Source organism: Panthera tigris, chromosome X (genome assembly GCF_018350195.1).
Source record: "Panthera tigris isolate Pti1 chromosome X, P.tigris_Pti1_mat1.1, whole genome shotgun sequence".
In the NCBI taxonomy this organism is placed as follows: domain Eukaryota; kingdom Metazoa; phylum Chordata; class Mammalia; order Carnivora; family Felidae; genus Panthera; species Panthera tigris.
Genome location: NC_056677.1, coordinates 91,969,494 through 92,041,582, shown reverse-complemented (window position 1 = coordinate 92,041,582; position 72,089 = coordinate 91,969,494). Strand labels below are relative to the sequence as shown.

General features: G+C 42.1%; 1 protein-coding gene across 1 annotated transcript; it reads left to right on the top strand.

The window, feature by feature from the left end:
* The first annotated feature begins 32,364 nt into the window (after positions 1-32,364).
* Positions 32,365-71,483, top strand: LHFPL1 (LHFPL tetraspan subfamily member 1). The gene is made up of 3 exons (XM_042975201.1): positions 32,365-32,830; positions 42,906-43,004; positions 71,302-71,483. Exons 1-3 carry the CDS (start codon positions 32,365-32,367, stop codon positions 71,481-71,483), a joined length of 747 nt encoding a protein of 248 aa, XP_042831135.1.
* Positions 71,484-72,089: the final 606 nt, after the last annotated feature.

Genomic DNA, 72,089 nt, shown 5'->3' with positions numbered 1-72,089 from the left:
ATCTCAGCAACACTGCCTTTGGCTGCCCTTCCTGTGGGAATTGGTCCTCTTGACATGTGTACGTCTGTATCAGACTTTGCCACGCTCTTGGGAATACGTGTCCCGGTGGTCAGTGGCCACTCACATTCTACAGTGCTCTCCAAACAAGATGGGGCTTCTTTAATACAGGTACTCAAGTCCTGCTGCTTTCTGAAGGATAACTCCCTCCTGTGTAAACTTTCATCTCCGATCTGGTCACAGGAAGGGTCTCATCTGCTCATGCTTAATGAGGAGTTACTACACGTTTGGGGAATGCAAACAAAAGCAGGCATGCCTCTGCAGGCTCAGAAAGACTCTAGGTTCTGTCTCAGTTCAAAGGCAGCTGCGGGCTTGACCTTGAACATGAGCATGTGCATGGCACCTGGAGACAGTCCTGGTGTGGGTCTTCTTGGTCAAATGTCACCCAAAGGGCCTCTTCTGGAGACTCTGGGATTTTCCTCCCTCAGTCTTCCTCCAAAAACTGAGGAGGCTATCCAGAGGAAGGTCCGTCAGCTGGACCCAAAGGCTGAAGTGCACCATTATTAAAAGTAAACATCGCCTAAGAGTCTCCACCCTGGGTGAACACATAATGCCAGATGACGCTAGAGAAAAGGAAAGTCTGCCAAGGAAAGTAAATCTAGTAAATTAATTTTAAAAATACTTTAATATGCCACCTGCAGCCCCTAGTCATTTCTAGTGGCTGTGGGAAGCTAGTGGTGGGTGGGGGCAGCAAAGAAAGGGGTAAAGCAAAAAGCTCACTTTTTGTAAAGAGAAAACTGAAATGCTAATAACCTTCTGCAAAGATAGGTTTCCAGTTAAGAGGGTCTATTGGCTTGACTCATGGTTTGGGGAAGCAGTGTTCTCAGATTAAAACATCAAAGGATGCAAATTTGAAGCCATCTGAGAAATGAATGCTTCTTATTTTCATTAGTTACCTAAAAAATTATATTCATTTCTTTTTACAACATAAGAATTCCTTCCTTTTATCATTAAAGGGCTTCCATAGGGCACCACCACATTCATAGGACCTCCTAAGGGAGGGTCACCGCTGTTGGACCCAGAGGGCCCACATACCCTTCTGTTTGAGAGTATCTCTAAATACATAAGCTAGAAAAAAAGCAATCTTTAATTTTAAAATAAAAAAATAAAAAGGGGTACATGGTCAGGATTTATGACAAACTTGGGAAAAGCTTTAAATAAAAGCCTGGTATCGAGAAGAGAAAGAAGGTCTTGAAACAGAGGAAGGTCAGTTTTTCTAGACTGAAGATGACAGCATGTGCTGCTGTTTTAAGATTACACAAAATGGAGATACCGGTGAGGACATTTCTAAAAAAGGCGACAAGGAATAAAATAAATTTACAATGAAACAAGCAATGAACCTCCCCCCACCAAAGAGACATTCCACACAGAGGACGAAACACTCCAAAGGACTTTCACACGCAGCCCTTTCAGGTTTATACACCTGCATGTGAAAGACTTACACATTTCTTGAGGACACAGGTGTGTGTGTGTGTGTGTGTGTGTGTGTGTGCGTGCGCACATGCGTGCTTCTTTTGGCATAAAGCTTCAGGTAGGATCCAAGCAGGCAGCAAGAGAAACAGGAAGGAAGAGAGAGAAAAAGCCATTGGCTAAAGGCTCACTCTAGGAACCCTCTGAGTACAACAAATCATTGTAAACTTATTACAGAACTTTAAGACATTGGACAGGGAGTCTCCAAACTGATGCGATGACCACTAGTGTTTTACCTTGGCTTCCTACGAGACTTAGGGGTTTTTATCTAAATAGGACACAACAAACCCAAATTTCCAAAAGAGAAGACAACCATGAAGTATCCCTTTAATGGATAATGCTTGAGAACCACCACACTTTCATTTAGCGCCAGGATATTTGACGGAAGATTTTTTTGGTTTAAGTAGCTCAAGGAAGGAGGCCTTGTGGGTTCACCAGGAACACTGATTCCTGTGGCAACTGGTGGGAGTGTAAGAAAGGTCAGTCAAGAAACTGGTGTCTAGTGAATCACCACGATGAATGCAAAGGGCCTTTTGGGAAGACAAGCTCCCTGCTTAGGGAATCCATTGTCTAGACCCAAGGTCAAGGGAACAGTGGATTCTGATGAAAAAAGGGACAGAATACGTACCCAGGTTTTTTCTCTAGCTAACTACCAGGTATCGTCTTCCATCAAAAGAGACAAACTATTTCCTCTCGCCAAGAAAGAAAAATAAGACAAAGACGAAAGTCAAGAGAAACAGGGGACTGTCACACCCGGCCCTATCAATGATCCATTCTTTCACCGACCTTTTTCATTTCTGGAGGCTAAATCGGTTTTAGTTTTTGTTCAAAAAGGGCTCTGGGTAAGGCGCTGGCAACAGGCAACCCCAAAGGGGAGAAGGCTGCCCAGAATAAGGTCAGCTTACACAGCGAACCATACTGAGCAACCACAGCACCTAAAGGGCAACCACCTAAACCGCCGAGGAAAAATAAGCAAACGACAGAAACAAATATAAAACAAATACAAAGGACAACAAGAAGAACGTATCTAAAAACATGCTTTAGAAAATTTTAAAGGTTCTACAAAATAGTAGACCTCTCTGAGAAGGGTAACACCTGAAGCTCACCGGGCTTGGGTGTGGTGTGGCGTCAGGGCAGGCATTTATGGCTCAAGTGATCTAGGACGCCTTGGAACAGGGTGTTAGGCAACATCACCGTATTTCCCGCACCAAGCAGATGGGGAGCACAAGGCGTCTCCTAGCATTGATACATGGCTGTTCCTCCCCTTCTCGTTGCCTCCCGGGCTCCAGTCCCCTGATGCTTGTTGTCTCCCACATTTTTCAGTTATCATTCCTCCTCATGGTTCCACGTTAGACTCTACCAGATCAGTTAGGCCTGATTTGGGTGAGTAAAATCAAGAAGATTTTTCTTTCTTTTTTTTTTTTAATGTTTTTATTTATTTTTGAGACAGAGAGAGACAGAGCATGAGCAGGGAAGGGGCAGAGAGAGAGGGAGACACAGAATCGGAAGCAGGCTCCAGGCTCTGAGCCATCAGCACAGAGCCCGATGCGGGGCTTGAACTCACAGACTGTGAGATCATGACCTGAGCCGAAGTCGGACACTCAACCGACTGAGCCACCCAGGTGCCCCAATCAAGAAGATTTCTATGTTTTTGCCGCCCACGTCTCTCACTCGGAGGGGCAAAGGGAACCAATGGTGGGGGGTGGGAGTGGAGGTGGGTTGCTTCCTCCAATAAGTTCATGAGATGTCTTTTATGGCTGTCTAGTTCTCTTTTTTTCTCAGGGTGAAAAAGCCATGAGCCCCGTGGCCTTTTCTTACCCTCTGTACCAAATCAGTTCTCTTGACTGCCCACACTCTTGCCACATTCTGCCAGCCACCTAGTCACTTCCCTGCCAAAGAGGCGGGGATTTCTTTACTAATCACTGTTTCCCTAGCCGCCTCCAGGCTTCCCTCTCAGACTCCTCTCAACCTGTGTTCAAGGAGAACGATCTGATTTTGTATCTTCTGATAGAGGCTAGGGGCTTCCTTTGAGATCCTGGACTGTGGAGAAAGACGGCCAGTACAAAATGCCACTGAAGTATGCAAATACCTCTTCTCTGATACATTAAACTGACCTTGACCTTCCAAAGTACTCTCCCTGAAGTCCAGGCCTCAGGTGCACCTCTTCGCAGCATCTCGACTGATAAGCGGTGGCCATCGCTCCTTGGGGCTCCTTTAACACTGCCAAGGACTTGCATGTCCAGACACGTGTGTGCCCAGAGGGAAGAAGTGTCCGGAAACAGCCAGAAGGCTGGATACAGGGACTGGCAATGCACTGTCATTTAAATTCTATTTTATTATTTTATTTTATTTTATTTTATTTTATTTTATTTTATTTTTAATGTTTATTTATTTTTGAGAGACAGAGACAGAGCATGAGCAGCAGAAGTGCAGAGAGAGAGGGAGACACAAAATCCGAAGCAGGCTCCAGGCTCTGAGCTGGTAGCACAGAGACCGATGCGGGGCTCCGACCCACGAACTGCGAGATCATGACCGGAGGCCAAGTCCGACGCTTAACTGACTGAGCCACCCAGGCGCCCCAATGCACTGTTATTTAAAAGTAACACAACATGGGGTGCCTGGGTGGCTCGGTCGGTTAAGCGTCCGATTTCGGCTCAGGTCATGATCTCACGGTCCGTGAGTTCGAGCCCTGCGTCGGGCTCTCTGCTGACAGCTCAGAGCCTGGAGCCTGTTTCAGATTCTGTGTCTCCCTCTCTCTCTGCCCCTCCCCTGTTCATGCTCTGTCTCTCTCTGTCTCCAAAATAAATAAACGTTAAAAAAAAATTAAGAAAAAAATAAAAAAAAATAAAAGTAACACAGCAGGTAGACATTGACAAGGGAGAAACTTCTAGGACAAAGAAGGTTTCGCCTTGACCAACCACATGACAGGTCCTGCTGTTGAAACAGAAGTTACAAGTAGTATACAATTTAAAAAATGTAGTAACTATTAGTGTCTCTTGTGGAATAACAGGTGAAGGCCACCATTCCTTTGTGTGGTGTCAGGGCATTTAGAATAAGACTTTAAGGCTTAAGTGGATAATGGAGTGAGAATACTGATTTTTGTGGTGGTGCAAGGTAGAGGTCTGCCAAAGGTCTGGCTTCCAGTCAATAAAAAAAGCCAAAATGCAGAGAACATCCTGGAAAGGCAAACTCCTAGTTTTGAGGGTCCACTGGCTAGAACTGAAGTTAGGGGTTTTTTTTTTAATTAAATTTATTTTATTTTATTTATTTTGAGAGAGAAATAGAGCATGAGTGGGGGAGGAGCAGAGAGCGAGAAGGAGAGAGAGAATCCTAAGGCAGGCTGAAATCCAGAGTTGGACACTTAACCGACTAAGCCACCCAGTCGCACCTGAAGTTAGGGTTTCAGAGGGAGAAGAACGCTCACATTAAAACACTTAGGGCTCCAGAATACACAGTCATCCATGAGGAAATCTCTAGGCTTTCTTGAGGAAATCTTTCTAATGCATACTGCACATTTGCTCTAGTTAACTACACGGTACTATTCTCTGTTTTAAAGATTTCAAGAGATCCATTCATCTGTCAAAAAGGGGAAAAATGAGAAAAGGGGTTTCTTCCACATCGAGCCCTCTCAGTTGTTCATACTTTTTTTTTTATAACGTTTATCCATCTTTGAGAGACAGAGAGAGACAGAGCATGAGCGGGGAAGGGGTAGAGAGTGGGAGACACAGACTCCAAAGCAGGCTCCAGGCTCTGAGCTGTCAGCACAGAGCCCGACGCGGGGCTGGAACTCACGAACTGCAAGATCATGACCTGAGTCGACGCTCAACCAACTGAGCCACCCAGGCGCCCCATCAGTTGTTTATACTTTAAATTACAAAGCCCAAGTGTGCCACGTCTGCCCCAAAGAGAGTCCCTTGGCCTGGTCCAGGTGATAGAGTGTGCTATTAGTTAAAGATCAAAGAACAGATAGACATTGGTGAGAAAGTCTAAGTTTTTAGAACCCACCCAGGTTCACCTCTGCTGATGAAACAAAGGTGATATTTTTTTAATAAAAGAAGAAAATAAATCTTTTCAGAATAATAAAAAAAGGCAACAGAAAACATTGATTCCAGGGAACACACATGAAGGCCTCCAGTCCTTGGTGTGATGCCAGCACCTGTAAAAGAAAACTTTATGGCTTGAGTGTCTTACATGGTGCGGCCTGAGGAGTACTGATTCTTGTGTGTGTGTATGGAGGCAGGTGTAGGGAGTAAATGGAAGAAGTCAAGAAACTGGGAAAGTCAAGACATAGAAGGCCCCATAGGAAGGCCAACTCCCTATTAGAGGGTCCATTTGCTAACCCAAGGACAAGGTGAGCAGCGAGCTCAGAATGGACAGTCACTGGTGAGGACGTCTCAACCTTTCTGATCTGTCCCGAATGATTGCTTTAGCAAAGCTGAAATGGCCATCTTCTATTAAAATATAATAATAGCTTCCTCTCACTAAAAAAGGAAAATAAAGTAATTGAGAAGAAACCCCACTGCGCATCAGTAAAAACTCACTAAAGTGGAAGCTGCCCCGTTGAAACTTCCCGAGATGTTTTCATTTTTTGATGATGTCTTTGGTTTGTGTGACCCTTGTGGTAAGTGTATCAATACTTTATTTTAAGGGATAGAATGTTTTTATTAAGGGCTTCCTTTTATTCCCTAGGGGAAACATCAGAAAGCATTTTCTTATCCTCGCCCAAAGGAAGAAAACAAAATAAATGGCAGTAAGAAAAGCTAGGGGGGGACCAAGGGCTTATACACAACTGGCTCGATAAACTCTACACATTGTATAAACTCTACATTTGGTACACTTTCATGTACATTTTTAAAGCCAATTTTTATAGAAACTGGAGTAAGAAAAACCACCTGGGGACTGGACATTTGGGAATCCCACAAAGGAGAAAATCAGGTTATATGCATCAAGGATTAGCTGCCCTTTTGGGAAACATGAAGACGAGTTGATGCAACCTCACTTAAAGGTACAGGCAAGAATTTGATTGTCATCTCTTATTCTGGGCTAAAATGCAAGCTCAGAAGCGGTGGCTGTTGCTTTGAGTAAGAACCCACGTTTTAATGATTTCTAGCCAAGCTCAGACCAGATGACCTTCAGGACAATCAGCCCATTAATCAGCAGAATGCCTCATGATTATTTGATGTGATTCAGCTCTTTATTTTCACACAAAACTCTATTATTAGCCTTATTTCTATCAAAGAGCCACAGGCAGAAAGCCAGCTATGGACAACCTGAATATTTGCATTTACAGGAAGATGTTGTTCTGTAAAGGATGGAAGTCAGCGAGAACTGAAGCTGGCTAAAGTGTGAGTGTGTGTCACTCGTATTGTCACAGCTGCAGCAGCTAGTGAGTGGTCTTCCCTCTAGGCAGTGTTCTCAGAGATTACTTTGAGTCCCACTCGATAGAAGGGTCCAAGAGCAGCCTTGGAACCCAAGAACTCAGATAGGACAAGGTTCACTCTGAAAGCAGAGTGTTATGTTAGTTCAGAGGACCTGAATTGCAAAGAAGCTGAGATCTAGCAAGAATCCTCATTTTATTCTTTTCCTTTTCTGACTTCACAGAAAAGGCTTCAAAGACCTCCGTCAGCCTTGACCACAGCCAACTCTAGATTTTAAGGTCACAGAATATACTTGGCAAAAGACGAGATGAAGGAGGCTTAAAGAGTTGAGAGTCCTATAAACTCAATTCCATTTCAGGGGTGCCTGGGTGGCTCAGTCGGTTAAGTGTCCAACTTCGGCTCAGGTCACGATCTCACATCTCATGAGTTGAAGCCCCGCACTGGGCTCTGTGCTGACAGCTCAGAGCCTGGAGTCTGCTTCAGATTCTGTGTCTCTCTCTTGTTCTGCTCCGACCCTGCTCATGATCTGTCTCTCTCTCCCTTTCTCTTTCTCTCTCTCTCTCTCAAGAATAAATAGTAAAAAAAATTAAACTCAATTCGGTTTCAGTGGGAAACAATATCACAGACCCTTAGAAAAAGATTTGAATTGCTGAATCACCACCTCATTGGTCAGAGATGGTTACATAGGAGCAATGGGAGCTTTTAAAGAAGTGGCCTCACGAATGTGCAGGCAAGACTGTATGCTATTCTATGGACTTTCTCTGAGGGGGCCAACCATATCCCTAGATAACTATAGAACCTGCTCTTTAGTCCACTGAATTTACTGGAAAAGTAATAAAATATCTTAGTAACTTCTAAAAGGAACTTAACTTCTAAAAGGAACCCAAATTACTCTCTCTCACTCCACAGGAAGGATGCATGGAAAGTCTTGAAGGGAGACAGTAAAATGTTGGGACCTAAAAGTAAGGACTGTGGTGCAAACAGTAAGTAAAAGAGATAGCTATACTACTATTAGAAAAAAAATAAACTTTAAGTCAAAAACTGTTACAAGAGACATAGAAGGGCATTGTATAGTGATAAAAGGGCCAGTTCACCAAGAAGATACAGTAATTATAAATATTTATGGACCAAACCTCAGAGCTCCTACATAAATGAGGCAAATTTTGACAATGTTGAGGGTAGAAATAGGCAACAAACACAATAATAGTGGGGGATTTCAATACCCCAATTTCAAAAATGTATAGAAAAATCAGACAAAAGATGAAAAAGGAAATAGGTGACTTGAACGACAACATAGAGCATCCGTGTCTAATAGACACATACAGAATATTTCACCCAACAATACCAGAATACATATTCTTAGTACACATGAAACATTCTCCAGGATAGACCATATTTTAGGTCACAAAATGGGTCATAACAACCAAGAAGCTTGAAATCCTACAAAGTATCTTTTCTGATCACAATAGAATGAAGCTAGAAATTAACAGCAAAAGGAAAACGAGAAAAGCCACAAACATGTGGAAATTAAACAATAACTTTTAAACAACCAATAAGTCAAAGAAAAAGTCACAGGCAAATTAGGAAATACCCAGACATAAATGAAATGAAATCATAACACGCCGAAGCTTATGTGACGCAATGAAAGCAGTGTTACAAGGGAAGTTTAGAGATCTAACAGTGTATGTAAAAAAAGAAAAAAGACCTCAAATAAGCAAAATAATTTTACACATCAAGAAATTAGAAAAAGAAGAACAAACTAAACCCAATGCTAGTAGAAAGAAGAAAATAATACAGATTAGAACAAAGGTAAATGAAGTAGAAAATGGAAAAATAACAGAAAAAACCAACAAAATGAAGAGATTGTTGTTTGAAAATATCAACAAAATTAGCAAACCCTTGGCTAGATTAGCTAAGAAACAAAGAGAGAAGATTCAAAAACTAACATCAGAAATGAAAGAAGGGACATTATAAACGATGCCAAAGAAATAATAAAGCTGATAAGAGAATAATGTGAACTTACATACCAAAAACTTGGCTAACCTGGAAGAAATGGATAAATTCCTAAAGACACAACCTATCAAGACTGAGTCATGAAGAAATAGAAAATTTTAGCATACCAATAACAAGTAAGGATGTGGAATCAGTAATGGAAAACTTTCTAACAAAGAAAAGCCCAGGACCAGATGACTTTACTGCAGAACTCTACCAAATATATTTTTTTAAATAATTAACATCACTCTTCCCAAAACTCGTCCAAAAAATTGAAGAGGAGGGAACATCTCTAAGCTCATTCTATTGGGATAAGCATATCCTGATACAAAAGCCAGAAAAAGACACTACAGGAAAAGAAAACAGATGAATATCCTTGATGAATACTGACGCAAGAATTCTCGACAAAGTAGCAGCAAACACATTAAAAGGATTATCCACCATAGTCTAGTGAAATATATTCCTGGAATATAAGGGTGGTTTAACATAGGTAAATCAATAAATGTAATACAACACATTAGCATTATGAGGGACAAAACCCACATGATCATTTCAAGTGATGCAGAAAAAGCATTTGACAAAAATCAACACCCTTTTGTAATAAAAACACTCAAGAACATGGGAATAGAAGTAAACTACCTTCACATAATAAAGGCCATATAAGAAAAACATACAGCTAACATTATATTCCGCGGTGAAAACTAAAAGTTTTTCCTCCAAGATCAGGAGCAAGGCAAGGATGTCACACTCACCACTCATAGCTGACATAGTACTGAAAATCCTAGCCATAGAAATTACGCAATAAAAAAGTGAAAGACATCTAAATCAGAAAGGAAGTAAAATTATCCCTGTTTGCAGATGAAATGATCTTATATGTAGAAAACCCTGAAGATTCCATAAAAACTGTTAAAGCCAATAAAAAAATCCAACAAACTTGCAGCATACAAAATCAAGAAGCAAACATATGTGGCACTTCTATATGCTAACAATCTGAAAAGGAAATTAAAAAACAAAATTCCATTTGCGTTAGCATAAGAATGAACAAAATACTCAAGAATAAACCTAACTGTAGAGGTGAAAGACTTGTGGACTGGAAGCTATAAAACATTGCTAAAAGAAATTTAAAGTGGCAAAAATAAATGGAAAGATATCTGTGTTCATGGAATGGAAGACTTAACATTGTTAAGATGTCCAGACTACTCAAAGAAACCTACAGATTCGATGCAATCTCTATTAAAATCCCAACAGCATTTTTTTTTGTTTTTTGCAGAACAGGAGTTCATTCTATATTATGGATATTCACCTTTTCTTAGATATATGACCTACAAATGTTTTCTCCCATTCTGTAGGTTGCCTTTTCACTCTGTTGATGTGTCCTTTGATATATAAAAGTTGTTAAGTTTGATGTTGTCCCAGTTTTCTATCTTTGCATGCAAATTATCCTAAACTCATATGGGATTTCAGCCATCAAAACAACGTATTACTTCCCTAAAGAAAGGCATATAGACAATGGAATAGAATAGAGAACCTAGAAATAAACCATCATGTGTATGGTGAAATGATTTTTGAGAAGGATGCCAAGACCATTCAATGGGGAAAGGACAGACTCCTCAACAAATTGTGTTAGGAAAACTGGATATCCACGTGCAGAAGAATGAAATTGGACCCTTATCTTACACTATATACAAAAATTAATTCAAAATGGATTAAAGACCTAACATAAGGCCCTAAGCTGTAAAACTCCTAGAATAAACCGTGAGGGAAAAATCTTCATGACATTGGACTTGGCAGTGATAGTTTGGATATGGCACTAAGAGTACTGGCAACAAAAACAAAAATAGAAGAAAGGGGCCTACCTCAAACTTAATAATTTTCCTACATCAAATTACACAATCAACAAGGCAATCTGTGGAATGGGAGAAAGTATTTGCAAACAACCATATATCCACAAGGGGTTCATAGCCATAATATGTAATGAACTCTGACAACTCAGCGGCAAAAAATCAAATAATCCAATTTTAAAAATAGGCGAAGGACTTGAATACATATCCCTCTAATGATGATATGCAAATGGCCAACAAGCATATAAAAAGAAACTTGACATCTCTAATTTTCAGAGAAATGAAAATTAAAGCACGATGAGATATTACCTCACACTTACTAGGATGGCTACCATAAAAATAAAAACAAACACGAAATAACAAGTGCTGGTGAAGATGTGGAGAAATCTAAACCCTTGCTGGGATCATAAAATGGTACAATTCACTGAAAAGACATTATGGAGTTTCCTAAAAACATTAAAAATATAACTACACAGGGTCCCTGTGTGGCTCAGTTGGTTAAGCCTCCGACTCTTGATTTTGGATGAGGTCATGATCTCATGGTTTATGAGTTGGAGCCCCATATCAGGCTCTGTGCTGACATTGTGAAGCCTGCTTGGGATTCTCTCCCTCTCTCTCTGCCCCTTCCCCCACTCACTTTCTCTATATTTCTCTCTCAAAATAAATAAATTTAGGGGCGCCTGGGTGGCTCAGTCGGTTAAGCATCCAACTTCGGCTCAGGTCATGATCTCACAGTCTGTGGGTTCGAGCCCTGCATCAGGCTCTGTGCTAACAGCTCAGAGCCTGGAGCCTGCTTCGGATTCTGTGTCTCCCTCTCTCTCTGCCCCTCCCCTGCTCATGCTCTGTCTCTCTCTGTCGCAAAAATAAATAAAAAAATTAAAAAAAATTAAAAAAAAATAAATAAACTTAAACAAAATAGAACTACACATGATTTAACAATCTCATTTTTGGGTATATATACAAAAGAATTGAAAGCAGTCTTGAAGGGAGATTTTCACACCCAAGTTCATACCACAATTCATAGCCAGGAGGTATAAGCAACCCAAATGTCTATAGAAAGATAAGTGGATAAACAAATGTGGTGTATACATTGCTATAGACTGAATGTTTCTGTCCCCTCAAAATTCATATGTTGAATACTAACTCCCAATGTGATGGTATTTGGAGGTAGAACTTTGGGAGGTGATTAAGTCATGAGGGTGGAACCATTATAAATGGGATTAGTGCCTTTATAAAAGAGATCTTAAAGAACTTCCTTGCTCTTTTTTCTGTGTGAGGACACAGCAAGAAGATGGCCATCTGTGAACAAGGAAGAAGGAAGAGACTGAATCTGTTGGCACACTGATCTTGGACATTCTAGCCTCCAGTACTGTGAGAAATAAATTTCTATTGTTTCAGCCACCCAGTCTATGCTATTTTGTTATAGCAGCCTTAACGAACTTAGACATACATGCAAGTGGAATATTATTCAGCCATAAAAAATAAGGAAATCCTGTCACATGCTAAAACATGGATGAACCTCGAAGACATTATGTCATGTGAAATAAGCCAGTCACAAAGGAAGGCAAATACTGTATGATTCCACTTACACAAGGTATTTAAACTAGTCAAATTCATAGGAAAAGGAAGTAGATTGATGGTTAATAGGGGCTAAGTACAAGGGTTCAAAATTTTCCACTTTCTCTCCAACACTTGATGTTTTCCACGGTTACTATTATCATTGTTAATATTATAGCCATTCTACTGACTGTAAAGTGGTATTGCATTATGGTTCCGATTAGCATTTTTTTAACTACTAATGAGTTTGAGCATCTTTTCATGTGCTTATTGGCCATTTACGTATGTTCTTTGGGGAAATACTACTCAAGTCCTTTGCCCATTTTAAAATTGGGTTGCTTGTCTTTTTGTCGTTGAGTTGTAAGCGTTCTTTGCATATTCTGGATCCTAGGTCCGTATTACATATATGACTTGTGAACATTGCCGCCTATTCCGTAGGTTGTTTTTCACTCTCCTGATAGTATTGATGCACAAGTGGTTTGAACTCTAAAACGTCCAATTTATCGACTTTCATTTTGTTGCTTGTGCTTTTGGTGTTCTATCTAAAATATTTGGCCTAATCCAAGGTCATGAAGATTTATGCTTGGATATTTTCCCATGAGTTTTATCATTTTTGCTCTTATATTTAGGCATTTGACCCATGTGGGGGTTTCATTTTTGTATACGGTGTGAGATGAAGTAGCTTCTCTCTTTTGCACGCGGACACCCAGTTGCCCTCAGTCAGCTTTTAGTTTCTTAACCACTTCATGCATTTTTATGACTTGAGGGCTCTTAATTTTGTTTCTTCTGTCTGGAAGTTTCTTATCTTGGCGCTTTGTATGCCTGGCTTCTGATCTTTTATATCTCTTGTCAGATATCATCTCAGAGCCTTTCCCAACTCCTGCATCTAATCTAGAGTTGCCTTTATTCCTATCCTAACTTCTTATCTTATGACCAAATTTTATTTTGCTTTCGAACTTACCACTCTATTTTATTCATTGTTCACTTGTTTTATTGGCTTTATTCCTTACTGGGATGTGAGTTGTAGGAGAGCAGGGACCTTGTCTATCCTGTTTTATCACTGTATCTCGAGTGCCTGACACATAATAGGCAGTCAATGGACATTGTAGAATAAACACAGTGGTCCCATCAGTAGTGCGACACTGACAAAATGTCCTCCAGATCATTTTTCAACTTAATGTACGATATGTCTCTGCAGGGTATGAGAACGGTTTTTAATTTTCTCACATTTTCCCCTTGATAGGAAAATTAAGTTCTGGGAAGGGTAAAAGTAACTCCCCCAAGGTCAAACAGAGAATCTTTGATTTGTGGAGTGATTCCCACAGCGTTAATTCAGCTTGTGGCATCCCACAAGGGTAAAGACGAAAGACACAGGAGATGGTTCAAGGCCAAATCCAAGGTGCTCGAACTTGCTTTCCGCCTCCCAGCCATTCCGCAGAATTTCTTTGAATTCCATGAAGAAAGTCAGGTGGTACTAGTGTTGATGGTACTTTGCCAAGTACTGCAAATGTCAGTTACTGAGTGGACCCTTAAAAGGCATTAAAATCGAAAGCAACTTGTTAGACAAGCTGGAAGCACAATTGCATGTTTGAGTGAGACTGGTTTCTCACAGCTCATCCTTGGTTACCTCCGGACGACAGTTGGTCGATAAAGCACTTAACACTGAAGGATTTTTAACCACTCTGCCCCCCTCAACCTCCATTGTCCCCACATCCTTCCTGAGACATTTCTTCCTGAGCCAGCTCTTATTCTTGAGAGGCTGTGGTGTGTGGGAAACAGGATGGTAAGAGGAGGATTGAGCAATCTTTGTCTCCTTCACAGATCCTTGTGGATATTTATCAGGATTGTTTCTGTCCTTGGTCCACATATTTGATAAGAACCTTGGTCCCATCATCTACTCTTCGGGCTTATGTCTTTTACACTTGAACTTTCAGCCAGGATTTCCCCTGAGCTCCAGACCCATAGAGCCACCTGTGTACTATATGCTAGGGATGTTCCAGAGATGCTTCTGACCTAATAGTCAAGCTGAACACAATTACCTACTGCTCTTCACTGTCCTTCACCAAAGAGAAAGAGTGTGGGGAGATCAGACCGTAATCTGCCTTTATTCTTATCTTAAAGAAGGATCTCTCTGTGCACCCAGGGTCTCAAAGCAGAAATGTAGGAGTCACCCGTCATCTCTCCCTTTCCCTCCTACTCCTTTTGGCGCCTTCCCTCTGTGCCCACCCAGCCTGTCTTCTGTCTTCAAGTCCTTTTCTGAACCCGTCACTTAGTAGACCTAAGAACTCTCTGGCTTCGCGGACGCCATATAACTTTTCTAAGTCTCAGTTTCCTGCCCTGGAAATGGAGGTAATGCCTTCTTCATAAGGCTGTTGTGAGGATCAAGTTTACTATTCAAATTTAAGGGACGGTTACATGGGAAAAAGCAGGTCCTGCTAGCAAAGATGAGGCTCTGTTTGCTCTGCTCACAGTTCCCAGCAAATATCCGTGATGACAGCCTCCTGGGCAAGTCTTCCAGACAGAAGGCATTTTAGAATCACGGATGGGCCTATGACGACTCCCCGGAAAGGAGAATTACATCCCGGAGAGAGATAGAACACAGTTCTTTAGCTGCCAATTGTATTTTACTCACAGCTGTCAAGAAAACACGGTGCATACTATAGGTCATGAGGCAAATGTGCCCAAAGGTGCCATTAGGTGGTCTTACCCCAGCACCCAAATGCCTAAGAGAACAGAGCGGAGGTTCATAGAGCAGAGACTTTCCCATTGTGTGCTCCTTGCTCCCTGCAGCTGTTGCTTCATGGGATTTCATTGGCAAGTAGTCTGGCTCATAGTGGCGTCTCTACTGGCCAGCCATAGCCCTATCAGATTGCTCCTGTGGAAAATGCTGTTGTATGTTTCCTGAGCTCTGCATCTCATTTCCTGAGCATATTTTGGTTACCCAGTAACCCTCACTTTTCCTTCAGCTTCTTAGCCGATACCAAAATAGTAGGAGAACACACTCATCCTTTCAGCTGTTTCAATGTCCTTCTGTAGTGTGGTTGCCCAGGTCTTTTGAAGCAGCTTGACTGGTTACACCATTAAGCAAAGCTAATAAAGTGTAGTAACGCTATAATAACCAACTGGATGCCTAGAAACCAGTCTTTGTTAATGAGGTCTCCAAATTGACAAAGCTCCGTGACTTGCTTCAGGAAGCAGAGGCAAGTATAATAAGGATTTCTTGGTTCTGGAATGCTGCTTCTCTTGTTTCATGGAAACTCTTAGAAGCCAGTTAGATTATCCTCTGCAAAATGAATCAGGGTAGTTTAGAAAAACAGGCCACCAGTGGTCACTCCTCCAAATTGTTTGGCTGGCTATGAAGACAGGGGTGTTAGTGCTAGAAAGGCCTCAAAAGACACCGATGGCTTTGTGGTGGAAGAGGTGAAATGGGGAAGCATGGCAGAGGAAATACTGTTAAGAGACTGGGAGGAGACCATTTGTTCTTTCAGCTATCTGGACCATCATTTAGGACACTTCCGTGGGAATAGAATTCTAGTAAAACCTCGAATAACTGGAGTATGAGAGAGCGGATTTTCTGTTCCTGGGCAAATCAATCTCATAATTAGTTCAGCATCAGGTACCTTGAATGCAGGGGTCAAAAGGGAAGTGAAAAGTGAAGTTTGGAAGTTGTAAATGCAAGCTCATTACTAAGAGAAGAAGAGAACCTTGAGAATGACCTAGAAATGTTAAAAATTTCTATATTTGACAAGAAGACAGTTTTCACCTATGAATCAGATAATGCTTTAACCCACATGGTGGCTTCCCGTTGCTCTGACTTAGGCCAGACCAGACCTCAAGCCTGGTCAAGGGTCAAAGACTGGTGAGGATAATGACTCAGAATAGGTCACGGTAGCCTAAGAAATAAAGTAGTAAACTTCAAGCCTAAGTAGTAAACCTCGGTTTACTACTAACAAATATGTGAACAGTAGTACCTTGGAAGCCCTCAGATAAAAACAGGAGTTGGAGGCCACTTTCTCCTGTAGCTGCTCCTGCTTTCATAGAGGTACATCGAAAATTATGTGGTATTAGAGGCCTAGAGGCCTAGAGATCAGTCACATCAACAGCTTAGGGTTTACCCCATTTTTTCACAGTTACCAACGTTTACAACCTATTTTTGCATGTGCATGCCACACTGAGTTCATGGAAGGTCTACCCATCGTCTGTTGCTCTACTTAGAAGGAAATCCTACAAATCCCTACATGATCTACCCTCTGCTTACTTCTCCAGCCTTATAGAGTACCTCTCTTTGCTTGGTTCACCAGCCCTGCTGGCCTTTCAGTTTCTTACCATGCCATGGTCTTCCCCTCCTGAAAGCCTTTGAATTTACCATCTCCCAACTTTTCCAGCTCCTCTCCTGCTTCTCATCCTTCAGGTTTCTAGCTCCATGCTGTATCAGAGAAGCCTTCCCTGTTTCTTCTATTTAAGGTAAGCCTCCCTCACTCCCCCGCCCCCGGCCATTGCTCCATGACTATCACTAATTTTTAATCACTCAGTATTCATCACTGTCCATTATTATCATGTTTGCTTGCTTGTTTAATCTTTTCCATTTCCTTGAATAGAATTTGTACTTCATAAGGGTAGGGACCTTGTCTATCTTCTTAACCCTTGTGCTTCCAGTACTGAACACAGTGCCCGGTGCATGTTGGTGATAGGAAATTGTTGGTAGGTTGCCTTTCTCCAAGAGGGGCAAGAATCAGCATGGGTGATGCATTCTCTTCATCTGGTATATCAGACTTCTTAAGAGTTTCATTAAATATCTTAATGAAAACTTTCCGTTTTTCTTTTTAAAAGTTTATTCATATTCAATATACACTCACAGAACACTCATAGAGAACACTCAGAAAGATACTCATAGTTGCTAATATAATGCAATTTACCTTAACTTACACCATACAATTTGGACTGAAAACGCGGTATATAATTTAAGTTAAAAATAGGGGGGGGCGGATATTTACAGCCTGGTTTATTTTTCATCTGTTACAAATATAATAAACAGCCTCTCTCGAAAGTTGTTAAAGCTGGCAGCAACGAATCTTTTAGGACACTGCCTTAGGAATGAAATTCTATTCCTTTATATTCATGAACAATTTATCTTTGGTTTGCTTCTGTATAATACACACATTGCACTCTAAAAGCTTACAAATTGATACAGGAGCATATTTGTTAAATGTTTTAGTGGCAGCTAACTGTGTGCAGTGGATAGCCATCTATGTGTAACATATAAAAATTATCCTATTTTGGTTTATACTGTATATAGTTTATAAATCAACACAAACTAAGACTGAAATAATTCCATAGATCGGAGTTCCAGTGGTGTGCTGGAACTGGCTTGTTCCAGCTTGTGAGAGTAGATTGTGTATGTATCTTCCCAACTCTACTTTTATTGACTTCAAGTTGGTAGCTTGCAATTGGCCATGGTGGGAGTACTTACACCATAGGAATAAGCAAATGCCGCAAATCAGGGCTCTCTTGCTCCCCTGCCACCCAAATCTAGTTATTAAATACTTAAGAGCACATCACATCATTAGTTAACACTATCGGTTCATCCTCTGAGGACCAAAAAAAAAAAAAAAAAAAAAAAAAAAAAAAAAAATCCACAAAATCGTTGTCAGTTCTGAGTTTTATAGAAAAGTAACTATAGGTTTCAACTCCAGGTTTTCAGTCTAGAACTGAAACTATGGCATAGGCAAGGTGTACCTTCTATGTTCAACCTGCATGGTTGACAGGTCATGGAGTCTATGTGGCTTTAAATTTGCAAGCACTTAGATGCGAACTCTCCAAAGTTCAAGAGCAATGGTGGTCTAGAAATGCCTCTAGAAATAAATGGCTCCTTCTTTTTTTTTTAAATCTAGATATATTTTTAATTTTAATGATCAACTCAGCTGGGGATTTATTTCCATAATACACTTAAAATTCCAGAGCCAAGAGTTCTTTCTTTCTTTCTTTTTTTCAAATTTAAATCTAAGTAAGTTAACATATAGTGTAATAATGATTTCAGGAATAGAACTTATTGATTCGTCACTTACATACAACACCCAGAACTCATCCCAACAAACATTGGGGTGCATGTGCCCCTTCGAATCAGCACTACTGTATCCTTGGGATAAATATCAAGTAGTGCAATTGCTGGGTCATAGGGTAGTTCTATTTTTAATTTTTTGAGGAACCTCCATACTGTTTTCCAGAGTGGCTGCACCAATTTGCATTCCCACGAGCAATACAAAAGCATTCCTCTTTCTCTGCATCCTTGTCAACTTCTGTTGTTGCCTGAAGTGTTAATTTTAGCTATTTGCGCAGGTATGAGGTGTTATCTCGTCATGATTTGGTTTGTATTTCCCTGTTGATGAATGATGTTGATCATTTTTTCATGTCTGTTGGCCATCTGGGTGTCTTCTTTGGAAAAGTGTCTATTCGTGTCTTTTGCCCATTTCTTCACTGGATTATTTGTTTTTTGGGTATTGTGTTTGATAAGTTCTTTATAAATTTTGGATACTAACTCTTTATCTGATGTGTCATTTGCAAATATCTCCTCCCATTCTGTCGGTTGATTTTTAGTTTTGCTGATTGTTTCCTTCACTGTGCAGAGGATTTTTACCTTGATGAGGTCCCAATAGTTCATTTTTTGCTTTTGTTTCCCTTGCTTCTAGAGATCTGTCAAGTAAGAAGTTGCTGTGACTGAGATCAAAGAGGTTGTTGCCTGTTTTCTCCTCTAGGATTTTGATGGTCTCCAGTCTTATGTTTAGATCTTTCATCCAGTTTGAGTTTATTTTTGTGTATGGTGTAAGTGGTTAAATGGCCTTTTCTTGTAGACTAGAAAAGAACATGTACCCATAGTAATAAGAAACTTTATTTAAAATAAAAACAAGTAGCCCCCAATTAAGAAGCAGCTCTGACAAAAGAACAAAAAATAACTTAAAGTATATGCTAATGTGTATGAGGTTTAGTCTTGGGTTAATGAAAGTGTTCTAGAATTAGATAGTGATAATGGGTTGCACAATTTGGGGAATACACCAAAAAAAAAAACCTGAATTCTGCATTTTAAAAGGGTGAATCTTATGGTATGTGACTTAAATCTCAATGAAGTTGTCAGTAAAACAAAAAAAAAAGCTAAGGTATATTGACAAACAACATAAACACAGGTTCAAAGGATAGTTAACAGAGAAATACATTTTAATGAACTTACTGAATATTTGACGTTTACTGATCTCTAGTGTGTTGTTAACTTCACAGATTCTAAAATCTGGTGAGGGTTGACTCGCACATTAAGAAAGATGAAAGCAAGCAGCATTTCTTTTTATTTCACTCCGCTGCCCTTCCTTTTCAATCAATCCCTTTCTCCTAATAATTAACATAATGTGTCTATTGGTGTGGGTTTAAATCAGGGGTCAGCATCTTTTTGTTTGTTTGTTTGTTTCTGTAAAGCGCCAGATAGTAAATATTTTAGGCTTTGTGGACCATAAGATCTTTGTCACAACTACTCAAATCTGCAATTGTAGCATGAAAACAGCCATAGATGATACATAAATGAATAAGTTGTGGCTGCATGCCAATAAAACTACAAAAACAGGCAGCCTATTAGAGTTGGCGCATAACACAGTCTCTGGCTTGCTGACCCTTTGTCTAGACAGCAAAATGTTGTGGGAGTGTTGATTTTGCTTGGGAAATTCTATTGCATAGAGTAATGTTTTGCAAACTAGGGATGGGGGTGGGATAGATATCAAAATCATCCATCACCATATCTTGTCTTTGCAGGATCTCTTATTCCAGACTGACCAAAGACAAAATTTAGGTATTCCCTGGGTCCCTGACCAATACCCATTTTAGCATTATTAAAAATACTATATATCATCTTATCCCCTAAATAAATGCAAGAAGTGTTCCCTTCTCAATCCTGCCCATGTGATCTTATGAAAGTAGGGCTGAAGAGCATTTTATTTTATTTTGTTTTATTTTATCTTATTTTATCTATTTTTATTTTATTTATTTTTAAAATTTACATCCAAGTTAGTTAGCATTTCAGGAGTAGATAATGATTTCAGGAGTAGATTCCTATTAAAGCCCCTTACCCATTTAGCCCATCCCCCCCCCACAACTCTTCCAGTAAACCTCTGTTTGTTCTCCATATTTAAGAGTCTCTTCTGTTATGTCCCCCTTCCTATTTTTATATTGTTTTTGTTTCCTTTCCCTTATGTTCATCTGTTTTGTATCTCAAAGTCCTCATATGAGTGAAGTCATATGATATTGTCTTTCTCTAAGTTCGCTTAGCATAATACCCTCTAGTTCCATCCACATAGTTGCAAATGGCAAGATTTCAATCTTTTTGATTGCTGAGTAATACTCCATTGTATATATATATACCACATTCTCTTTATGCATTCATCCATCGATGGACATTTGGGCTCTTTCCATACTTTGGCTGTTGTTGATAGTGCTGCTATAAACATGGGGGTGCATGCGCCCCTTCAAAACAGCACACCTGTATCCCTTGGATAAATACCTAGTAGTGCAATTGCTGGGTGATAGGGTAGTTCTATTTAATTTTAATTGTTTGAGGAACCTCCATACTGTTTTCCAGAGTGGCTGCACCAGTTTGCATTCCCACCAACAATGCAAAAGAGATCCTCTTTCTCCGCATCCTCGCCAACATCTGTTGATGCCTGAGTTGTTAATGTTAGTCATTCTGACAGGTGTGAGGTGATATCTCATTGTGGTTTTGATTTGTATTTCCCTGATGAGTGATGTTGAGCATTTTTTCATGTGTCGGTTGGCCATCTGGATGTCTTCCTTGGAGAAGTGTCTATTCATGTAGGGCTGAAGAGCATTTTCAATGAAAAATTACCTACAGCCACAAGATGCGAGCAATTTTTTTTCCTAAGACAATTATCAACTGTTAAACTAAGAACAGGAAGCAAAACTTTGCCCAATAAATTAGATAATTGTTTAGTAAACATTTCAGTTTTCATATTATTCCACTTAAAGGAACTGGAAGAATAGGGAAAGAGAGGATAAAAAGTGATAAGTAAAAATGATCTCTACGTAGAGTTGCGAATGGTCATCAGTTCTCCAAATGACAGGTGTAGCCACTAAGCAAAGGGCCATATTTATTGGTGGATAGAGTGGAATCAATTATTTTTCCTATGTTGAAATTTTCAGCCATATCTTATACATAGTTATGATGTGGATGTTAATATTGAGTTATTTTTAGTGATAGAGGGTGTAACATTTCTCTTTATGCAGCCCTATATCTGAAGCAGTGATTCTTTTTTTTTCCAATGTATGAAATTTATTGCCAAATTGGTTTCCATACAACACCCAGTGCTCATCCCAAAAGGTGCCCTCCTCAATACCCATCCCCCACCCTCCCCTCCCTCCCACCCCCCATCAACCCTCAGTTTGTTCTCAGTTTTTAACAGTCTCTTATGCTTTGGTTCTCTCCCACTCTAACCTCTTTTTTTTTTCCTTCCCCTCCCCCATGGGTTTCTGTTAAGTTTCTCAGGATCCACATAAGAGTGAAACCATATGGTATCTGTCTTTCTCTGTATGGCTTATTTCACTTAGCATCACACTCTCCAGTTCCATCCACGTTGCTACAAAGGGCCATATTTCATTCTTTCTCATTGCCACGTAGTATTCCATTGTGTATATAAACCACAATTTCTTTATCCATTCATCAGTTGATGGACATTTACGCTCTTTCCATAATTTGGCTATTGTTGAGAGTGCTGCTAGAAACATTGGGGTACAAGTGCCCCTATGCATCAGTACTCCCGTATCCCTTGGGTAAATTCCTAGCAGTGCTATTGCTGGGTCATAGGGTAGGTCTATTTTTAATTTTCTGAGGAACCTCCACACTGCTTTCCAGAGCGGCTGTACCAATTTGCATTCCCACCAACAGTGCAAGAGGGTTCCTGTTTCTCCACATCCTCTCCAGCATCTATAGTCTCCTGATTTGTTCATTTTGGCCACTCTGACCGGCATGAGGTGACATCTGAGTGTGGTTTTGATTTGTATTTCCCTGATGAGGAGCGACATTGAGCATCTTTTCATGTGCCTGTTGGCCATCCGGATGTCTTCTTTAGAGAAGTGTCTATTCATGTTTTCTGCCCATTTCTTCACTGGGTTATTTGTTTTTCGGGTGTGGAGTTTGGTGAGCTCTTTATAGATTTTGGATACTAGCCCTTTGTCCGATATGTCATTTGCAAACATCTTTTCCCATTCCGTTGGTTGCCTTTTAGTTTTGTTGATTGTTTCCTTTGCTGTGCAGAAGCTTTTTATCTTCATAAGGTCCCAGTAATTCATTTTTGCTTTTAATTCCCTTGCCTTTGGGGATGTGTCGAGTAAGAGATTGCTACGGCTGAGGTCAGAGAGGTCTTTTCCTGCTTTCTCCTCTAGGGTTTTGATGGTTTCCTGTCTCACATTCAGGTCCTTTACCCATTTTGAGTTTATTTTTGTGAATGGTGTGAGAAAGTGGTCTAGTTTCAACCTTCTGCATGTTGCTGTCCAGTTCTCCCAGCACCATTTGTGAAAGAGACTGTCTTTTTTCCATTGGATGTTCTTTCCTGCTTTGTCAAAGATGAGTTGGCCATACGTTTGTGGGTCTAGTTCTGGGGTTTCTATTCTATTCCATTGGTCTATGTGTCTGTTTTTGTGCCAATACCATGCTGTCTTGATGATGACAGCTTTGTAGTAGAGGCTAAAGTCTGGGATTGTGATGCCTCCTGCTTTGGTATTCTTCTTCAAAATTACTTTGGCTATTTGGGGCCTTTTGTGGTTCCATATGAATTTTAGGATTGCTTGTTCTAGTTTCGAGAAGAATGCTGGTGCAATTTTGACTGGGATTGCATTGAATGTGTAGATAGCTTTGGGTAGTATTGACATTTTGACAATATTTATTCTTCCAATCCATGAGCAGGGAATGTCTTTCCATTTCTTTATATCTTCTTCAATTACCTTCATAAGCTTTCTATAGTTTTCAGCATACAGATCTTTTACATCTTTGGTTAGATTTACTCCTAGGTATTTTATGCTTCTTGGTGCAATTGTGAATGGGATCAGTTTCTTTATTTGTCTTTCTGTTGTGAAGCAGTGATTCTTAAAGAGACAACAACTGGGAGATGATAAAACTTATCTCAGGAGCTCACGCTGCCAAAAATCTGACATTCTACCTAAGAGCTCATCTGTCCCCTCCCCCAGAAACTGCCTTAGTAAGCCATTATTACAGATGGGAATGTGGTTTGTCACCGATAAAAGACAGAATGCCCACTTGTATCCACAGCAGGCAGAAAAACTTTTAACTTCATTAAATAATTGTGGTACAAGTGTGTTGAACTGTTGGTTCATTTACTCTCCTCTTTTGAATGATTGCCACAGAGTGCTAGAAAACAGGCCTGAAAACCTTGATAGCATTCTAGGAAGGCAAGTAGGACATTACAGAAGTAAAGGTATTTTGGACTAGTCTAGCATGCTCTATTAAGTTAAACTGGTTAGCATTCCTCCTTACAACTCATTTTGTTTAACAAATTTCCCTATTCACACAGCATCTGGGAGGGGAAATGAGACACATATGCAAAAAAACTAACACAAGGTAGAAGGTGATAAGTTTCCCAAAATAATACGGAGCGCCAGGGACATTCACAGGTGGGAGAGATGACATCAGGTTGGATCAGACCATCAGGCAGAACTCCAACAATCTCCAGACCTCTCAGCTACCTTCCCAAGCACAAACGCAATTATTTAGACCCTGACTTTTGCTGGTGCTGTTATTTTTAGGAAGCATTATTTAGCTTTTTCAATGTGTGATTTTAAGTTTCTTAAATGTAAACTCGTTACATCTTGGCATCAGACAGTGGAAATTGGTTTGGGAAAAGAAGATTATTGTGTCTTACTCCATTCAGGCGTGTGTTTTCTGGCGTTTCTAGACATTTAGGTCTACTACCTGACATATATGGTGGGGACTATTTCGGGCTTTTGAGGAAAGTTGAGCAGAACCTTTATTCCTCGGCAGACACACACACACTCACACACACACACAGAGCTGACTTGGCAGCTGTGAGGATGGAGGTGGGGGAGTCTGTGCCAGCTAAGCTACTTCAAGTGCCTGCATGTCTGAGGCTGGATCTGAAACCTCCAGCGTGTGTGGAGTTAATTCCCATTAGGTTGGACTCCGCCCCTCTCTCCCAAAGGTAAAGCAAGATTTTCAGGCATCACTGCAAAGAGCAGCTGGGATTCCCATCCCCTTCTGACAAGCTGTGAGGAGAAGTTGTTTCTCAGATTTGAGTCTGAAGAGAGGGAACAAGTCAATCAGCTTTCGTGGTCAGAAGGTAAATTTGCAACTTGGGCCAAATGCAATTGAAACAGCTGGATAAGAAACTGCCTCGCTCTCCCCCTTGCTCAGCCCCTCTTCTCCCTTTTCTTTCTCAGGCTTCCTGTACTTTCATCTCACAGCTCAGAGAAGCTGTTTTCTTCCCAAAGAGGGCCTGGTGCATTTTTACTTCCTCAGAGCCTGTTGTTTGCACAGAGGGTAAGAGGAATCTGGGGCTGGATTCCTATTTCATATTGACATGGTTTGAGGACCTAAGGGTTAACTGCTAGCTGGATTCCCCAGGAGAGTTGGTAACTTGAGGAGAGGAAGTGTATGTCTCTGGGAGTGGAGGGAGGGATTTTGTTCTGACCTGTCTATAGAAGGGAGAGTGGATCCGCTTTGCTCGTGTGCTGGGTTGATCTCCTAGACTTGCCTAAATTGGGATTACGGGACTGAAATGGGGTGATGGGGTTAAACTGAAGTGCAGATGTTGAAGTCAGTCAGGCTGGAAACAAAAGATTGCATTCACTCAGTAAATATTTATGAGTTCCTACTATGTGCCAAGCATGATGATTTACAGGAAAACCTGCAATAGTTTAAACTATAAATCCATTCTTGAAAAGAACACTGGGCCCAGTGGTTCCATTTTGTGATGGGAAACTGAATGCAGAAAGAAGCCGAGGGGTAAGAAGTCACTGGGAGAGGGGCTGGAGGAGAAAGAGTGGGGAAAGGAGGGATGTTCTACTTCTTGGGAGACTTCAAGTCTTCTCTCTTACTTATAGGGGAATGGAATCTCTTCCAGTAGAAGAGAGAATAATTGAGACCTGTCCTGTTGGGTATACCACAAATGTTATTTCTCTTGAACTATGTTTAATCACCTCCATTTTATATATTTTTAAGTTTATTTATTTATTATTGAGAGAGAGTGAGAGAGAGAGAGAGAGAGAGAGAGAGAGCACAAACTGGGGAGAGGCAGAGAGAGGCAGACACAGAATTCGAAGCAGGCTCCAGGTTCTGAGCTGTCAGCACAAAGCCTGATGCGGGGGGCTCGAACCCCTAGACTGTGAGATCATGACCTGAGCCAAAGTGAGACACTCAACTGACTGAGCCACCCAGGTGCCCCTAATCATCTCCATTTTATAGATAAAACTGAAACTGTGAGGTCTTAAGTGATCCTCTGAAGTTCATATAACCTGTAAGGGGAAGACCTTGGGGCCCTATCTCAGATCTGATGCCAAAATCCAGACCCTTTTCCACTAACATGCTTTCTCAATCATTAGCTCCCATCAGAATCAATTCAGAATTTTTAAAAAATGCAAATCTCATAAATTGTAATTCAGTGACTCTGAGAAGGAGTGTCACAGTCTGCATTGAAAAACAAGCATGGAGGGTGATTCTAATGCAGAGGCGTTGGGGCCCCCATTTTGAGAAACTCTTAATATGCCATACTGCCTCTTGTGTCTGCTGAAGTGATTGGAGAAGTATCTAGCCCACCTTCTTCCTATACTGGCTAGTTTCACTGAGTAGAGGTGATCAGCTGTGCTGGCATTCTATTCCCCATTGAGGCCACAGGTAGAGGGTCTACTGGGCAACAGCAGCAATGCTGGGACCTTGAACCTAAGGGTTTGGGGGGAGGCAGTACCAGTTAGTCCACTTTGATAGAGCTTAACAGTGTCTTTCCAGAGCAGGCTGGTAGGAATCATTTCTAACTGGTGGAAGGTGTGAGATAAGACTCATAGCTGACCAACTGATCACTGAAGGTGGTGGCATCTGTCCAGCTGGAATAAGAACTGAGATGAAGAGCTCTAATTGATACCTCACTTTCCAAAGCAGAAGACAAATGGGGAGCTCAGTGAGCAGAATTTTTTTTTAGGGAAGGGAGAAGTTCATATGAAATTTAGGGAAATCATTCCAATTCTTACCTTTCCAACCTCAAACTCTGGAGAAAGGGAATAGCCCAGGACCTTCCGTGGAGAGTCTTTGTAAGGGCTCTCTCTGTCTCTGCATGGCCAACTTGATTATTTAGAATTGGTCTTCCAGGCTGTCAGTGACTCAGTTGGTCTTCTGTCTCCACTTACCCTCTGACTTCTTGCCTTGAACTGCCTTACCTGCTTGTGAGCATCTCAGATGCAAATGAATGAATAAACAAAGCCAACACAGCTAGTTTTTGCTAATCTTTCTACTCCAGAATAAAAGAGGAGGGAAGGAGGGACAAGGCTTAGAAAGAGGGTCAGCAAACATCAGCTCAGGAATTTGAAAGATACAGCTTAGGTCAAAAGTGAGATATTAAGCAGAGACAAGAATGGTGGTGCTAAGGGCTGGAGGGGAGGGGGAAATGGCGACTTGTTACTCAATGGGTATACGGTTTCAGTCGTGCTAGATGAGTAAATTCTAGAGATCTTCCATATAATTTTGTGCCTATAAATAATGGGACTGTGCCGTGCACTTTAAAATACATTAAGAGGATAGATCTTACATTGTATTCTTAACATACACATACACACACACACACAAAACCAATACAAGGAACTTTTTGAAGGTTACAAATATGTCCTAGTACCTTGATGGTGGTGATGGTAAAACAGATATAAGGAGATGTCAAAACTCACTGAGATGTGTACACATAAAGCTTAAAAAATGTGAGGTCGTCTTTGAGTCACCTAGACACAAATGGGATGCAAAGCCCTTGGAATAGCTACATCATGAGATGATTTCAGGCACAGGACTAGGAGTAACTCCCATTGTGGCGATATACAGAAGAGGAATAACGTCTGAAGGACTAAGGTGGTAGAAAATGAGAGAAATGTTTGGGAAGGGGTAGTAGATCCTTTTTGAGGCTGTGTCCAAAGCAGAAAGATCTAGAATGTTCAGGTTCAGGCCGCTTATATACCTAACTTGATCCAAGGCATCCCATTGGGCAAAGATATTTCTGGAGCATGGCTCTATTTACCACTGGAAACCTATGCCTGTGTCACTTTCTACAGAAGTCTCAGCACTGGGCATGATATATTTGTAACAGGGTTGGCAGGTAGGCGATGCACACCATCTGGGGGGCATGAGGAGAAAGGCCTGTTCATATTCCTTTGCCAACACCAGTGCCAACAAAGCTGCTCCTCACAGACCAGTAGTCTTGCGGCCATGTTTTCCTTCGCAGCTGCAGATCAGGGACTCTCTGACCTCTTTGTATTCTGGTCATTAACTCAATGGCTGCTTTTCCTGGACCCTGTTACATTTGTAATGCGGTGCTTTCCTTAACTCAGAAGATGTATGGCAAGCTTAACCGGGAACAAAAGTATTTGAGTCTTTTTCTGTGGGGACTGGAGAGAAAGTGAAGTAAAGGAAGGATTGGGTTTCTTTTCTTCCACCCGGAAGAAATAAGAGCGGTTTTTCCAGTTCCATTGATACCAAGTGCCCACATGTGAGTAGAACACATGAGAATGAAAAGGTGAGAACGAATGATTAAAGACTTGGCAATAAGACACCAAAAGAGAGAGGTAGAATGCTCACTTGGGGCGGGGGAGGGCTAAAAGTAAGCTACCAGCAATCTGAGTTGATTAAGGACTGTCATCTGGAAGACCAGCCAAGCTCTTCTCCATTCCCTCTGAGGACACGCGACCAAAGGAATTGCCCTTACGTTGCAGCAGAAAAGGTTTAAAACGAGACATAATAAATGATTTATTGACAGGGAGAGTTGTTAAACTACTGAGAAAGTTGTGGATTCTCCTTCTATAGAGTTCTTTAAAAGCACTGTACATGACCATTGGACATGTACGGCTTAGGTGGGTTTCCTGCCTCAAAAGGTTGAAGTGATTCCTACCCACGAGTCTGCATTAGAATGACCACCATATCTCTAAAGATTAGTGAACATCAGCCTTCCGTAAAGAACGGTAAATGCAGAAGACACTTCACGCTTCCACTCTGGTTGTTATAACTTTCTGGCTACACTCACTGGATCTTATATGACCACGACCACTCTCAGAAACAGGCATGTGACCCATTTAGGAGATGAAGAAACTAAGGGATGAGGGACCATAGGACACCTAAAGAGAGAGGGTCATTAACAATCCTATCAATGCCTGGTTACTGGGCCAGTTATCAGGAGCACCAGGGTGAGTTCTTGGTTTCTGAAATCCAGTGTAGCTATGTGGCTAGAATTCTAGGGCAGGGAAACAAAGCCATTGTGTACATGACATATACAAGAAGAATAAAGATAGAATGAAGTATAGCACTGTGTGTGTGACTTTTATTTACGTCATTGCAAAGAGACTTAGCTAGTTCCTGGGAATGAACTTGGATTGCTTTGGAGGCGTGTCACGAAGGGAAGTTACTCCACTGCAGGCAATACAGGAACTGAAAACACTTGATTGAATGTGCTTCCCCGCCTGGTGCATGTGAGCGTGTAGCAGTGTGCCTGCCTAGAGTCCACATGGCCCATGACCTCTCTGTCCAGCCACAGGAGAAATCGTTCTAATTCCTGAGCTGGGTTGGGGCTTATTCTAGGCTCAGAAAATATGGGGCAATTGGATCTGTGAGACCTCTTCCTTGACTGCATGAGGTCTCATCTATGATCCAGAAAGGCTTACATTCAAAACACATAGGCTTCATCTCGCCCCCGTGTAATTTCATGGTCACTTCTGACTTTATATTGTTCTCTCTGGAGAGAGAACATTAGAGAGTTAGCTGTGCCAGTGATTCTGAACTTGCTGTCCACGGACGGTGCTGGCCCACCACACCTCTAGTACTAAATAGAATGACTAACTCTCCTAGTCTTATCACTGAAAGTGCCAGGAAATGCCTCAGTCCCAGGAGAACCAGCATAATTTGTCATCCCAGTCCTGAATGAAGTAAGGACAATGAGTCTTTTCTCAAGTAAGAAGTATTTAATTTAAGTTCTGAAAGCTGATGAGTTTCCCTAAAGCTAACCATGTGCAATTTAAACTGACTTTTGTGATTCTGCCATCTTACATCTTGGGTTCAAAATTCCACTTAAAAAATAAAATTGTGGCGACAGTGGTTGGCAGTATTGTAGTTTTTTAAACTGCTGGATTTGTCACAGATGATGATACTCTTATGTCAGAGCCCCACCTCTTATTTCGAGTATAGTCTAGGTACCACTCACTGATATAGTTTCTTTCTCTGCCTTAGATTCTCTGCCCTTCTACTGGTTGTCATACTGGAACCTTGGATCTCCAGGCGATCATGTTTTGGGGCAACCTATGGGGTTGGTTCTGACTACAACTGCTGAGCTTGGAAGAGCTAATGCTTTTGTTCTGCTGGTTTACACGCCGCTTAGAGGAAGTGGCCTTTCTCCCAACCTCCCAGTCTGCGCCTCTAATTCTTTCCCCATTCGTAAACATTTTGTTGAAATCCTGGATGGGAAACCATGGAGGCTTTTAAGTGTAATACTACTGGGGTGATAAAGGAGAACAATGGGGGAAGGTTGTGGGTGAATGAGCAGTGGGAAATGATGGCTGTGCATTACATCACTGTGTCACCTTGGGCAAGCCACTTAGCTTTCTGATACTCAGTGGGCTAATTTGTAAATCGGGAGTGACGCCTTTCTTGCCTTTCTTACGGAACACAGATTGTTGGGCAGAGGACGTGAAGTGAAGGCTTTGGAAGGGAATACGATGAGGCAGTCGGCACGCTGCGTTGGTCAGTTTGTTTCCTTTCATCCTCCCGCCTGGGCTTCTTCACCAGGAAGTGAGCCCATAACAGAGCTCTGCTTGTACTTCTCATAATCTTACAAACGCTAATATAACAAGCAGAGGCATTACCTCATTGCGGCCAAGCATACCTGTTTTCTAACAGCAATTACTTAAAACTAGTTCCACTTCTCCTGTTGGCTTTCAATCCCTCATCACATCTTCTTCTCACTGCCCACCCCCCCGCCCCCCAATCAGGCACAAAGCCTCCTTCCCAGGGGCCCAGCTCAGGGCACTTTCTTCCCAAGCCCTAACATTCCAACGTAAGCACCTACAATTTATGATCTCCTCTCCCTTCCTGCACAAAACACATAGCACACAATACATATGTTTCAGGAGGGGAATTGCGGTGGACTGAAAACAGAGCATTATGCTAAGAATCAAATAATTGGGCTCTGGTCTGGCCAGTGTACCTCACTAGCCCTTTTCCCTTGGGTAAATCACTTCCTCTCCGGATTCCCGTCCGTAAAGTGATGGGGGTGGGGAAGGGATGTTAGGACTGTGTGGTAGAAAAGTAATGGCCCAGGAATAGGCAGATCGGGTTTCTTATTTTCTTATTCTGGTGTTGCCGCTTGCTAATTTACTCTATGACTTAGGGGAAATCATTTCTCCCCTTACTGGGCCGTGCCCCCCCCCCCCCATACATAAAACAAGAAGGTCGAATTGGAGATTCATTAAGGTCCCTGCCAGCCTGGAAATTGGCTGCTTCTGTGAAATGGGTTTCATGAAACTAACATGAGTTGGAGCGCCTACTCTGTGCCAGGCACTCTGTAATGGTGCTTGTGAAAGGGCCCATGGCTGGGCACGGTCCCTGAGACCCTGAAAACAGCTGCTTCTAGCTCCTGACAATGTCTCCAATTAGCAGTATGGTAGCCCATACAGCCAGTGCCTGTGCAGTCCCCCTTACCTTGGGTCCCCACCCCTGAAACCCTCTCCCACCACCTGTAGCCTTAAGCAATGGTGATGAATCATGGAGACGTTTCTGAAACATCCTCCACCATCTGCCTGCTGGAGACATTCACAGTGCTGTCATCAAGCTGCAGTGTGGTCTCTGGCTGCCCTAATTGCGGCCAGAAAGCAATGGCAGATTAATGGAGTTGGGAGGGAAGTGGTCGATTTTCAACAGAGGGGTCTGTGAAAGCCATTTGTGAGCTGGGCTGAGGAGATGAGATCTGAAAAGGCTCTCGGGGTCTTGAACCTGAGATTGCTTGTTCCGGAGGCACCTTGAAAGGTCCTTACAGCTATATATACGTTCCTGCTGCCAGGCAGGGGGCACCTGATCCATGTCAGAGAGAAGAGAAGCTTTGGAGCAAAGGATGAGGCAGGTTTTCTTAATGGCCGGTCTAGAGTCAAACAACGCTTACTGGTTGGAAAGTTGCCTCGTATTGCTTTTGGGGAAAAAGTGACTGATCAGTGCTCACTCAGTGATAAGAATGGGGTGTGAGAGAGGAACCCCATATTTTATTCTGCACATTTTTCAACCCTGTGAACGGCTCATATTGATGCCCTATTAGACATCCTACATAGGTCGTAGGGGCACATCCTGTGACCCCCCACAGTGAGCTCTTTCCTTCTTCTCCCTTGTAGGAGGGGCAGCCCCCTGAGTTGTCTTCCTTCTCCCTCACTCTCTGAAAACAACTTGCTTCCTGACCCTCTTGAGATACCATCTCCTTCCAGGCCTCCAGGCCAGTAAAGCCATTCCACCGGAAGCTGAGGATTCTCTGGGCAGCCTTGGTTTCATTCAGCCTTCCCTCCTGCCACTTGCTTCATGCTAGACGTCAAGAGTTGAAAGCTGTCTGATCAGGCTGCATTCGAGCTGCCGAAGCAGCCACCAGTTCAGTTCTATGGCTCTTCCATTGCAGCCTAGAGACCATAGAAATCTGAATCAGGTGGAGGGAAGGGAAGATGGGGAAAATGCTGGAAAGCAGAATCCCAGAAGGACCTAAACGGTCCTGAGGAGAATAACTTTATCCAGAAGCAAAGGCCAAGTGGTACATAAACGAGCCCTAGGACTGGCCAGCCAGATGAAACTGGCCTGCTTGCTAACTTTCTGCATTTGGTGCTATGACCCAACTCATCTCCCCATCCCTGCAGAGAAACCTGGGACCATGAGGAGCAGCCTGACCCTGGTGGGGACCCTCTGGGCCTTCCTGTCCCTTGGTACTGCTGTGGCCAGTTCTACCAGTTACTTCCTGCCTTACTGGCTCTTTGGATCCCAGCTGGGGAAGCCAGTGTCATTCAGCACATTCCGGAGGTGCAACTACCCCGTGCGGGGAGAGGGGCACAGTCTGATCATGGTGGAAGAGTGTGGGCGCTATGCCAGCTTCAGTGCCATCCCAAGCCTGGCCTGGCAGATGTGCACAGTGGTGACAGGTGCCGGCTGTGCTCTGCTGCTCCTCGTGGCACTGGCTGCTGTCCTGGGCTGCTGCATGGAGGGGCTCATCTCCAGAATGATGGGACGTTGCATGGGAGCAGCACAGTTCGTGGGAGGTAAGACTGTGTCACCGGGGCTGGGCAGGTTGTGGAGCTTGGCGGTGGGGGTGGGGGTGGGACGTGTTGCCTTACGGGGAAATCCACTCTCAGCCCCTCCTGTTTATCCAACCCAAACGCTATGAATGTGGACTCCTTTGAAACACCCAGCCCAGGACTCCCCAGAGTGCAATCTATAGCAGAGTTTTACTCACAGCAAAACGGGCTGGTGGCAAAGTTGGTATCTGGGTTTTTTGTTTTTCGTTTTTTTTTTTTTTAGCCTCCATTTTCATCACCTTCTTCTGCCTGAGCAGTGCCCATTGAAGACTTTTATCCAGGTCCGCTTTCCAGGGGCAGCAACATATACTCTAAATACACTTGATCTCCGAGAGCCTTGATCTCTGGTAGTGATCTCAAAGGGCAATGATCTGATAAACATGTACACGCAAGTGCTAATTACTGACAAGTTTAATGTACAGCCTTCACCAAAGGAATATAGCTCTAAAAGTGAAATGCTAGGTACCAGACAGACTGTAGGTCCCTGCTTATTTGCCCTATATCTAAGGCTAGCCCTATCTGGTAGCTGTTAACAGTCTATCCCAATTTCCTATGGCCCTGACCCACCCTACTCATTTTTCCCCTCATTCAGTCTCCCTCTAAATTTAGTGCTGAAGACCTGGGGTGCTGGTAGTGTGCAGATGGGCCAGGAAAGAGCAAAATGCAAATATGGCAGACTGCGGGAAGGCGATGGGGGCAGTTTAATTTGAACTTTGCGAGAAGAAAAGGCAAGTGTAGACAGGCAAATGTATGTGTTATATTTTATACCTAAATGGGGCACTGGGAAAAAGTGCTGGTAGAACATCTTGCTGAAGTTTGTGGTTGTTGTTCATGAAGTTTTAGAATCATTATTCAAGTCATCATCATTATCATCTCCATTAGCAGCACAATGTGTGTGAATGGAGCCAAGAAACTTGGTTCCCACTTCTGGCTCTTACGCTAAGTTGCCCAGTGGCTGGGCAAGTGACAGTGACCTCTAGTATGCTCACCTCCCTTCCTTCCTTGAATTTGTTCATTGGCAAGATGGCGCAGATGCTAAATTTCTTTATTCTCTCTAATGACTGTATTGAGATGGCCTTGGAGTAAGAGAAGAGTGGTGAACAAAGACATTGTTTCTCAACAGGAGCTATTCCCGCCCTGCCCTGGACGTTTGGTAATCTCTTTGAGACACTTTTGATTATCACAACTTGGGGAGTGTGCTATTGACATCCAGTGGATAAAGATGTGGGATGATGTTAAATATCCCACAAGGCACAAAGACATGACAGCTTCCAATTTCCAACAACAAAGAAGTATCTGGCACAAAATGGCAATCATGCCAAGGTCGAGAAACCCTGAACTAACGCATCATGGTTTCTTGACCTGCTTATGAAAATCGCCAGTTTCTTTGTGTTGTTCCAGTTAAGGTGATATTTTCTGGTTCCCTCTTTCTTCAGACTCACTGTAAAAGTTTTAAATGTGAATTCACATTCTAGTCTCCCTTATTCCTGAAATTTTCCATTCTTTAGCTACTAATGGTTTTCTCGCCACATTGAAAGTCATTAGACTAGCTCCTTTCTTCCCCCTTGAAAACCATGGTACAGAACCAGTTACTAAGGCTGGTCTAAGCCAATGACTTTGTCTCCCTTTGGGGGCTCTATGGGTATCACAAATAAACCTTAAATAGGCTCACTTTTCACCTGAATTCTTGGACATGCTATAGATAGCTCAGCACTTTTATGGACACGTTATTTCAGAAAATAACACTTAGCTGGCAGGAGAAAGGGACGGTCTTTACAACTTATATTTATATTCTCAGGGCCCAGTTCGGTGCCTGGTACAGACCAGGTCTTCAGTAACTGTAGAAGAATGAATACACAGCTATGGCAGTGTCTAGTGTATCTTAGGATAAGTTGAACATGTGAGAGCTGGGTTCCTTCACATCCTATCCTTTTTGTTTCCCCAGGGGACGTTAGCACCCTGAGTCCTTTTCTATTCTGATTTGAGAGTGACAGCTTAGCCTCACTTGAATTTCTAAGAGTTGCCAGCAGAGGGTGAGAGGGGCTAATTGGTAGGAATCAGAAGGCAAGTAACAGCTTCCACCAGAGTCCAAGCATTATTAACAGTGGCTCCTACTCCCAGCTTACTTGGGCTTGACTGAGACTTTTACAAAAACCCTTATGTTTCTCCATATGATATATTTTAGTTGATCCCACTTCCAAGGTTTAGAAACTCAGAGGAAATTCTTGAGGAGGTATGTGGGTAAGTGATGGAATTTTACAATACACTCATGGACTGAGTGGGGAAGAACTTTGGCTGAGTGGCAGGTGTCATACATAGGAAGCAAAACATTAGTACTATTTTCCTCTTATGTGGTTCCTCATATAGAATGATTCCCCATTGACCCTTGCTCATAGGCATATGGTCACAGTATTTATACCTGGGTGAGGGCTTTTAAAGTTCAAAAATAAAATGCCGTTTGACAGTAGTCATAGGAGTCAAGACCCAAGGCATGGTGGTTCAAGGTTTATCCCTGGATAAGTGAATGATACTGGACAGATGGCTAAATTTCCACAGCTCTCCCATCTGTAACACCAGCCAAATAAGGGTCATTTGTACCTCCTTTTTAAAAGCCGGCACCTGTCAAGGTTACATCAGATGTGAGGGAATGGTGAAGACTGCTTGGATGCATCATATTTCCTAGGAGCCCCTTGGCACATGACCATCACCCAAGGGTCTCCAGAGATCTTGTATCTGACCCCTCGGAGATATGCTCTGTCAGTGTCAGGAAGCCAAGGCTGAACAGCATGTTTAGCACCACGGATAAAAGACACAAGAGAAAGAGCTGTGGGGGTTAAGTTTAAGCTTGCTGTTCAGCTGAGGGGAATTGATTTTGTTGTTCCAGGCCTGCCTGCTTCTCGGCAGCTAGTGCATTAACCGAAATACAGCAGGGGGGTGGAGCCAATTTGTTTTAGGTCTGGTTGATCTCTGCCAGACCCCAAACCACTGAAGAGATGGAGTATCCATTAAGAACTACTCCCTCCCCCTGCCTGACTCGTGTTCCCCAGTTTGGCAGCTGCCCACAGAGATGAACAGTGGGAAGTGGGAGAGACAGGAAGAAATAAAGAGCTGCTGGCCTGAGTCAGACTTAGCAAGGTGACCTGATGGGGCCCTTGGGTCCCATTTGCCCCACCTGCAGCTGATCCAGCTGGACAAGCCTAGGGTCCAGGGAGCCTTCCACTGGGACCTTCATGCCCTGCTCCAACCGGTGAAGGAAACATCTGGCCAGGAGATTATTTCAACCCTGGGGATGCTGGGCTTTCCAAACAGCTGGCCCCCAGTCCCTGAGAACAAGGTCATTATTCACATTCCCCTGTGTATACATATGCAAGATGCTTGTGAATTGTTCTCTATCTTCAGTGCGAGCTAAACAAAGAAGAAATAGTTGAGAAGTAAATATAAGGAACTTCTTGGCAGGAAAAAGTATAAGATCTTGGATCGGGTTACATGAGGGAGGCCAAGAATCTTTCTTGAGCAGGGAATGTATCAAGATCACCTGGAGGGCTTAAAAATATGTGGACTCCCCAACTCTCTCAACCTTTTTCCCATTCTGATTTACATAGCAACAGGTGGACGTCTGCGTGTTTTGAAAAATCTCCCCAGTGACTCTGATGTGTATGCTGTGTTCCTTTTTCCCAACGCAAGTGAGAACCACCACTCTGGACATTTTTTTTTTTTTTTTTTTTTGGTTAAGGAGCTATAATTCAACGTACCCAGACAGGCACCAGTGTTTCTTTCCACGTAAGGTCCTAATGTTACATGCTTCGAGCTCAGTGAAAATTGCCACTAGAGACAGATCACTGAGAACTTGAATCAAGGAAAGGGGGCTCTTTTTCTAAAAATAAAACAAAACAAAAACAAAGTCAAAAACAAAACAAAAACAAAAACAAAACCCCATTATCTTCCCTGTAAACCATGCATTTCCTGGAAAAATCCCTCAAGTTTCACCAGGCATCATTTAGTTTATCCTTACCATGATGAACGAGGATAAAAGTGGCTTTCTGCTTGGGAAAATAGTATTTAAAGAAGTTAACCCACTAGCAAATACTTAGGTACCAAATTGGAGCAGAGCGGAGAATATGGGTCAGGGCTCCTGACTCTCAGCCCTGGGCCTTATGCACCGGTGCTACTGATTTGTCCTTTTCCTCTTGAAGATGAAATGCTATCACAGTGTTTTTTTAGAGAGGCCCATGAACCGTTTGTATAAGAATTACCTGGGGTGCTTGTTAGTGCCATTCTAAGCCTACTGAATCAGAACTGATGCCTTATACTCTGTATTTTACACAGTCTCCTTAGACTGATCTATTCTTGACAATATAGTATAAAACAGTTGAGATGTATGCACCGGTCAGCCTAAGAAATATGTTACCGATACATTTATAGTCTCCTTCATATCCCGATCATATTCCCTTGTTCCTACAGCAGAGGTAGCTATGATCTTTCATTCATACACACCAACATTTGAGAACCTCTGCTCAGTGTTGTTCATAATGTTGCTTTTTCCTAGAACTCCCTTTTCTTCCATCTCTGCCTGTAAACATCTGCCTCTTTCTCCAAGTTCAGGTCAAATGTAGCCTCTATGTGAAGTCTCCCCTGATCTACCTTAAATATTTCTTGCAGAAGTAAACTTTCTTATAACTCCAAGAGAGAATATGGGGTCAAATGAATTAGAGAGTTGAGTGAGGAGCTCCCCGGGAAGGGAAAGCTAAGATTATAGCTAGAGGGCAGATTTATACATTTTCTAGTACGTTTGAGAACTGGACTTCTGCTCAGGTGGTAAATTCAAACTACCTAATAACCATATTTGGACAGATCTTTGGGGATGGGGTGGAGAGTGCCACAAAATGGCTGCATACTCAATATCTGCGCTTGTGGATGGCGGAAGGGGTAGCAAAGGGGATTGGTAACACCCAGGGATGGGACTTTCTCTGCCCAGAGACGAAGGTTAGGCATCTGCCTAATGGAGAATGTGCAGTTAGAAGGAGGTTATATGACTGTTGGGGTATGGGGAAGTAGTCATTCTGTCATCAAGGGAAGGTTGAGTGTAGCTGGGATGTAGCTGCAAGAAGGGTTCCACGTTCTGTCCGAGACGGTGAGCGAGTCTGAGGGTTTGTATTGGTGTTGAGGTTGCCTGCCACAAGGGCTGAAGAAAGTGTTCAACTCCAGGCCTCTGCTTGGTCAGAGAAGGGAATTCAGACTATAGCAACAAAGTTAGGGGAGGATATTTGGTATATTTTGGGATAGGGGATTCTTGTGGAAAGAACAGTCAAAGAAGGGAAACAAGATAGCAGCCCACTGGTCACTGTACAGTAGGGAAGTAAGGATGAGAACATACTCTCACATTCCCCTGTGTGTACATATGCAAGATGCTTGTGAATTGTTCTCTATTTTCAGTGAGAGCTAAACAAAGAAGAAATAGTTGAGAAGGAAATATAAGGAACTTCCTTCTTGGCAGGAAAAAGTATAAGATCCTTTCTAGAGACAGGTGAGAATAAGAAAGTACCCAGCTGAACAGAAGCAGTTGGGGCAGACTTTTCCAAGGGACGTATCTGGTTAGACAAAACCAGGAGTTAGCAATAACACATACAGAAGTGGGAGCCGGGGCTAGATCTCACACAGGGCTGGAGTTGGGATTTAAACTAGTTTTTTTCTGGGGCACCTGGGTGGCTCAGTCGGTTAAGCATCTGACTTCAGCCCAGGTCATGATCTCACAGTTTGTGAGTTCGAGCCCCGTGTTGGGCTCTGTGTTGACAGCTCAGAGCCTGTAGCCTGCTCTGGATTCTGTGTCTCCCTCCCTCTCTGACTCTACCCCACTCTCTCTCTCTCTCTCTCAAAAATAATTAAACATTAAACTAGTTTTTTCTGCCATCAGAGCAGCCCAGGAATATGCTGAATATGCTGTGTTCATCATTTAAAAGGCAGGAGGGAGGACAGAGGATAGGAAGAGTAGGAAGGCTGGTTGGGCAGGGTATGGGGCCACATGCATTGGGGCAGAACACATGCCTGGCCGAGATTTCTAGTCTCTGGCTTGGTGCCTGCAAAAAATTGCAAGATAACAACTCCAACCAGGCAGCTTTTGAATCGAGCCCTATTCAGTTTTTGACTTTTCAACTGGTTTTTCTTATGAGGACAAAGAGGTGAGAAAGAAATTAGCACAGAGAATATTATATGTGAGAAGTTGAGAGAGGAGTCATAGGGGGAGGCTGCTGTTTAATAATATTTTTTATTGAGCACTTTCTATATGCTAGGTACTTTATGAGTATTACTTTTTGAAGCAGCCCTATAGGATAGAGTACTATCCTCATTTTAAAGATGAGATAACTGCACAGAGAGATTAAGTAACTTGCCGAAAGTCACACAGCCTCTAGGTGGCAGAGATGAAATTTGAACTTAGATCTAGACTGACTAGAGAATCCATTCTCTCTCTTTTTTTCCAGCTTCTTAAAATATAACGGACATAGGACACTGTAAGTTTGAGGTGTAAAATGTGATTTCATACACATACATATTGTGAAATGATTACCACAATAAGGTTAGATAACAATCTATCACCTCATTTCATTCCTTGTGTGTGTGTGTGTGGTGAAAACATCTAAGATCTAGTCTCTTAATAACTTTCAAGTATATATAATCCAGTATTGTTCTCTGAAGCCATTGTGTTGTACCATCTCTCTGGATCTAATGCCTATAAGATTCCTAGTGCTTGCTAGAGCTATTGTTGTCAAAAGGCAGTCATTTCTGGATAGAAGGACAGAGCTTCTAAGGGTTGATGATCTCTCTGATTAGTGAGAAAAAGTGTTTCCAGTAACTGGCTATGTGACTATAGGTAAATCACTGTCCCTCTCTGAGTCTCAATATCCACATCTGTAATGGGGACGGATTAGAGTAGGTAATCTCCAGAGGCCTTTCCCTCTCTAGGATTCTATAGCTGTACTAGGTGTCTAGGATGATCTCCCATCCATGCTAAGAAGATCCCTTCAGAAGGCTTCCTCCTTGGGTAGTGTGGGCAAAGTAAGCTGTCTGTTAGGTACCCAGAGCATACTCTGAAACAGATGCATTTATTGGGCACTTATTATGTACCAGGTACCAAGGGTACATAGTCGAAGATAAATAAGGCCCCTCCCTTCAAGGAACACACACTTTTTTTTTCTCAAAACATTTTATTAAGAATACATTCATTGGGAGTAGATTCCCATGGTTCATCACTTACATACAACACCCAGTGCTCATCCCAACAAGTACCCTCCTCAATGCCCATCACCCATTTTCGCCTTCCCCTGCACCCCCAGCAACCCCCAGTTTGTTTTCTGTATTTAAGAGTCTCTTATGGTCTGACTCCCTCTCAGTTTGTAACTATTTTTCCTTTCCTTCCCTTCCCTCATGGTCTCCTGTTAAGTTTCTCAAATTCCACCTATGAGCGAGAACATATGACGTCTGTCTTTCTCTGACTGACTTATTTCACTTAGCATCATACCCTCCAGAAGGAACACACACTTTAGTGAGGGAAGCAGACCACAATCAGTTGTAAAAGATATATATCACAGGATATTTCAGTCACAGGAGTAAGCACAAGGTGCTGTGGGAACAGAGGGGAGGAAAATGTTAACTTAGGCTGGGGGCGGGGCACCTGGGGGACTGTGAGAAAGGCTTCCTGGAGAAGATAGTTCCTGACCTAAGCTTCTCACCACGGTAAGGTCTGAGGAACAAGAGAGGGCTGAAGAAGTTCCACCCTCTTCAGCCATGGCAAGACAGACACTCGGCCAGCACTAGAGCTCATGACAGTCCCAGGGCTTTGAAGGTGGAGGTTAGAAAGCTGAACTGCTGTTCTTTCATTAACGTGTGTTCTTTTCTTCCTAGTTTATGTGGAAAAGCTCACTTTTTAGTAACTCTTCTCTCAAAGGATAAGTACCAGGAGCAGGAAAAGGCTTAGGATTCGTTTCCCATTTTGTCTTTAACCCATTGTGCACACTCTGAGCTCCATATTCTGGCTGATACCTCTTCATATCATAGGATTTCAGTTCATCTGTGGTAAAAACAAACGAACACGACGAAGGAATCCCTAAACAAATAGGAGTGTTGTTCCATTGCTACTGGATAAATTCCAGAGCTTAGGAAGACCTTTGAGTGACCAGTTTCGTTTCCTTTACGACTACGAGACAGATAAGAATGCCTTCTAATTTTAAGCATTCCACTGAAGAGAATTTCTAACCTTAATTGGTCATTCTTTTAGTTTCCAAACCCTCTCTTACTGTTAGAAAGTTATCTCAGTTTTCCTATTTAAACTCTTCTTGCTACCTCATCTTTTTCTCTGGACTCATTGAATATTAAGAAAAGCTGGCTGCCATGTTGCAGACAAGCTTAGAGTACTTTGTGGTCTTCTTCCGAAAGGATTCATCTTAAGGCAGAGTGGACTTATTAGCTTCTCAGCGTGTACGTGGAATCTTCCTCAGCGGGGAAAGGGAGGTGCAGGGGAGGCCAGCAGTCCCTGGAGTAGCCTGCCTTTCACTGTCCAGCCGAGCCCTAGAGCTCTGGAACCTATAAATATGCCATTCATTCATCATTGATCAAAGCCCTGCTCCGTGGAGGTTCTGTGTTATTAGTCTCTGCATGTATATTTCTGGCACATGACCTTCCCAAAACCTTTGGTGTGGCACCCAGGTATAGTGTTCTTGTAATTAGGCTCTCTTGGTTGGAAGTAGAAGAGCCTCACTTGAGCTCTCTCACTAAAAAGGGAGTTGATTATAACACAAGGAAAGTGGAACTGGAAAGCCATTGGGAAGGACTGGATTTTTCTCTAGCTCTTTCAGGGGAAGTGTGGAGTTCTTCGCCATGGCGTGTCTGCTTCATGCCGCTGTATTCTCTCTCTCTCTAGGAATCAGTTTGCTCAGCCTACCCAGAGTTGATGTCTATTCATAACTCTGGATTGAACTTGGCTTCAGCTTGACACACACTTGGTTCTACCTCTTGGTGTTTCTTTCCTAACCTTTGCCCCATCTGCTAACTCCCTCAGCATCTCTGTTTCTGGATTAAAATGTCCAGAAGGAAGAATCAGGCCCAGCTGATGTCTTCATGCCAGGATATGAGGTCACCCATCATTGAGCAGCCAATGAATTTGGTTGTTTTTGTGTTAGCTGTCATGTGTAGTCCACCGCACTGTCACCAAAGACATGAGGGAGGAAGAGGTCATAGGTTATAAAATGTAAACCTGGGCAGTAAGGAAGAGCTGAGGATGATGTAGTTTCCTTAGAAGGAAGTATCAGCAAGCAGACCCAGATTTGTATCTCTGGTCAGAAGAGTAAGGTTATTGCTAAGATCCCATAGCTTCTCTGTAGTGACCAAATAACCTAAAACAAAATGGATGCGAAGATGGGGGGCACAGCGGAAGGTATCGGAAGCCAAATAAAGGAGAGATGCTTAGCATAAAGCTGGAACCATTTCTCAGAATGAGACAGTATTTCTGGAAGAAGGAGTGTGGTGCCCTCCTCACCAGGAGAAGCCTACCCAATGTGTATGCTTTCTGTAGATATCAGTCTGGCAGCTGAGTCTAAGTGATAGAAGCCATGACCTACCTTTAACCATTAAGGACCCATTTGACTCTTAGGAAAGGCTGAGTTTTAGGAAAGAGTAACATTCTCTACATTGTTGTCTTTTGAAAATCAGACCAAGATAGAAGAAGAGTCCAACTGGAGAGGCCAAGTTAGCTTTGTGGGTCGTTGTCAAAAACATTTTGCCTGTGAAAAGTACACCGGCCTGTCTTAATTCCTAATACTGCCTTTTCTTTAGAAGTTGTTCCCTCTACTATCTACTGCAGCTCACTACTTATGACATGGCCAAGAAATCCTGTTGAGTTGGTAGTGTCACAGACATTTAAGGTTAAAGGGGAAAGATAAACTCTGGGAACAAGAGGCAGAGTTGGAGCTGAGCTAATCCAGAGAGAAATTTGGGGTGACAGAAGACTTGTTACATTTTCTTCTACCTATGTGTATGCTTTTCTTTCCAGGGTTGCTGATAAGCTCAGGCTGTGCATTATACCCCTTAGGATGGAATAGCCCGGAGATAATGCAAACATGTGGGAATGTCTCCAATCAATTTCAGTTAGGTAAGGTGGTCTGGGCAGGATGGCAGTGATGGATCTTTTGGGAACCTGGTTTTGCAAGTGCTTTACTTCTTGGAGGGGAGTCTTCTTGCTAATGGTGCTTGCCTGAGTCTCTGTCATCATGTTAGCTTGTGGGGAGTGGTGGCTTGGCTAGATTCATTTGGCCTTGATAACTCACAAAGGTGGGACATACATTTCTCTTTTTCGGTTATGTCTCTCTACATCCTTTATGCACTTTTACCCAGAGTCCTGTGACCAGTTTGGGGAAGCCCTATCTACAGGGGGATTTCAAATGTTTAGAAACTGATGATCTGTCATTCTCTGAAAAAAATCCCAGTTTCTATTACTCTTTCCTTTCCAGGCACTGATTTCCAAATATAAATCAACACTGTCTCTTCTCACTCTCTATGAAGGATATAACGAGAGGTAATCTGGTTTACATCAAGCATTAGGAACCTAGATTAAATATTGGGAATTGTTACTCACATTGTTACATTGTTAGTGGTACGTTAATGGCAAGAGCTGTCAAATATTAGAACAGGTGGCGGAGTAATTCTGGACTCTTCTATGGCTGCCAATTCTCACTGAGAACGACAAGTTCACTAATGTGAATTGGGACTAGATTAGACTCTAATTGAAAGACGCCAAAGTATTTTCCCAATATACTATCGTGGAAGAGAGTAGAAGGGGAAATGTCTAGGGTTCTTTGAGTATTCTCAATTGTAGGAGAGGATTTTGGAATAATGAGGTCACCTATTCCCTACAGCTTACGTTCCAATACTTCCCTTTCTGTCTGTTGCCTCAGCCTGTTTTTTGAGTCTCCTCTGATTCATTTTTGGAGAAAGGAGTTGTTCACTATACAAGCATAGCATGAGGGAAGGGCTATATAGAAGATGTGACAAATGTGGGCCCTGGAATGTCTAGTGTTACTGGCTCAGGGCTGAGCTGACTGGCAAATATAATAATTTTGCCATAGGTGAAGGAATGAGTACATATTTGGGGGTGGGTTCTGAAGAAAAAGGAAGCAAGCCACTATTCCAGCTAGCTGGGATAGAGACAGTTAAAGATTTAGTACATTTCTCCTATTTGGTTGTTGGATATATAATTCTACTTTTTAAAATAATGGCTTTATTGATATACAACCCACATGCCATAAAGTCTGCCATTTTAAAGTGTACGATTAGTGGTTTTAAGTACATTCACAAATTTGTGCAATCATCACCACTATCTAATTCCAGAATATTTTCATAACCCCCCAAAGAAACCCCTTACCCATAAGTAGTCACTCCCCATTCCTCCCTGCATCGAGCCCCCCCGCAACCACTTTCAATATAGATTTGCCTATTCTGGAAATTTCATATAAAAGGAATCATATAATATGTGGTTTTTACGTCTAGCTTCTTTTACTTAGCATGTTCGTCCATGTTGTAGCATGTATCAGTACTTCTGTTTTTCAATATGAAAGAGTTCCAATTTCCCAGCATCTTCACCAATACTTGTTTACTTGTTTTCCATTAATTTTTTAATGTTTATTTATTTTTGAGAGACAGAGAGAGACAGAGCATGAGCAGGGGAGGGGCAGAGAGAGAGAGAGGGAGACACAAAATCCCGAGCTGTCAGCACAGAGATCGACACAGGGCTAAAACTCATGAACTGGAAGATCATGACCTGAGACAAAGTCCAACAATTCACCAACTGAGACAACCAGGTGCCCCTGTTTTCCATTTTTAAAAAGTCATAGCTGTCCCGGGGGGTGTGAAGTGGTATCTCAATGTGATTTGAATTTGCATTTCCCTGATAACTGACGATGATGAGCTTCTTTTCATTTACTGATTGGACATATCCTTCCTATATCTTCCTTGGCGAAATGTCTATTCAAATTATTTGCCAATTTTTAACTGGGTCATTTGCTTTTTTTGTTATTGTTGTTGAGTTGTGAGAGTTCTTTATGTATTCTGGACACTAGACCCTTTTCAGATATATGATTTGCGAGTTTCCCATTCTGTGCGTTATATTTTACTTTACTGATGATGTCCTTTGAAGTACAAAGTTATTTAATTTTGATGAAACCCACATTTCTCTATTTTTCTTTTGTTTCTTGTGCTTTTGGTGTCATATCTAAGAATATATTGCCAAACCCAAGGTCATGAAGACTGTTTGGGCTATTCTGGATCTCTTGCATTTCTATGTAAATTTCAGATTCAGCTTGTCAGTTTCTGCACAACAGCCAGCTGGGATTTTGATAGAGATTGTGTTGAATCTGTACATCAGTTCGGAGACTATTGCTACTTCCACAATGTTAAGTTTTCCAATCCAAGAACACAAGATGATGTTCCACTGAGTTAGATCATCTTTAATTTTTTTCAATGAGATTTTGTAGTTTTCAATATACAAGTCTCACTTCTTTTATTAAATATGTTCTGAAGTATTTTATTGTTTTTGATAATATTGTACATAGAATTGTCTTCTTAATTTTATATTTGGATTGTTCATTGTTAAAGTGTATAGAAATACAGGTGGTTTTTCTATATTGACCTTGTATCCATCAAGCTGGCTGAACTCTTTTATTAATTTTAATGATTTTTTTTGGTAGAGTCCTTAGGATTTTCTACATATACGATCCTGTCATCTGAGAATAGAGATAGTTTTACTTCTTCTTTTCCAATCTGGGTGTCTTTTATTTCTTTTCATTATCTAATTGTCTTGCCTAGAACCTCCACAACAATGTTGAATAGAACTGGTGAGAGCAAACATTATTGGCTTACCCCTTACCTTAGGGGTAAAGGGTCCAGTTTTCCACCACTAAATATTGATGTTAACTATTGTTTTTTTTCATAAGGCTTTTATTAGGTTGAGAAAGTTCTCTTTTATCTATTCCTAGTATGTTAAGTGGATTAATCATGAAAGTGTGATGGATTTTGTCAAATACTTTTTCTTCACTTACTGACATGATCACTTTTTTACTGATTGATTTTCATATGTTAAGCAAACCTCGCATTTCAGGGATAAATCACAGTTGGTCATGGCGTATATAATCCATTTTATATGTTGTTGGGTTTGTTTGTTAGTATTTTATTGAGGATTTTTGCATCTATGTTCATTAGGAATATTGGTCTATGGATTTCTTTCCTGTGATGTGTTTGTTGGATTTGGGTATGGAGGTAACATTGGCTTCATAGAATGAGTTGCTACTTTGATTAATGTAAAATGCCAAAGTAAAAGATTGCAGACATGATTTACATATAGTCATCTGGCAGTTTTCTGCACTAATCACCACCCCAAGGGGCTAGTTCACAAATGGGCAATTTTGTGTGTGGCTGCCTTTGTTTCAAGTTGACGGCCATCAATCGTGTTTACCACAGGATCATTATTTTTCTCTTAATTTTTACTCAATATCTTATTATTGTTTCTCTCTCCATTACATTCCCCTCCTTTATTACCCTTCTCTCCTGCACCATATGTCTCCCCAAGGACTCTAGCTCCCCTGTCCACAGTGCACTGGATAGTGTAGTTCTGTAAATGCTTAGGGATAAAGGGATTGCTGAATCCTGCTTGAGTCAAGCCCTCCCAGTTCCTTTTTCGAATCACCCTCTCTAATTCTTCCAATCACCAAAGTGTCTCTCATCCATGAGCCACATTTCCGGCCCATATTCTTCAATTACAGGCCTCCATATTAGCACTTTTCTGGTTGAAAAAAAACCTGGTTAATGCTGAAAAGGAGAGACCATCTGTGCCACTCTTGACCCTTTTCTGGTCAGCTGCCAAAACATATATGACGGTGTCAGCTGTATTATCAGCTGTTCCCTTGTTACAGAGGTGCCAGGAGCAGCAGCAAAACATGTAGTGGAATTAAAAAAATATATATTTTATGATATGTTGGCAATACTGAGCTTGTGGATACCAAGGTTTGGAAAAGCCAATGCTAGAAGTACAGCTTTTCCCCTTAGACTTTTGTTTAAGACTCTGGAGATTCTGGGGTGCCTTGGTGGCTCAGTCGGTTGAACGTCCGACTTCGGCTCAGGTCATGATCTCACGGCTCATGGGTTCGAGCCCCGCGTCGGGCTCTGTGCTGACAGCTCAGAGCCTGGAGCCTGCTTCAGATTCTGTGTCTCCCTCTCTCTCTCTGCCCCTCCCCCCTCTCACACTCTGTCTCTGTCTCTCTCTCAAAAAGGAAATAAAAATTTAAAAAATAAAAGTGCATTAATGCTCTGGACATTCTGGTAGTGGGGAAGCCCCTTCGGCATACCTTAAATACCGTGTGGATAGATGAATGAAATACAAGAAAAGTACACTCAGTATCCAGTGTACAGACTTCTGTTTTTTTTTCCTTGAAAGGCAGCCTGGTATACTGAAAGATCATAAGCTTTGGAGTCAAAGATCTCAGTTGCTATCCAGGCTCTGCCCCCTATGTATTTGTATGGGGGCACAGTCACTTAGTGTCTGTGTCTCACTTTCCTTCTCTGTAAAATGGGGGATAAAAATAATACCTATTCCAACGTTGTCACAATGACATAATAAAATATAAAGTACCTAGCACAACATTTGACTTGAAGTAGATAGGGGCCTTCTTTAAAAGATAGCAGAGCAGAATGTGCTGGAGGGGAGACTATCGACTGGTGGCATTAGTTTGATTCTGCTGTAGGCTCTATTTTACGCACTCTGTATTTCGGAAAGGAAGCTTCACAGAGTCAGGAAAGACATGAGCCCTACCCGAGGAACAAAGCTTCTTACCTTGACTTGCTTGAGAGAGATGAAGGGAATGAGGAGGACAGTGGAAGCAGGCATTGTTAGTCTGCCAAGGCGATTGTGAGAATGAGTAAAATAGAATTCTACTCTGAGACTCTGGATAGCCTCCTTCATCTTCCAGTATGAAGAGGTCACACTCGTATTTTTAGCTCCTCTTTCCCTGGGTTTCCATTCCAGTTATCCTGAACCATTCACTGTTACAATTTTTAGTCCTAACCTGAATTATCAAAGATATAACTTGTATTAAGGCAGCACTCTTGGGGTATGTGTTGGATTAAAGATGAGCACAAATTCTTTGATGCCCTTCCCATAAAGAGGCTAGGTCTGTCTCTACTGCTTATGTTATAAATCTGGGCTGGCCTATAACTGCTTTAACCTGTAGAGTATGGCATAAGTGACATAAAGCTTATGCTAGGCCTAGCCTCTAAAGAACGTTCTGTTTCCATGTTGGTTTCTGGGATCTCTAAGCCATCATATAAAAACTTTGACTACTCTGTGGGAGTGACCAAATGGAAAGTCCCACAGATACTTGGAAACAGAGAGAGGCCCAGCTGAGTCCAAACTTCCAGCCATTCCTGCAAAGCACCAGACATGTGTGCAAAGCAGTCCTAGGACCTCCATTCAAGCCATCTGAATACCACTGAATGACTCTAGTAAAAGCCAATTGCAGTAGAAAAATTGCTCAGCTGAGCTCTGACCGAATTATTACCTATAGATTCATGAGATATAATAAAATGGATTTTTTTAGTTTATTTATTTATTTTTGAGGGCGGGGGCAGCGCAGAGGGAGGGGGAGAGAAAGAATCCCAAGCAGGCTGCACGCTGAGACCTGATGCAAGGCTTGATCTCATGAACCGTGAGATCATGACCTGAGCCAAAACCAGGAGTTGGATGCTTAAACGACTGAGCCACCCAGGCACCCCAAAATGGATGTTGTTTTAATCTACTATGTTCTAGAGGTAGTTTTTTATTTTTATTTTTTTAATGTTTATTTATTTTTGAGAGAGACAGAGTGCGAGCGGGGGAGGGACAGAAAGAGAAAGAGACACTCTCAGAGAATCCAAAGCAGTCTCCAGGCTCTGAGCTGTCAGCACAGAGCCCAACCAGGGGCTTGACCTGATGGACTGTGAGATCATAACCTGAGCCGAAGTTGGATCCTTAACTGACTGAGTCATCCAGGCGACTCTCTGGGGACAGTTTGTTATACAGCAATGGATAATAAGAAAAATTCCAAATCATATACATATAAATTTAAGATTTTGATTTTTAATCAAAAGCAATTTATGCATGTGATTAAACAGTATGTAAACATATAAAATGCAAAGCCAAAGTCTTTTTCCTAACCCTGACTCCATTCCCCAAAGGGACCACTAAATTTTTTATATCTCTCCAGAATTTTAATAAATATAAAATATAAAAAAATATATAATATATATAAAATATATATATTATATAAATATATATAATATATTATATATAATATATATATTTTATATATATTTATATATTATATATAAATATATATATTTAAATATAAATATAAATATAAATAAGTAAGTATATAAAATATATATATAAAATATAAAATATAAAAATATAAAAAAAATCTTTATTTTGTTCATCCAAGGTCATATTAGGTATCTAGTAGCTAACTGTACCATTCTGCACCTTGCATTTTTTTACTTACCAAAATCTTTTAGAGAGCTAGCAATGTTTATAGATCTCCTTTCTACATTTCCAGCATGCCATATTTTTCCATTGTAGGGGTAGCATAAACTCTGTGAAGGCAGGGATTTTTTTCTATGAGATTAAGTAACTTGCTCAGGGTCACTCAGCTGATAAACTGGCAGAGCTGGGATTCGAATTCTAGAGGTCTGGTTCTAGCTAGCACCATCCAAAAGAAGTTCCTGCAATGGTGGAAATGTTCTGTGTCTTTCTGTCCAATGTGTTTAGCCTTTAGCCGTATGTTATTGTTGAGCAATTGAAATAGTAGGTTGGTGGGACTCAATTTTTAATTTAACCTAATAAATATTTAATCTTATTATTTTATTTATTTTTATTAATTTTATTTCTTTAATTTTATTAATTTAAATGCAATAGCCACAGTGTGACTAGTGGCTACCATATTGGAAAGCAGGGCTTGAGAGTCTGTGTTTTTAACCTTTATGCTCCTCTTTAGAGAAGGAAGAGCCTACTAAGGAGACCCAGAAAGAATAGCCAGAGAGACATATAAAGAAAAATAAGGGGGCGCCTGGCTGGCTCAGTTGGTAGAGCATGTGACTCTTGATCTTGGGGTTGTAAGTTCAAGTCCCATGTTGGGTGTTTGAAAGTACTTAAAAATAAAATCTTTATTTTATTTTATTTTATTTTATTTTATTTTTTTATTGTTTTAATAGAGAAAGAGAGTGCATGTGTGCAAGTGGGGGAGGAGCAGAGGGAGAAGGAAAGAGAATCTCAAGCTGGCTCCACACCAAGTGCAGAGCCCAACTTGGGGTGTGATCTCATGACCGTGAGATCATGACCTGAACTGAAATCAAGAGTCGGATGCTTAACCAACTGAGCCACCCAGGTGCCCCTAAACATAAAATCTTAAAAACAAAAAAAGAATGCAGGGTCACAAAAACCAAGAGAAAGAGAATCCATCAAAGAAGGGGGTGTAGTCAATTGTGTGTAATACTGATTCAAGTTGCTAGATGAGGACAGAGAAGTGACCATTGGCATCAGCCAGCCAAAGTTGACCTAGAGAAGTTTTGCAATTACAGATATTGGAGTAGTTGTGAGATGAGGACAATGAAAGCAGCATGTGTAAACAATTCTTTCAAAAAGTTTTGCTATGAGGGAAAGCAGAGAAACTGAGCAGTAGCTGGAGGAGAGGAGGATGTGGGATTAAGAGAGGCTTTTTCTAAGATGGCCAAATACTTGAGTAATGATGATAATCATCCTGTAGCGGAGACAGATTGATGCAGAAAAGCAAGGTCCTTGAGAATGTGAAGGTACAAGAAGAGCCTTGAACAGAGACTTCATTTCAGTGGGTTTCACATATTTCAGCTTCACTGTGGTTTTCAAAATCCTCTTAGATCCACAAAACTACTAGGGAATTCCTTCATACCCGATGGCCTATACAGACAGTGGACACCCAACTGAGCCCCACTGAGAATTTTGAGAAGCTGAATACTTCTAATGGGACAGAGCAGTTTTCAAGCTAGCTTATAAAACCACTGTGTTACCAACAGCACTTAAATGCAAGGTAAGGTCTATCAATAGATCACATTTGCAACATGTTCTCATGAATATTATCTAATCTGATTTTCAAAAGTGCATGGATAACGGATGGTAATATGCCCATTTTATAATGAGGAAAGCCTGAGGTAGGAATAGGTAAAGTGATTTGTGTAAGGTCATACAGCAAGTTAAAGGCACAACTGTGAATGGAGCTTATCTCCAGATTCACTGTCCTATGTGCGCGCAATGACTTTTCCCCTCTCCACTGGTGAGGGTGTGTCTTGAGTCATTTGAGAATTTTTCCTTAAGATCTACTTTAGCTCTATTGTTTCCAGAAACAAATGTCTGAAACATCATGGAAAGTACCTAGTTTTACATCTTGTCTCTCTCACTTCCACCCTCAGTCTGAGTCCCCTGTCAATCTTTTAGTGTAGTCAGGGTACAAATACATAAGGCAGCAGCGGCACCTGACGGGATTCTGGAAGAGGTCGTAAGGGGAATGGATATGTGTGGGAGATTTTAAAGTGCCTCTAGATTTGACTTGCATTAATACAGACACCTAAGTTGTCTTGCTAAACTTGATCATAGAAGAAAGATATACAAAACTTTTTGTTTCATATGTTCTAAGATCACATACAGTCTACCTAGGGCCTCTCTCTGGTCTTCTAAGAGCATATCTACTCTTTATGTACTACCCATCTTGGTCTCTCTTCTTGAAAGGAAGAGACTGAGTAGAGCAGGGAAGGGAAAAATAAAACATCAGAGGGTCTGGAGAAGACACAGCTCCTAAGACAAAAACACGGTTGTATAAGGAATTCCCAAACTCTTACACCCCAAAAGTTTGGTTATCACCAGTTACACCCCCAAGACCTGACCTTTACTGTCCTCCAGCTTGTGCTCACCGACCCTTGTCCCACATTTTTTCTTAAGCTCTTTTTTTCCAGCTTATCTATGAACTTAGGCAAAGGGAAAGTGAAACTGCCCCTGGAGCAAGTGACTGCCCTGACAAGACCTCCAGCCAGCCCAGACCATCGAGACTAATTTTAACTTAACCCCTGACCCGCACCTGCACAGATGGACCTTGGAGTGACCTCTAGAATGACTCTTGACTACCTTTATTATAATACTAAAATCTCCACCCAAGGTGGACCCTCAGCCTCATTACATAACACGCAATGTATGTATGGGCATGTTTCCTTAAGGTGCATGTGTGACCTTATGCCTGCCTCCACATGCAATGACAAGGCTTCCCTATCTAAATATTTATCCTAAACCTAAATAAAAGGGGGAGTCATGGCTTTGGAAGCTATTCCTTCGTGATCTCCTTATTTGCTGCAACTAAAGTTTACTTTGTGAGACAACTCAACCTGGTCCAGTTTCTGACTCACCAAGGAGCTAACTCACATTGATTCCATTACATGACCACCTCCCTTCCATTGCCTCCCTTATTTCTAGGATCTTCTCTCATGTCTCCAAACCTATCTTCCAGGTCCCCTGCTGTCCCAATCCTCCCTCAGTGCCTGCTCTAACCCCCTGGAACATACCTTACCTGGCTCTCACCCACCAGGGTCATCAGTTGAGCAGTTTAAGTAATTGACTCCTTTTCTTCTTTTTATCCATTCAAAGAGGAAATTAACTTGTATGAAACTGTTGTAGGATTTTTTTTACCTCAATACCCAGGGTTCATTGTCTTGCCACTTCCAAGAATGAAGATGTGGACACAAAATGAGCAGCAGGCAGAATTTTATTAGCATATAAGATCAGAAAGGAAGAATAGTAGGAAAGCTCTCCTTACAGAGAGGGGACATTTGAAAGTGAATGCCCAAGGACTATAGGCGAGGGTCCTTATTTTATAAGGTTCCGGTCACCACCCCCCTTCCCTTCCCCCTTGTTCCTTCTCATGTTCTACCCTTATTGGCTGGATAACTCTAGGTGCTGGGTTGAACATTCCTGATTGGCTCGACTCCATTGCAGGAGGGGTGGTCTATGGCCATACCATTCCTTGTGGGTCATGTGTTTTATGCTCTACTACTTATTTTTAATTAGGCCTTTTGTCAAATTCCTGAAGGGAACCTGAGGGGGAGTAGGTGGTGTCTGTTACATTCTTAAGAGGAACCTTATGCCTGAGGGGCTTTGCTGTGTTCAGACACTCCCAGCATTGTTCCAAAATATGTTTTTCCCCACCCAGGGACCTCAGGTCCTAACCTTTCACTCTCTGCCTACTGAATCCTATCTTTTCTTATCATAAAATCACAAGAGACCCCCCCCCCATCCCAAATAGCCAAGAGAGTCTTGAGAAAGGAGAACAAAGTTGGAGGGATCATGTTCCCTGATTTCAAACTATATTACAAATCTATACTAGTCAAAACAGTATGGTATTGACATAAGAACAGACATATAGATTAACAGAACAGACCTGAGAGCTCAGAAATAAACCCACACAAATTAATTTGCAACAAAGGAACCACGAGTATACAATGAGAAAAGGGAACTGTCTTTAACAAATGGTATTCAGAAAACTGAACCACTATATGCAAAAGAATGAAGCTGGACCACTATCTTATACTGTACACAAAAATTAACTCAAAATGGATTAAAGACTTAAACATAAGACCTGAAACCAAAAAACTCCTAGAAGAAAACATAGGAAGTAAGCTCCTTGACATCGGTCTTGCCGATGGTTTTTTTGGATTTGACACAAAAAGCTACGACAACAAAAGCAAAAATAAACAAGTGGGTCTATATTAAACTAAGAAGCTTCTGCATAGCAAAGGAAACCATCAACAAAATGCAAAGGCAACCTATCAAATGGGAGAAAGTATATGCAAATCATATATCTGATGATAAGGGGTTAATGTCCAAAATATATAAAGAACACATACAACTCAATAGCAGAAAAACCTCAAACAATCCAATTTAAAAAATGGGCAGAGGATCTGAATAGACATTTTTTTTTTCAAAGAAGGCATACAGATGGCCAACAGGTACATGAAAAAGTTCTCAACACCCCTAATTATCATGAAATGCAGATCCAAATCACAATGAGATATCACCTCACACTTGTTACAGTGGCTATTATCAAAAAGACAAAAAATGGCAAGTGTTGGTGAGGATGTGGAATAAAGGGAACCCTCGTGCATTGTTGGTGGGCGTGTAAATTGGTGCAGCCACTGTGGAAAACTGTGGAAATTCCTCAAAAAATTAAAAAAATACAACTACCATATGATCCAGGAATTTCATTTCTTGATATTTATCTGAAGGAAATGAAAACACTATCTCAAAAAGATATAGGCACTCCCCTGTTCATTGCAGCATAATTTACAATAACCAAAATACGGAAGCAAACTACGTATCCATTGATGGATGAATGGATAAAGAAAATATGGGATATGTATACAGTGGAATATTATTCAAGCATAAAAAAGAAGGAAATCTTGACATTTGCAACAACATGGATTGAATTCAAGGGCATTATGCTTTGTGAAATAAGACAGTGAAAGGTAAATGCTGCATGATCTATAAAACCAACCAATCCAACAACTAACCAACAAACCAAACTCATGGATACAGTGAAATGATTGGTTATTGCCAGAGGCAGACGGTAGGAGGTGGGTGAAATAGGTGAAGGGGGTCAAAAGGTTCAAATTCCCAATTATAAAATAAATAAGTCTTGGGGCCGTAATGTACAGCATGGTGACTATAGTTAGTAATACTTATCGTATATTTGAAAGTTGCTAAGAGAGTAGATTTTAAAAGTTATCACAAGAAAAATATTGTAATCATGTATAGTGATGGATGTTAAGTAGACTTATGTGATGTTAATTTCATAACATTTACAAATATTGAATCATTTGTACATCTGAAATGAATATAATGTCATACGTCAATTATAGCTCAATAAAAATAAATAAGAAGTTAATCAAATATTTAATACAGGAAAACAAAACAAACACTGATCAGGAGCTTGCACTGAAACCTACAGTGGGAGGGACCTTACAGATCAATCAGCGGGTTTATTTATATCTCGTGAGACCCAATGGGGGCAGGTGACTTTCTCAAAGCCCCACAACTAGAGACCTGGGACTAGCTTCCTGACTCTCAGGCGTACTACCCGTGCTGCCCAATAGCAATCCAATCAATACCTGTTTGTTGAATGAATCACTCATTCAGTACAAAGGGGAAAGTCAGACAAAGGCTCCCAGCAACAGCCTGTTAAGGGCAAACTTTCCCACACTTTAATTTGATTAACTAAATGAGAGATTTAAGCTGAGAAAGGTGTTTGGATGGTTCTTAATTAAACTCCGGCCATCAAATAGAGATTTCAACAACTTGATCCCACACAAGTGAATCCTCAGTCCAACGTTAAGTTGATGCATTTAACTCTACCACCTATTTGTCCTTCACCGAGTCTCTAATTGGCATCAACAACAGCGTGAGTCAGGGAAGAACCCAAGGGAAGATTGACTAGTGGTAAGAGTGGGCTTTAGCACAGCTACATCCTGAGCTCTGTGACCTGGGGCCAGTTTTTCAGCATTCAGGAGCTTATTGCTACCTCGTGGGGTTGTCGTGAGGATTAAATGAGCTCACACAGGCAAAACACACAGTGCAGTTGTTGAGCGCCTGGGTGGTTCAGTTGGTTGAGCGTCCGACTTCAGCTCAGTGAGAACCTATGATCCCATGGCTCGTGGGTTCGAGCCCCACGTCGGGCTCTGTGCTGACAGCCTGGAGCCTGCTTCGGCTTCTGTGTCTCTCTCCCTCTACTCCTCCCCTGCTCACGTGTGTGTGCGCTTGCTCTCTCTCTCTCAAAAATAAAGCTTAAAAAGAAATTTTTTTTAAAACACAACAGGTTAATAGTAGAAAGACCTGCATTCAAATTTGAGCCTTGCCACTTCCTAGTTGTGAATTTGGGGGCATGCTGGTTAACCTCAGTGTCTCCATTAATGGGGATCGATAAAAATATTTTTCTCCATAAGGATATTGAGAAGATTAAGTGAAGTGATACACACATACAAAGCATTTCACACAACAGGCTGCACTAAATGTAACTTGTGTTGGTAGGTAGTCGGCACAGTTCTCCAGAGCCTCTCTAGGGAGGACACCCCAGGCTTGACTTCTGGGAGGGAGGGAGAGACCCATTCAACTTGACAAAGGCCTGCAACAGAGGCTACCCAAAGGCCTCATGTGTGCTCCCTGTGTTTCCTCTCTCTGAGGCCCATTTCCTTTGTTCTCTCATCATTTCCTCTCATTCTTGCCAATTCAAAGCCTTTTACGGCGACTCGGGGTTTAGACTTTATGGGTTCAGTTTCCAGGCATTTCCTGTTACCTTTCCTCTTTATCAGTTTCCTTCTTTATGGACAGTCTGTTTTCTTGTGCTCACCGCAGCACAATGAGGCAGCTTAATACATTCTCATGTCCACAGAGGGGCAGCAGAGTGTGGTAGAAATAGTCCTGGCCTGGGTATCAGGACAGCTGTGTTTTAATTTTCCTAAATTTGCTCGAGCACATTACGCCCCCACCCTGAGCCTCAGTTTCTCTGTTTTTATAGAGAGAGCATTGAATTAGACTGAGGAGCAACCAGAGGCCCCAGACACCTACCTAGACCTCTGCCGTGACCCACCTACGTTCGTGGTGAAGCCTTTGATCCAATTTCACGTTTATCTATTGTGTTCTTAAAAAACCAGAAGGATAAACCAGTCTACTTAAGGCAGCCTTCCTAGAGGAGAGGAGCCTTTTATTATCACTCCCCCAGGGGAGTGAGGGCCAGGGATTGGCCCAGGGGATTGAGAAAAGCAACTCGTCTATGGGGCAGCATCGGCTAGAATGCCCTGGGCAGCCTGTCCTTCTGGAAAACTCCTGGCTCAGGTGTTGCTTAAGGTTTTCCAGTTGCCCTCCTAACTCGCACAAAGAGGAGTCTCCATCCAGAAGAGCTGGGCTAAGCGGGAACAGACAGGAGGAAACGGGTGAGTCAGGGAGCAACTTCATTCAGCCATATATCCCTGGTGCCTGGAACATGCTTGGCACTCTCTAAATGTTGCACTGAGTGGAGTGAACCGATTGTAAGGTGGCTCTGTTGTCATCTTACTATGGGACCATAGCTGAGTCATCTCAGCTCCTTATTTTTTGTGTTTTTTATTGAAATATATTTGACCTATAACATTGTATAAATTTAAGGTGTACAACAGGTTAATAGGATACATTTAATAAACTGTAAAATGACTGCCATTGTAGAGATAATTAGCACCCCTATCATATTACATAATTATTTCTTTTTAGTGGCTGGAATAATTAAGGTCTAGTCTCTTAGCAAGTTTGATGATTATAATACATTACTATTGTTTATATTCACTATACTGTGCATTAGACCCCTAGGGTTTATTTACTCCTTGTTGCAAATTTGTACCCTTAAACGACATATGTCCTATCTCCCCACCCCCAGCCCCTGGTAACCACCATTTTATTCTCTGTTTTGGATGACTTTGGCTTTTTTAGATTCCTCATATACATTTCACTTCTTTCTTTGTCATCATTTTAAAAAATTGTTTTAATGTTTATTTGCTTTTGAGAGACACAGAGAGAGAGATAGAGAGAGCCGGGGGGGCGGGGCAGAGAGAGAGGGAGACACAGAATCCGAGGCAGGCTCCAGGCTCTAAGCTGTCAGCACAGAGCCGGACACAGGGCTCAAACCCACGAACCGTGAGATCATGACCTGAGCCGAAGCTGGATGCTTAACTGACTGAGCCACCCAGACGCCCCTGTATTTCACTTCTTTAACCCTAGCTCCCCACGACTAAAGTGAGGATGATTTTTTATCTACTTTCAGGGATTGTTTTGGCCATGAAATGACAAAGTGCACATAAATGTACTCTATGAAAACAATGCCCTACAGGCGTCGGGCGTCGAAGATGAGAAAGCTTATCTACTGTTAGATTCCTCCCCCCAGAAAGTATCATTTTAGTGACTAAACTTCAGTGCCAAGTTTCTCACTGACCGTCATCTCTTAAAAATAGTGAAGAACTTTAATGAGATTCTATACATCCCATGGGATGCTAAGCTATTTTCATTTTGAATAGGAAAAAAAAAAAAAAGACGGTGCTTATAAACATTTCTGCCTTTCCTGAAATAGCCAGCATGAGAAAAGTGTGCTTACCCCTGGAAGAATCGATCCCTAAGGTGACTTCCAGCTTGACGACTCCAGAGGGAGACAAGACTCTAAAAAGACCCCAGAGGGCAGGTTCTCAATTTACTTGGCCTTATTTCCCCACTTAGCGCTTCGCAGAGGGTCTAGCGGGCTCATTGAAACAGTGAAGGCAGACTTGTGAACTGGTTGTCTGTACATCAGACCACCACGAGATGGCAGTAAAGTCAGGCGAATTCATTCTGTTTTCTGCTTCTTCGTTCAGCCTCTGGTGCTCAGGTCAAAGAATATGATTCACGTTTAATTTCCTTGCTTCCGTTTCCTCCATTCAAATATCCTTCTACAAACCTCAATATCATAGTTTTTTGTCCCCCTCAGTTTTAGTCTGTGTCTTTCCCTGGCTACTGGGGAATGATACAGTATTGTAAGCCTTTGTTTAGAAACAGAAACCATTTGTAAATAGGCGTGTTAGTACCGTAACGCCCATTTTCACAGGGCTCTCGCAGGGACGAAATGAACTGATGTACCTAAAATTTCGTATAGGGCCCGAACTCAATAAATGTGAACAATGACTGCCATTATTAGTATTGTTATTCTTATGGGTTAGACTGACCCAGGTTATTTGATAAGTGAAACAGATTTCAAAGGTAGGAACCAGAAGGAAAACGGGGAACAATTCTTGCACACACATCCCAGGGGCAGTTCTCTGGCAAGGTTAGAGTTACAGGGGTGGAAATATATGTCTTTCTGCTGTGTTGTATGACTTTTTCAAACCGTCTTCGCCAAGCCCTCCCCCCCCCCCCCCCACCCGGGTGAATTTTGGGAGAAATTGCACACAAATACATCTTTCAAGAGAAAGCCCCTAGCATTGCATCGAGCGCTGTAGGTTCTCAGTGAAAGTCGGACTTTTCATCTGAAAGCTAGACCAGTTTGAGCTAATGATATGGTCTCATTCAGGTGGTTCCCCACTGGACTGTGTGTTGCAATCATCTGGGCCCTCTTCCCAGAGATAATAATTCTATATATCTGGAGCCGGGCCTAGAAATCTGTATTTTAAAGCTCTCTCCAGACATTTGTGGGAAGGAATAGACTAGTTGAAAAGTGTTTAGCGGGAAGAAAAAGGAGCCAAGATGGGTTGATCATTCTAGGTGTTGTGCTGAGTGCTTTATATGTGTCATATCATTTGACCTTCGCAGCTGCTCTGTGAGGTGGGTGGCGTCACTTCCATTTTACTCACAGGAGGGCTGAAACTCAGAAGTGTTAAATCACTTGCCTACTGGTTCAGTTTGTAAATGACAGGTCATGGCTGCAGACACCGGTCTCTGTAATTCTCATCCAGGATCTTGTTCGTGCACCACTTGACTTCCGAGCACATATGGTCCTGGCCCAGTCTCTACCCTCTGGCTAAGTGTCGCTCTTGGTCAAATACTTACCTGTCTACTCAATGGCTTTCTCTATAACAACATTCCTGCCTCTAGCTGGGGCTTGATGAATGAATACAACAAATAAAAGAGGATTAAATGAAATAATGGATAGAAAAAGCGCCTCGTAAATTGTAAAGTTCTGTACACATATTGGATGGTATTGCCACACATTATTTAACATATCTGTGGCATTGGTTGTTACCTAGAGGTTCCGGGCCCGATGAGGGCCTTCAGGGTCTGTATCTATTGGCCAATGGAGCATGGATGGAAATAGCTGAATGCTCAAAGCTGGCCTCACAGGTATGGGGCTAAATCAATGGCTGGAATGAGGGTGCACAAGCTTTCTTAAGTATTTGAAGATTATGTCAAAGTGTATAACAGAAGAGCAGTGACATGGCACATGGCAGGTGGTGAGCACGTGTGCACCCTTGCTCCTTCCTTTTTCTTGACTCTATCTTTGCAGTAGAGGCTGTGGTGGCCGTGGTTCAGTCTCACGGGAGGGGATCACTCAAGAAGGTCAAGTCTTCCTCCTGGCAGGCACTCACCTAGAGGATGAGGCCATTCCTGGTCAGTGTGGAGTTGAGGCTCTGATCACCCTGGAAGCAGCTGGCCCCATGCTTGGAAGAAAAGTCCGTGGTTCCCTGGCCTGCGCCGGGAACATAAGAGGGCGGACTCCCAAGGTGGCCAAACAGGATAAATGGAAGAAGAAAGGAAGGCCAAGTCATATGGTTGTACTGGTTGCAGTACAACCAGCCATTTGTCAATGCTGTGCCCACCTTTGGCAGGAAGAAGGGACCCAGTTGCAACTCTTAAGTCTGTCGTAATCCTGGATTTCCCCAATAAAGCCATTTAGTCCAATAAGAAAAAAAAAAGTATGTAACAGTCACTCAATAAGCATATTATGGACACTTACTGTACATAAAATACTGAATGAGACACTGTATATAATTTTAAGAATTCAAGAATATAGTCTTCAAGAAGCTTTGAGGAGATGTTATATATAATATATGATATATGATATATATCATATATATATCATCCATATAGCCATTTTATGTATATATCATATAAACATGCATATATTATGTCTATATATATACATATATAGACATCTAACAAATACAACCACAATAATATCAATTACAAACCATAATGACATGAATCATCAAAAGGGATAAATACTGCTAAGGCTCATGAGAACTTTAGAATCTATCTTCTTTTAGTGTAAGTTGCCATCTATATTACAGAAAATAACTCTTGACTCTCTCTCCATACTTCTCACACTACTCCCTTGATCGGTCTCACCTCCTGTGGCCAAAGTGATTTTGAAAAATGCAAATCTGATGTCATTCCCATTCTTTAGCAATGGTCCCCATTGTCTACAGGATAAAGACTCCTTAAGAATGGCCTATATGGACCTTGGCCGTCACGTCCATTATCACTCAAGATCTTCCTCTTGCCTGGCCACCCTCAAAATACCATGTTCTTTCAAACCTTTGCAACCTTGCATGTGCTGTGTCCATTGTTAGGAACACCCTTCTCCCCCTTCCTCAGCTAGTTAACTTCCTACTTTTTCTTGAAAACTCCTTGCCCTCTTTGAGCTGGATTTGATGCCCTACATCTATATCTTTGTTTCATCTATATAATAGCACTCGTCACACTAATATTCTCTTCACTTGTTCCACTTCTCTCTCTGGCTCCCTTTCCCTCAATCTAGTTTGTTGATCTTACCTATGTGAGAACAACATATTTAAAGAGCTCACCACAGTGACTATGAGCTGAAAAAGTTCCAGTGGATACAATCAGAAATCTATTGAGCAGATGCTAGATGAGAGAGGCCAATTTCTTAGAGAGCTCATGCTGAATTGAACAGGTACAAACACTTGGTTGGCTGGTTTTTGACCAGTGTCTTTGGGGGGAAAGTACCTGTCTTAGTCCATTTGGACTGCTGTGAGAGATGCCAAAAACTAGGTGGCTTATAAACAACAGAAATGTTTTTCTCACAGTTCTGGAGGCTAAGAAGTCCCAGATCAAGGTGCCAGCAGATTTAGTGTCTGGGGAATTCTTTCTTTCTGCTTCACATGTGGCAATCTTCTCGCTGTGTCCTCACATGGCAGGAGGGGGCATGGGAACTCATTGGGGGGTCTCTTTCATAAGGGCACTATCCCATTTATTAAAGCTCCACCCTCATGACCTAGTCAATTCCCAAAGGCTCCACCTCCAAATACCATCACGTTGGGCATTAAGATTTAACATATAAATTTGGGGGTTCCCAAACATTCAGTCTACAGCAATTCCCAAAGCTCTTCTGAAAAGCTGCTTCAAGTGTCGTTTGATGGTCTATATAAAGAATAACAGAGTGACACGAAGGTTTCTTCAGGGGCGGGTGGGGGTCAATCTTAAGAAAGATCCAGAAGCACAATTTAAGTTGGCCTAAGACATGATTCCTCTCATTTATCCCCTAATGAAGAAAAAGATGAGCAGATTAGCTAAAACTTGGGATAGCTATGCAGGAAATAATATAAATAGGAAAGACTGGTTGGCAACATATGTGGATGGGTCAGAAGCAGATATTTAAGGGTGCTGTGGAAGATTTCAATGGAAGGACTCTTTTTTTTTGGCAGAACTATAACAGAAAGAAAATCAACCATATCAGGGCTCTCTGTCACCATGAGGATTTGAGTCTTTACTGAGTGCTACCCTGACTTTCTGGAAGTGGTTAGAAATAGCGACTACTAACAAAAACATGTTTTCCTGAACTACTGAATTTTTTTCAAAGGATTTTTTTTTTTTGCCTTTGTCTCTGGCAAGAGAGCCTGACAGACTTCTGGAATCTTTAGTAGGTTCTTGGCCTCCAATCTAGAGTCTGGTTGATAGTTATGCCCAGCCTGGAGAGTAAGAAGAAAGCTGTCCTCATGGCCTTGGCTATCTTTTTACTGGGGGCTGTGGTAGGGTTTTGGGGGGTAGGGTGTTTGGCAATTGCCCTTGAATTCATTGGCTTTGCTTTATATTTTACAATTATTCATCTATGCTGAACCTAGCAGAGAAAGTTCTCTCCTCATTTAGCTTGGCTGCATTGAAAATATTTTTATGCTGCTACCTATGGAGACCCTATAGTTAGCAGTGTCTCTCTGAACAGATGGGACCACCAACTTCTTCCAAACCCTTGCTGCCTGCTTAACACAAAATGCAAGTTCCTATGGCAAAAAATATGTTGAATAAGCAAATAGCAACCCTAGCCCTCCCTACCCCCAACCATGAACCCAACCAGGTGGGTTGCAGCCCTCGTTTCATAAGTTGAGATAGTGGGTGAAGGGAGGAGCAGCTGATTTTCCTGAGCTGGGTATGCTTTGGGGAAAACTCCACTTTTATTAGGAAGAGGTCTGTTGAAGAGCTCAACCTCTCCACTCGGTCCCTATGTTCTCTAGTGTTCTAATTTTATACTAATGTTTTCTAAACTCCCCCCATATTTCTTTTCTTCCTCTTCTACCTATCTATCCCATTGACTCTCCTTTAGACTCTTTCCTTTCTTTAATCTCTCTCTAATTCTTTCCCTTTCCCTCCACAGACTTCCAAAGGAATCTCTTTCTTTAATTTTTTTAACATTTGTGCATATTTTGAGAGACAGAGACAGAGCACGACTGGGGGAGGGGCAGAGACAGAGGGAGACACAGAATCCGAAGCAGGCTCTAGGCTCTGAGCTATCAGCACAGGGCCCGATGCGGGGCTCTGAACTCATGAGCCGTGAGATCATGACCTGAACTGAAGTCAGACGTGTAACCGACTGAGCCACCCAGGCTCCCCAGAATGCCAACGGAATCTTAAATATCTCTCTGTAGGGGCGCCTGGGTGGCTCAGTCAGTTAAGCGTCCGACTTCGGCTCAGGTCATGATCTCGCAGTCTGTGAGTTCAAGCCCCGCGTCAGGCTCTGTGCTGACAGCTCAGAACCTGGAGCCTGTTTCAGATTCTGTGTCTCCCTCTCTCTGACCCTCCCCTGTTCATGCTCTGTCTCTCTCTGTCTCAAAAATAAATAAACGTTAAAAAAAAATAAAAAAATAAAAATCTCTCTGTAGCTGAGGTGATTGTTCTCAGGGCCAGTGCGGGCAGCCTGGTTTGCTATGAAGGCTGCGATGGCCCCACAGGTGGCTCCTAGACAGACATCCTGCATATCTGTTCTGTCTTTCTGCTCTGGATGGTGAGGTTGAGGGCAATATGCTTGTTCCCATTGCAGGTCCCCCTCTACCTTGGGGTCACTTCTTCCATCATTTTGCCTATAAGGCTCAAGCAGTGTCTCTCAAGTGATCAGCCTCTCCCTGATTATGGGAGTAGATTTGATGATAAAAAAGATGTCAATATTGTTCTCATTGCATTCTACCTGAACCCCCTCCCTGAATCCTGACTTCATGAGTTCCTAGAATTTGGATGTCATCTTTGTATAGGACTCTAGTCCCCCGTCCATACCCCTAAGCTGCTTACATTGGTAAACAGCTCTGTACCTTCTTGCCCTACCCCAAAGCTCCAAGCTACTTCATAGATCTTATCCCTTCCATTAGTCCCTTCCTCACCACATATCTGGGGCGCCTTATCTCTGATCCTGGGTCATAAGCATGCCTTTTTCTGGAGTGTTAGCTCCCAGAACTAGGCTTTTGGCAACACTTGCGTCAAATCAAAACTTCATATATCTGAAAGTTCCATTTCATTTCGTCTAGCCCTTCGTCAGTGTTGGAAGTGTCAGTGGTCATTAGGTACTTGCTATATTCTTGCTTCCCTGTCTCTTCCTCCAAACTTTCAGGGGCCAAGACTTCCATCAGATGATTTTGTAAAAGAGAAGGCTTGAGAAACCCAAAAGACAGACTTAGCTCACTCTTTTTAAATGAAGACTTCGATAAAGCAGTTTAAGATTCACAGCAAAATTGAAGGGAATGTGCAAAGATTTTCCTATATTCCCCCATGCATGCATAGCCTCTACCATTATCAACATCCCCCCCACCCCCGCCAGAGTGGTATACTTATTACAACTGATAAGCCTACATTGACACACCATAGTCACCTGAAGTCCATAGTTCACATTATGGTTCACTCTTGGTGGTATACATTCTATGCATTTGCACAAATGTATATTGATGTGTATCCACCATTATAGTATCGAACCGAGTATTTTCACTGCTCTACCAACACTCCATGACCTGCCTATTCATCCCTCCCCAAGCCTACCAACTCATGGCAACCTTTGATCATTTTACCATCTCCATAGTTGGAATACTAGAGTAAGTAGCCTTTTCAGATTGACTTTTCACTTAGTAATATATATTTAAGTTTACTCCATGTTTTTCATAGCTTGGTAGCTCACTTCTTTTTAGTGTTGAATCATATTCCATTGTCTGGATGGACCGCAGTTAATCTATCCATTCACCTACTGAAGGACTTCTTGCTTCCAAGAATGGGCAATTATGAATAAAGTTGCTATAAAAATCCTTGTGCAGGTTTTTGTGTGGACATAAGTTTTAAACTTCTTTGGGTAAATACAAAGGAGCATGATTTCTTAATCATATGGTATAAGTATCTTTAGTTTTATAAGAAATTGTCAAACTGTCTTCCAAAGTGGGTTCACTCTCTTTTATGCCTTTTCCCTCTTTCTCCAAGCAGGACTCTTTTCTTCGGATTAGTTCTCTAGCATCCTTGGCTTCTAAGCTGGCATTCTGAGCATGTTAGCTGCAGAGAGAGCCTCTCTGTTACTCTTTCCTACTCTGATTCCCAATCCTGACGCCCACACCAATGCTAGGCCCTACCAAAAGCATCAGCGTGTGGCTAACACCTCCCAGTAGTTCATAATGACCCATTTGTAGTTGGCCAGACACCATGTCCCTTAAGTACATAGGACTGGGGTTCTATGGAGGGCAGTCAGTTTAAGTAGCAGCCAGTGACAGTTTGTTCTCTAAACAGCAGAGATGTAATAATATAACTTAATGCTGAATCAAAGAAAATAGCGTCAAACTCCAAACCAATTTGATTTGCAACTTGGAATAAAAGCAACGTGTCTTGATTTAAATGTCAGGCCCACTGCTGAGTGATGATTTAATAACTTTTATGAGGGATCTTGTCATAGCAAATTCAACATTGGAATAGAATGACTCACAGATAGAGTGTTAGAAATTGTACAGAAGAGCACAAAAAGGAACAGGCTTATCTCAGGCCCCTCTAGAAACTTTGCATGCAGCGAATTTGCAGTTAGGACCTCTTTTCTCCCTCTCTCCTGCCGCCTAATCTTTCTTTTCACAGATACATATGCACGTGTGTAGAGACAGTCCCCCGGTGTGATGCCAGCTTACTGCATTATTTTCTGAGCACACAGGTCCCTGAACAATTGTAGCATGGAGGCTCAGAATTGGTGCGATCTGAGAGGTGAGGCGGCAGCGATCCTGGCTACTTCTGAAAAAGACCTCACGAACTCATCTGGTCTTTATTGCTCTGTCTTTAGACAGGTACTTAATTGCTTTCTCCCATTTTAGGAGTGAGATAGCTGAATTCCAGTGGGGTTAAGAGGTTCCTTCAAAGACTCCAGTCTCCTGACTCCCAGGGTATTCCTCCTGAATACCTTGTGAGATCTCTCTCCTTGGCCTTCCCCAGCTTCCCTGAGCTAGCATACTAGAATACTCGAAGCTGACCATGCTGCAGTTCCAGCCAGCTCCCCAGGTCAATAGGGAACCATGCACAGATGTTCTTAAGGCACAAGCTTCCATTCTGTCGGGCTAATTGTTCAGTCATCAAGATTCATTTTGGAGGTCATTCGGAGTGTAGATATCTGGTGTTTTGCCTAGACGAGGGTTGCTTACCATCAAAAATATTGACATTTTTGGCCAGATCATTTTTTGTTGTGGGAGGCTGCTTTATGTATTGTTGGATGTGTACCAGCATCCCCGTCCTCTGGCTAACCGGTCTCTTCCTACAGTGTACAACTGCCTCCAGTCTCTTTTATAGAGAGATTTTAGGTTAATCTTCCCAAACTATACCTCTAACTCAGTCGTTCTTAACGGAAAGCAATCCACCACGCCCCCACTCCCAAGGACGCTTGACAATGTTTGTGGGTATTTTTGGTTTCCACCACTCAGGGGGGAGGGATAAGTTGCAGACATCTAGTCGGTAGAGGCCAGGGTGCAACAATACACAAGACAACCCTCCCCGCCCCACCCCACTTCACCCCCGTACAACAAAGATTTGTTTGGCCCAAAATATCAATAGTGCCAAGGCTGAGACACTGTTTTCTATCATGCCATCCTCTGGTCAGAAAATTTCCATTGCTCCCCATTGCTTGTGGGAAAGATGCCACATTCCATGGTTCCTCCTCGTCTCGATTCAGCTTATTATTTGCCAACTACATCTTCTTTCCCGAAGCAATTCTGAATAGAGTACCGTTTCTGGAGCGTGTGGTCAACCTTCTCACTTACGTACTTTGCTCACACCAACCATTCCCACTTCCTAGAATGCCCACTTCCCGCTACTGAAGTCAAGTTGCAATGCTATGTTCTTTATAAAGCATTACCTGAGCACTTGTTGCGAGGAGCACTGGGTATCATTTGTAAGTGATGAATCACTGAATTTTGAATTCTACTCCTGAAACCAATCTTGCACTGTATATTAACTAACTAAAATTTAAGTAAACACACACACACACACACACACACACACACACACACACACACCATACACACACAAACATTTCCTGAGCCTGAATTCTCCCAGATAGAAATAATTCTGTTTTCCCTAGGTTTTCCTGTAGAATTTCTTGCATGTCTCTTAAAACATTGATTACATTCAGAGTAGAATGGACACTCTGAGTTGGAAGGGGATTTTTAAAATCTCTCCAGCAAAAATTCCCTTCACTTAAAAAAAAAAAAAAAAGGAAATTGAGATCCAGAAAGTTGAGGTGATTAGTTGAAGGCATTATACTTTGGATTATAGTAACTTGTATCCTTGGCTCCATTCTTCTGGCATGGAAATAGATGACCATGGACGTTCCGTGCTGGCACTCACATCTGAACACTTGTAAGTTGGTAAAGTAATTTATCTTTCCGAGACTCCATTTTCTCAGCTGTTAAGGAAAATAATCATGGCTGTTGTGAGAGTCAAATGAGATGGTGTATTCAAAATGTATGGCACATAGTAGGAACTTAATATGTATTTGTCAGATGAATAGAAGAATCAACAGTGCTTCAAGGAGTAGGATTTAGGGATCCGTGATGGTTCATGGGACTTCACTAAAAGGCGATTGGAGGAGAAAGGCGGTAGCTCGTCGTCACTGCTCCCTATTTTGCACCCTTTCATAGAAAGCACAAGTTCCTCTATAGGGCATCAGACCAGTGTCCAAGGTTTCTGTGGAGTAGGTGAATATTGACATCCGCTCTCAACCTGAAGCTGTGCTTCTTTAAAGGTTTGCTTCCCCTGCCTCCCCTTTGCAATGCTAGTGATGTAACCTCTTTATTTCCTCAAGCAGATAACAGGGAGGGTTGTGGGGAGAGGTTTGGCTAGAAGGTGTATCTCCTCTATTTCTCCTTGGCTCCCTGTGTGGCAGCAGCCTGTAGCTTAGGTGCTGTTCAGTTACCTAACAGGAGTGTCTGTGCCTCAGTGACGCTGTGACTCCATGACTCTGTGACTCTGTGAATGGAAACTCTGAGTGCATTTGGTGTGGCAATGGGAGCGCTTTGGTGCTGAATCCTCGCCCAGTGGTACCCGGTTCTGACTGACTTCAATAAGGTTTATTGAAGTCCTTCTAGCCAGGTCTTCACTCCGGAGTTGCCCGCTCTGTCAACTTTCTTCCTGCCTAGAGCTTAGAGGTAATGGCATGCTATGCATCTATTCCTTTCATTTACAGAAACAAGTCTTCCCCTGGTCCCTGGGTGCATATATCTAATAAAAATGTCCCTGCTACTCTAATGGGAGGATGAGCTGGCAAGCAACTGAAGAAACAGAATGAGACTTCGGATGCCTTGTCTGGACTAGACTGGGAGCATTCCAGAAAGGAGGAACTTGCCTCACAGTCCACCTCAGAGCTGGCGCCTGTCTACTCTGCCATGCGAGCACAGGAGATTTCGGTTAGAGGGGTCACAGGGGAAGCTCAGGTGGATCTATTACAAATTAATTTAGGAGCCCCTCTTTAGGGCTTGTAGGTCAAGGGTCCTATAAGAGGAAAATGGCTTTTGAGAAGATGAAAAAAAAACAACAACAACAGCAGTAGAAGACAGAGTACCAGATTGAGAGTAGAGAGACTTGGTCTGGATCCTTGCCTCTACCTCTCTGTTTCGGAGAGAGTTCCTAAGGCTATCAACTGCGCCTCACGATTCCTGTCTGTGAACTGGGCACAATAAAACCTGCAGCCTTCTTCCTAGGGATGGCAGAAGTTGAAGGTTTGCCCGTCTCTACAGTTTTCACCTCGTGAAACCCAAAGCATTACATAAAACCTCCTACTTTTAGTAAGAGAGGGAGTATGTATGTATGTCTAAGGGGAGGCGTGACAAGGTGGTTAAGGAACAAATTTATTGTTTGCTTGCCTCAATGTGGTATTCTTCAGTTTACTCTTCCCAGAGTCCCACCCATCATTGTTCATGTTGAGGCCAGTTAGATTATTTTCTCCAAGAATGGTTCTCTTTCAAATTCACTCCATCCATCTAAGGGTTGCATTGTTTCCATTATCTACTGTAGTCTGGCTTTCGCTATAATTTTCGGTGGGGCCATGTGACTTCAGGGAGTTATATGACTGCCTCCATCTATGGTAAAGCAGTATCTCTGCTGAAGAACTGAAGTTTGACATTTGCCATGGGAAGGGATAAGGGATCCATTCATTCATTCAAGTATAGAAGGAAATATACACAGTACTCATGAGGGCCTCTGCTGAAGGAATTTGACTTAGGGAGGTCAGGGAGGGCTTCACTAAGGAATTGATTGGGCTGAGCTTTGAAGAATGATCGAAAATTCACTAGGCAAAAAGAGTGGTGGGAAGTATATGCGCACATGCCTACATGCGGTAAGCATTTTAGGGAGTAGAATATGCATAGGCCTTACGGTGACAAGGATCGTAGCACATTCCAGAAGCAAACAGAACAATACTATGGTCGGTTTTGTAACTTTAATAAAAAAATTAAGTCATAAGTTTGGATGTCGAGGGCTAAAAAATGTAAGTGTACCCACCTTTGGAGTATTGTCAGGCTAAAGCATGCACACTGAGCACCCACTGTTGACACAATATGGGAGCTATTGTCAAGAAAGAAGCTGATGCCTCTGCCCTGTTGAGCCAATCTAGAAGGGGGTAAAGGGTAGATGAAAAATATTTGCTATGCAAATTTTCCTCCCAAAATTTTGACCAACAGGTACACCCATGTAAGGGATGTATGGACAAACTCCTGGTAGGATACTTGTTGAGGTGACTTGAGCCGACTGGGGTTAATCTAGGAAAGTTTCTTGGAAGTCCTGGATAGAGTTCCAAGGTAGATATGAATTGGTGAATAAGAGGAAAGAAGCTGTTTCTGGCAGGAGAGACAGCATGAGTGATAATTTGGTGGTAGAAGGAACACTATTTCTGAGGTGAGAATTTCGGGATATATAAGGCTGTCCCGAATAGAGGAGCAAAGCAGCCTAACTTGGGACCATCTTAGACTCTTTATATGACATGCCAACTAGTCAATTAGAAGAAGTAAAATTAACATTCACTGGGTACCATGTGAACAGAAGAAACTGGTTATTAAAAAGTAAATTGTCATGAAGATCAGTCTTGACATCTCCAACTGACTGTAGTTAGACCTAGCTTTCTGCAAGACTGTGAGGTAGGTGAAGGTCACTACCTATGTCTTTTCTCAGGATCCCTCTGCAGTTTCCTATCACTGGCATCCATTCCAATTTCTGGAGTCTTGTTTGCTTAGGCGCGTGATTTTTAGTAATTAGTTGTTAGTCTGTTCCCTTATAAATTAATAGCTCTCTTTTCTTTGGGCACTGACATTTTCTGAGGGAAAATTCTCAGAGAAAGCACAAATACTTCAAAGGACAGTATCTCCTTCTGATAGGAGGGCAGGTGGTAGAGTGGATGTTTTTGAACAGGTGACCTTTCCTATTACCCTTCAAATTTAAACTGCTGCCTCACAAGCTTGGCCTTGATTCCAACGCATGTTTCTTCCCTTGATGATGCAAGGGTAGGTTAAGACAAAGACATGTCGTAAACAGCAAGGGATTTTTATTGATTTTTTGCCTGTCAAATCTCCTGATGATGCAGAATATGATTCTTTGGAAATAGTCTATGCACATCAGTGTGGTGAAAAACGTAGAGCTTTAGAGTCAAGATTAGCCAGTGTTTATACCCTGACTCTATCGCTGTTCATCTGTGTGATTTTTCACAATTAACTGAACCTGTGCCTCAGTTACCTCATCTAATATAAAACAGGGACAATAAGAGTGTCTATCTCATATAGTTACTGTAATGGTCAAAGAGATATATGTCCAAGGAGTTTAGCATAGTTCTTGGCACGTGATTAAGTGGCTCTTGTCATCATTTTCATTAGCATCACCACCACCATTACCACCCACACCACCCCCAGGTTCCTACTGTAACAGAATAAAATTCTGTAACTTCTTTCTAGAGCAAATACCAGCCATAAGCCCAAGAGGAAAAGGAGGAAACAGGAAGCCAAGTTGTATTTGCTGTTTCATATCATCACATTAACCCTAACACCCCAGAGAGAATGTATGCGAAGACAACCCAACCTTTATATCTCTGTCCCTATTTCTACAGGTACCTGTCGGCTTGGCTGGGCCTATTACTGTGCTGGAGGTGCAGCAGCTGCAGCCATGTTGATCTGCACCTGGCTCTCTTGTTTTGCTGGAAGAAACCCCAAGCCTGTCATGTTGGCGGAGAGCATCATGAGGAACACCAATTCTTATGCCATGGAGCTTGACCACTGCCTCAAACCTTGAGTTTTGGCAGAAGATTGGAAAGGGTGGGAAAGAGAAGGGAAGGGAGCCTTGAAAAGAGACACTAAGGGGCGCCTGGGTGGCTCAGTCGGTGAGGCATCCGACTTCGGCTCGGGTCATGATCCCACAGTTCATGAGTTCAAGCCCCGCGTCAGGCTCTGTGCTGACATCTCAGAGCCTGGAGCCTGCTTTGGGTTCTGTGTCTCCCTCTCTCTCTCTGTCCTCTCCCCACTCATACTGTTTCTCAAAAAAGGAATAAATGATAAACGTCCAAAAACTTAAAAAAAAAAAAAAAAGACAGACACTAAGACAAGGCCACTTGCTACCCACCTGCTAGGAGTATAGCCTAGTGTTTGCATGCTTTTTAACTTACCAGTCATTCGTTTTCTCTTTTGTTTAAGCCAGCGGGTCAGCGGCTATTTACAGAATTCGTCAAGAACTATGATTCTCTCAAATGTTGACCTAGCTGGTGAGTACCCACTAGCCCTCAAGTCCCAAAGTGCTCCTTTATGCAAAATAAGGAGAAGATCCTCACCTGAAAAGTAACTTCACAATCAAGCAGCTCTTCAGAGTCCTACAGCTCCTCTCTATCACTGAAAGGCTGTGTAA

Coding starts and splice junctions, on each gene's coding strand:
- LHFPL1 (XM_042975201.1), top strand. CDS start 32,365: ATGAAACTGGCCTGCTTGCTAACTTTCTGCATTTGGTGCTATGACCCA. Junction 32,831..42,905: donor AGCAGCACAGTTCGTGGGAG/GTAAGACTGTGT, acceptor TTTTCTTTCCAG/GGTTGCTGATAAGCTCAGGC. Junction 43,005..71,301: donor CTCCAATCAATTTCAGTTAG/GTAAGGTGGTCT, acceptor CTATTTCTACAG/GTACCTGTCGGCTTGGCTGG.